The following is a 72,089-nucleotide window of genomic DNA, read 5'->3' on the forward strand; positions in this document are numbered from 1 at the left end:
CTACAAAGAAAGGTTTGAGAAATTTTGTTTGAAAAGTAATTTTTAAATATGTCCTGGTAAAAAAAAAAAAAACAAACCCTTATTCTTGTCCCTGGGTGGTAGAGAGGGGAGGATGGTATGAAGAAAGACCAGGACATTTTATCCTTTTCTGCACAAACATGATCAGCTGCTACATGACATACAGAAATCAGATTGCCTGGAAGTACAATTCTGTGTTTCCATTTAAAATAAAATAAGAAAAAACATAAATCACCACTTTCTAGGTGAACCATATTCTTTTATGTCATACATTACTAACAGGGCAATCCAGGGATGTGCTCCATCTCTGTAGTTTGTCGTAGTTCAGCCCCAACAGGGACCAGACTACGCAGTCTCTCTCTCACTCCCCCCACTCTCCAAGAGAATAGGAGGAGATTTGGCAAACAAAAGAAAACCAGAAAAAAAACCAAACACGCGGGTTGAGATTGAACAAAAAGTAAATTTAACAGTAATGACAGAAGAAAACAAGACAGTGATGGAACACAAATACAGTACAATAGCTCACAACAGATCTCCACAGCCAGTCTCTTCCAAGTAGCAGGGAGCCTCCCTTTAGCACCCTCCTCACTTATATACTGAGCATGATGTCAGATGGGATGGAATAGCCCTTTGGCTAATTTGGGTAAATTAACCCCAGCTGTTAGCTAATTAGTTAACTATCCCAGCCATAGGGGCTACCAGCTTCAGTTCTCCACCCAGCTCAGGTAAATATTAACTCTATCCTGGCCAGAACCAGGGCAAGTTTCAGTATGCTTCTCCAACACCTGCAACTCTATCTTCAAAGACCATTTTAAAGCCAGGGAAATAGTCATCTTTCTTTGTGTCAATGAGAAAGAGTCTCCAGTTACTTGCGTACAGTGCCATGCAGCTCCAGGTAGCTTCTAAAACTTGCTCCAGATGATCTGTATCTGGAGCAAGGAGGAGTATGGATACAGCCAAATATCACTTCATCCTGAGCTAACAAGCCTTCCTGAGACTGGACCAATTACCCCCGACATGCCTTTCGCAGGACAGGCTGGCTCAGAGCCCATTCAGATATCTCTAGCTAGGCTGCATCATGTGGGGAAAACATGCTCAGAGCAACACAAAATTATTTTTCAACAGTTTTAAAATTATTTAAATGCCTGAATCCCACCCGACTTCTGGTAGCACTTGTGTTACTCCAAGTGACATGACCAAAGATCATGGCAAAGCTACAAAATTTTTCTCTCTTAAGTCTTCACCCAAAATTTTAACTGTAAAAGCAATCCACCTGCAGCAACTTCACATTGCTTTTCATACCAGAGGGTGGTTGCACATATAAAGGTGACATTATTTCCTCTAAAAAGCCCCTCATCTGCATTCTTTATTGATAATAATGTGTTTTGCTTCTGCAGGCCTTGCAGCACTTACAGAAGAGGGAACAGCTTTCTTTCCTGACTCAGACATCAGCTGAATTATTAAAAAATCCTAATGAAAGAATCGCTAACGCTTTCAGACCCGAGCCCACATGAGCACAGCTTAACCTGCAGAGCCCAGAATGGAATATAAAAATACAATGACATGCATATAAATTAGATTTTTACTGATCTACTCAGCATTTGACCATAAAAAAGAGGCAACAGCTACTCATAAAAATGAGGGGGAAAAGGAAACCCACTTTTAGAAGAAGTTTTGACCTTATTTTAATAATATGCAGAATGTTGATGGCCACTCCCTTCTGAAAAGTTTTATCTGAGCAGAAATGAAGCTAAGGCAAGCATGCATGTAGCATGTGATATAGCAGCCTGCTCTCCCTGGGGAAAACAGCAAGGTCAATTCAGACACCAGAGACTTCTCTCATCTGTCTGCCTTGGCCTCCCTGACCTCTTGCCAAAGGAAAGGAGGAGTGAAGCATGCAGGGAGAGGGAAAGGGGAACTTGTACCAGGATTAAAGGCTGATAGAATGCTGTCAGGGAGAAACCACTGTCCTGGTTTCAGCAGAGATGGAGTTAATTTTCCCTCTCAGTAGCTGGTGTGTTTTGGATTTCGTATGTGAAGAATGTTGATAAAAACACCCTGATGATACCAGTTGCTAATGAGACCAAGGACACTGTCTGGCTTTCCAAGTCTCATTAACGTGCAGATGCAGGAAGCTGGGAGAAAGACAGACAGAATAATTGATCCAAACTGGCCAAAGAGAGTATTCCATGCCATAAACGTCATGCTCAGTATATAAGTGGGGGTTGCCCATGGGTCAGGGCATCCATTTGGGCATTCTTGGCACCCTTGGCATCCATATTTCACCTTTTCCATTTTGCTTGCTTGCTGGCATCATTCCCTCTACCTTGCTGGCTCCCTTTTGCTCCTTTGCTTGCTGCTCGGTTTTGTTTCTGTGATTGCTGCTCGGGACGGGCTGTATCGGTCATTCAGATATCGTGTGGTGAGATTGTTCATTTTTGTATATATTAATATCCTTATATTCTGTTATTATTGTAGTTTTCCTTTGCTATTTTAGTAACCTATCTTCATCTCAACCCACGAGTGTTTCTTTCTTCTCAATTTCTCTTCCCCATCCCACTGGGAAGGGGGAGAGTGAGTGAGAAACTGTGTGGTGATCCGGGCTAAACCACCACAGTCTTTTTGGTGCCAAACATGGGGCTTGAAGGGGCCTAGAACTAGATCAGTTGGCAGATTGTCAGACCTTAATCTGAGGATCCAAGGTTCACTCCCTGGGACAGGTTTGAACATAGTGTGTTGAAAATAGATTTTTTACAAGCATTCATTATGTCAGTTTGGTCATCGCTGATCACAATGTGTTTTATTTGCTCTCGGAGTTGGTTTGAGAACTGTATTGGGCAGCACCCCACTTGCTGCTGCTTGTCGGTGTTTATGCATGGCTTATCGATTCTGGGATTAAAGGTATTGCTCTGCTGTGCTATGTGGCACTGGCTGGTTTAGTGAGATCACTGGTAACAGGACTGGTTTCATATTTGTATTCAATGGCGGTGGGCTGTGCGCAGAGCGAGGAGGCAGAGGCAGCTCCACCCGGGTATTTTGGGAGCCATCTTGTGGGTGTTGTTTGGAACTATACCTGTTGTTTTGGTCGGGAAGCCAGGCCACAGGGAAAACATCTGTTTACAGCTTCCTCACTTCTTCAAGAAAATTTCAACAGATTTTGAGAATACTGAATACCCTTGGGATACACTGACCACCATGTGCATGTTGGCAGTTTTCTTGCAACTATCTCAGATCTTGATCTCGATATTGATTAAGTTTAAACAACTATTTAAGAATACTGTGGCTGCCACAACGCCAGTAGTGGGCACTGTGGATACCCCAACCCTGGCAATGGGGACTGCAGCTACTCCAAACCCCACTACAGACACTGTGGCTACCCCAAATCCTGCTGCAGATGCTGCAGTCACTTCAGCCCCCACGACAGGCACTGCAGCTACCCTCATCCCTGCTACAGGTGCTGTGATTGCTTCAACCTCCACAACAGGCACTGTAGCTAATCAAACCTCGAGAAGCAGTACCAAAGAGAAACCAAAAAACCAATCTACACCAGTATCAGTTGCCCCTGTGCAGAAGAAATACACCAAAAAATCAGTTCGCATAGTGAAAGACGATGGTGAACCAGGGACATCTCAAGAACAGGGAGAGGCAGAAGCAGGAGTAGTCACCCGGTCCCTATCCCTGAGTGAGCTGCGAGATATGCAAAAAGATTTCAGCCGTAATCAAGGAGAGCAACTCATCACCTGGTTGCTCCAATGCTGGGACAGCAGGGCCAGTAGCCTGGAATTAGAAGGCAGGGAAGCCAGGCAGCTGGGATCCCTGTCTAGGGAAGCAGCCATTGACAGGGCGATTGGAAGAGAGTCAGGAGCCTGCAGCCTCTGGAGGCGACTCCTGTCAGGCGTGAGGGACAGGTATTTCTTTAAGGAAGATATTGTATGCCACCCAAGCAAGTGGACCACCATGGAGAGAGGTATCCAGTTTCTGAGGGAATTAGCTGTTTGGGAGTTGATTTATCGTAACCTGGATGACCCATGGACATCCGTAGATCCAGATGAAATTGAATGTACCCGACCCATGTGGCGGAAATTTGTACAGAGTGCACCATCATTGTATGCCAACTCATCGGCAGCAATGAGTTGGAAGGATGATGAAGCACCACCAGTACGTGCAGTGGATAATCAACTCCAACAATATGAAAACAACCTGTCTTTCCTGATATGTGCCTGTGTCTGGACTATGGAAAGAGTGCCTGAGAAATCTGAAAGCCAGTTTGAAAAACTGTTTGAAAAACTATCTGAGGGGTTTCAGAAACTCAAAGAGGATAGGTCTTACTCCCCACCTGGACAGACCAATATCTCAGCTGTTAGAAGAAGACCTCCTCCTGCTCAAGGGAGATGGTACACGCGGCGAGGTGACTGTCCTGGTTTTGGCAGGGATGGAGTTAATTTTTCCTCTCAGTAGCTGGTGTGTTTTGGATTTCGTGTGTGAAGAATGTTGATAAACACCCTGATGATACCAGTTGTTGTGAATGAGACCAAGGACACCGTCCTGCTTTCCAAGTCTCACTAATGTGCAGATGCACGACGCTGGGAGAAAGACAGACAGAATAATTGATCCAAACTGGCCAAAGAGAGTATTCCATGCCATAAATGTCATGCTCATGGGGGCAGGCGAGGGTGGGTATCTGCCTTCCTGGCATCCATCTTTCCTGCTCGTTTTGCTGGCATCGTTCTCTCTACCTTGCTGGCTCCCTTTTTTGCTCCTTTGCTTGCCGCTCGGTTTTGTTTCCGTGATCGCTGCTCGGGATGGGCTGTATCGGTCATTGGGACATCGGGTGGTGAGAAAACGTACATTGTTCACTTTGTATATTTTTAATATCCTTATATTCTGTTATTATTGTAGTTTTCCCTTTTATTTTAGTAAATTGTCTTCATCTCAACCCACGAGTTCTCCTTCCTTCACAATTCTCTCCCCCATCCCCCTGGGGAGGGGGAGAGTGAGCGAGAAACTGTGTGGTGATTCCGGCTAAACCATCACAGTGACCTATGATTTACCTTGTGTGACCAAGGAAGAGGACATGAGGAAGTGGGATGGAAAGCCTACCTCAGCCCTAGAGGCACGTGTACGTGAGTTGCGAGGTAAAACAATCACAAAGGGAGGTTCTCCCAGGAAAATTGCTGCTCCAGTCTCCAGTGGGCAGTTCCCCAGACAGCGTAGAAGGGCTGATCTCACCTCTGATCCTATGGAAGGAACTTCTGATTCATATTCACAGAAAGTGAATAGAAAATATTACAAACAGGACTAGAGGGGCCCTGCCTCCAGCCAGGCGGAGGAGAGGGACAACAGAGTTTACTGGACTGTGTCCTGGTTCTGGCCAGGATAGGATTAAATCCTATCCATTAATATGGATTAAATGGCCTGGCACATCAGACCCACAGAAGTATAAAGCTCTAGTGGACACTGGTGCACAGTGTACCCTAATGCCATCAAGCTATAAAGGGGCACAACCCATTTGTATTTCTGGAGTGACAGGAGGATCCCAAGAGCTGACTGTGCTGGAGGCTGAAGTGAGCCTGACTGGGAATGAGTGGCAAAAGCACCCCATAGTGACTGGCCCAGATGCTCCATGCATTCTTGGCATAGATTACCTCAGGAGTGGGTATTTCAAGGACCCAAAAGGGCACCGGTGGGTTTTTGGTATAGCCACTGTGGAGATGGAGGAAAATAAACAGCTGTCCACCTTGCCCAAGCTCTCAAAGGACCCTTCCATTGTGGGAAAGCTGAAGGTTGAAGAACAACAGGTATCAATCACTACCACCATGGTGCACCGGCAGCAATATCGCACCAACTGAGACTCCATAATCCCCATCCTCAAGCTGATTCGTCGACTGCAGAGCCAAGGATTGATCAGGAAGACTTGCTCACCCTTTAACAGTCCCATATGGCCAGTGGAGAATGAAGGTTAACAGTGGACTATTCTGGCCTAAATGAAGTTACGCCACCACTGAGTGCTGCTGTGCTGGACATGCTAGAACTTGAGTATGAACTTCTGGGAGCAGTTCACGCATTACACAAACTCTACTCAGGTTTGCATAGCTCTGTGTTTGTTTTCTAGGATCACGTTCTTGAGCTTTATCAGTGTGAGGGATGATTTTTTAAATTCAAAATACTTTGTTCATGCTTAATTCTGAGATATAAGTTCCATCTTAACATTTGCAGTTGCAGTCTGTAGATCAGTTACAAACCAGACAAGTGGCGTTTCCATTTCTTGACTGGGGAGTTTAGCGTAACTGACCAAGCACAAATTGGACATTTCCAGTTTGAATGTTCAATTTGAAACGTATTAAAATTCATTCTGTCATTTGTGTGAACTATACATTTAACACAGTTTCACAACTTCAACAACATACGGACACACTACTTACTTGCTGTGGAAAGTCACTTCGTAACGTGCTGGTCTAACACTGCTGAGCAGGGAGTAGAAAACAAATAAATCTGATGTAGATTCTTCATGGCTGCTCCCGAGCCTGAACAGGCTGGTTCTCAAATGATGAGGGACAATGGGTTACTCTGCATGCCTGACCACATCCAGGAGGTTTACTTTATGTCTGGGCAAAATTTTTGATCTGTAGTGGTAAGACATTTTACCACCACACTACAGTTGAGGTCATTCATCAGAGAAAATACCATGTCGCTCTATGCTATAATCTATATAGTATTCTGAATACTCTACAGAGCTAATTCTCCATCTCAGAAAGGATATAGCTGATCAGGAAAAGGTACGTGAAGGCTACAAAGCTATGGGACTGCTTCTGTTGGCAGGATGACTATGACTCTTCAACCTGGAAAAAAGACCACCAAAGAGGCTCGATAGATGCCTATGAAATCACAACTGGCATGGAGAAGATGGACAGGGATTGCCAGTAGTCAACTGGCAACTGGTCTCATCCAGTACAAGAAGCCCAGGGCACAAAATGAGGCTAACAGGTGGCAGCTCCAAACATCAGAAGCTGTGTTGTTGTTTTTTTTTTTTTTCCCCCTCACAACCTGTATTTAAGCTGTGGAGGTTATTGCTGTAGATGCTTTAAGCTGCTAAAAGTGTGCCTAGGTTTTAAAAAGTCACTGGACAAATTCATGGAAGAAAAAATCCATTGAGGGTTATTAAAAACAAGACATCATGTCTAGATCAGAAAACCCATCAACCATAAATCATTAGACGCTAAAACATTATTCTGGGAACATCTCTAACTGCTTGTGTGCTTTCACAAAGTGTCTGATTCGATCCACTATTGGGAACAGGGTACTGGCACAGATGAACTTTCGGTCTGACCTGGTCCAGCTTTTCTGGCGCTTTCATTGCTTTTTTCCACGCTACAAAAGCCATAATGCTAACAGTTCAGCGAGTCTTATGTTCAAGTCTTGTCAGCTCACCTACTACAGGAGCAAACTACACAGGGAAGGGCATGTAAACAGGTTGTGCCTTTCCTCCCCTGCCTTCCAGATCTGTCGGGCTGCACCAAGGAACTGTAAAGCCAGCTGATTTAATCTCCCAGGGATTTGCTGGGAACAAGGAGAATATTGAGAGAGCAACTCTGTGACACATCCAAATGCTGGGGGTGGCTGACACCGCTTTCAGATGCTGGTGGTGTTGCATTGGTGTGGATGATCTTCTACACAGTCATATACTCAGGGCTGACACCATGCTTGGGATTGAGACCTTTTGCATGAAGACAAATTCCACTGAGGAAAGCCCTGGCAATCGGGGTGTTGCACATCATCAGGAAAAGACCTAGAAGACTACAGCTGTGGTCTTCAGAAGTTGACTGACTTTGGCATAAGTCTCCCTTTATTTCTGTGGAAGCAGAGTTAAATCAAATCCACAAGGCACTTCCTGAAATTCCACCAAATCTACTTCCAAACTATTCTAAATAACTAGAGGCAGAGGATTTCTGCCATGAAATATTCCAACACATGATTTGTGAATTAAAAAACTTCTAAAAAGATTATTTGGGTGTCGTGGTTTTGTTAGTGAGGGGGGGCCTAAGTTCTTTTGTTTAGTGGAGTAAGCATAGCATTAAATTACAGGGAAGCTCAACTATTATCTCATAGTTTTCTTTTTATTTATTATAGACTTTTTATCTACATGAATGATAAAGAAACTACAACAGAGTTAAATACCTTTTTTATAACAGTGATTATATTCTTAATTACACTCAATATTAAATTGTAAAATATTTCCAGAGGAGTACAATCTTAATTCATAAAGCAAGCAAAATACCATAGGAGGAAGGGGCTGAGGGAGAGGGGTGTGAGAATTTCCAGTCTGCTTTTAAAAAGCACTGTATATGGCTAATGCTGCTCTATCCATCCATCCAAACGTGGTTCTGGCCATCCAGTAAGACACACATTTCTTTCCATAAAACAATCACTATTCAAAAGCAACATAAGAACTGTCAGGTGTTGTCAGTGTTTGTGGCATTGAAAGGATCAGCAGTTCCTTTCACAGCTTATCTGTACAATTCATCAAAAGCATTTTCTCTATCAAGTTCAGTAGTCCTTCTAAAAAGACAAAGACTTAAACTTTGGTACCACCAAAAAAGATCCAGGACAGGCATTTTTTAAAATATTTTTTTGTTGTGGTTGTTTTGCTTTTACTAATAAATGGCTGCTACATTCTAATTTACATGGTTGTCCATGATGCTTTGAGATCACTTGTCCTTGAGTTCAGAGGAACATGATTTGTTTGTTCTTTAAATTCCCAAGCCCTTCCATTTTCTCAGTCTTTATACAAGTCAGGTTTCCAAGTGGTGGATTATGACTTACAAGGTAACAGCCGCAACAGATTCTGTGCTTCTGCGAATTAAAAAAAAAAAAAAGAGAGAGAAAATGTTACCAATACTAAGCCCAAGTTTGAGATTTCTTTACTCACAGAATTACAACATTTATTTACAATCCTTGAAAATGGGGTACACATCAAGTGATCTGCTCCAGAAGCATCCTCTGAGACTTTCCTAGTTAGTATCTGTAGAGTCAAGTGGAAATACTCACATTAAAGATAAAAGTGCAAATTGCAACTGACTGAAGTATGACTAAACACAGCAAGACCTGCTGTGGAAAGGAACACAAAGCCCAACAAGGGCAACCGAGAAACACAGAGCATTAATTGAGTGGTTGCTCTGCAATGCACAGGGTCTTCACTCCCTTGGTGTATTGTGTGGGTATATATGTGCGTACACATTTCTTCCTGAGGCAACTCTTTTTCTGCCTGGCACAATGAGAATCTGAAATTGCTTATGAAAAATATAGTTGTGGTTCTCTGCTTGACTGATTTAGCTTAGTAGTTAAGTAACAACTAATCTTTCAAAAGCACTAGGGCCTACTTAGAGAAATCCCTGTTGTCTGCAGGGATTGTGTGCCACTGGAAACAAAAACAGCATGAGAAATGCACTGTCAGCAAATAAGCAGGAAATGCTCATAGCTGTGATGCCAGCACCTTCCTTGCAGGGCTTGTCAGCTGATGAAAACCTAATGCTGGGAACAAATGGTGCCGTTCATCTCATGCTGCCATCCTCAGGCAGACTTTTATTGTAGATCAGCGCTTTGGACAAGGTGTTCAGGGCAGGACCCACTGCTTCTCATCTGGGGAGGTGTACTGTTTTATTCAGGATATTAATATAGAATCATAGAATGGTTAGGGTTGGAAGGGACCTTCAAAGGTCATCTAGTCCAACCCCCCTGCAAGAAGCAGGGACATCCCCAACTAGATCAGGTTGCTCAGAGCCTCATCCAGCCTGGCCTTCAATGTTTCCAGGGATGGGGCATCCACCACCTCTCTGGGCAACCTGGTCCAGTGCTCTACAACTCGCATTGTAAAAAATTTTTTCCTAATATCCAATCTAAATCTACCTCCCTCTATTTTAAAACCATTACCCCTGGTCCTATCACAACAGGCCCTACTGAAGAGTCTCTCCCCATCTTTCCTGTAGGCCCCCTTGAGGTACTGGAAGACCGCTATCAGGTCTCCCCAGAGCCTCCTCTTCTCCAGGCTGAACAGCCCCAACTCTCTCAGCCTGTCCTCATAGGAGAGGTGCTCCAGCCCTCTGATCATCTTCGTGGCCCTCCTCTGAACCTTCTCCAACTGGTCCATGTCCTTCTGATGTTGGGGGCTCCAGAAATGGACACAGTACTCCAGGTGGGGTCTCACCAGGGCAGAGTAGAGGGGCAGAATCACCTCCCTCGACCTGCTGGCCACGCTCCTCTTGATGCAACCCAGGATGCGGTTGGCCTTCTGGGCCGCAAGGGCGCATTGCCTGCTCATGTTGAGCTTCTCGTCCACCAGCACTCCCAAGTCCTTCTCCTCAGGGCTGCTCTCAATCCATTCCCCACCCAGCCTGGATTTGTGCCTGGGATTGCCATGACCCAGGTGCAGGACCTTGCACTTGGCCTGGTTGAACTTCATGAGGTTGGCACGGGCCCACCTCTCCAGCCTGTCAAGGTCCCTCTGGATGGCATCCCTCCCTTCCAGCGTGTCGACGGCACCACACAACTTGGTGTCGTCGGCGAACTTGCTGAGGGTGCACTCTATCCCACTGTCCATGTCGCCGACAAAGATGTTGAACAGGGCCGGGCCCAACACGGACCCCTGAGGAACGCCACTCGTGACCGGTCTCCACATGGACATTGAGCCGTTGACCACCACTCTCTGAGTGTGGCCATCCAGCCAACTCCTTATCCACCGAGTGGTCCATCCATCAAACCCATGTCTCTCCAGTTTAGAGAGAAGGATGTCATGCGGGACAGTGTCAAAAGCTCAATATCACTGAACTTATTTTAAATCACTGGTCAGATTAATGTAGACTCAACTGGAAAATGCTGGCAGTCAGTAAGAAATTATGTACAAGAGGGCAAAACAGACCAACTTGACGCTTAATCTCCTTATCTCAGTAGGGAGAGCTCCCAAACTATACTGCTCTTTCCTGGAGCTGAAGAAGCTCCATTATGGGCAGAAAAACCCATCCCGACCTGCCCACCACTTCCCAGTGCCAGAGAGCAGAAGCACATGCTCAGGCGATTAGGCCTGGATTCATCCAGTGGTACCTCCTGCCCCAGTGAAGCCTCATAATTTGTGTGACATGTCAGTTATCAGCTTTAGACTGTAGCACAATACCTCCACAGACAGAACTTTTAGACCAGAATCAGTAGCATCATGCAACAGAATGATTCTCTTAATTCTTGCAGTGTCTGCAAAGAAAAACATGATGGCCAGGGCAGGTAGAATAAGATCCTTTCTTTCACAAGCTCACCTTTAGCTTTTGCTGAGGTGTGCACCGAGCTTTTCTTTCCTGATCAAGCTTGCTGCATAGGGAATCTGCAATGACACAGAAACAAAGCCACTGCTTTATGTCAAGGTTTGGCTAACGAGACATCCAAGTTGAAATGTAAATGAAAGGTTTTGTTTGCCTCCCTACATCATTTTAGGAGACAGTGCCTTAAATTAAAGAACTGAACTCTTTACAAAACTGCAAGAATGTTGAAGTAGAAATAAAATTATAACTACACAAATTAAAACAACAGGCAGATCTTAAAATTCAACGTACAAGATGTCTTCCAAAGTTTTGTTTATATCAGTTGCTGACAAAAATAAAGCCACCACCCATTCTGCTACCTGTGAGATGACAAAATTAATTAGTAACAGAGCAGGCAACACACACTGATATCTCCACACCTGAAATACAGCAGGTTGGGAGTACGAGACTTCACATATTTATATCACCATAATTAGGAAGTTCATAATAGTTATCTGTGACTTGCACCAATCTGAAGGAAGCCACTGAAGTGGAACAAATAATTAAAGAAAAACAGAGAACATAGGCATATTAGGGAATGTGGTTATATTTAGAAACAAAGTGGGATGATCTGCTCACTGGCTACTGGGAATACAGTACAGCGCTGCTCTGAGATTTCCATAGCTGGGAATCCAAGTGACTACAAATTCACTATTCCTTGATGCTGCCTTTTGGAAAGACCATTGGAGGAATTCAGGTTGGGATCAGAAAATCTATGTCCCTACATGCCCAGGTGCTGCTGCACACAGGAGTGACCTGCTTCTGCTGTCAGGCACTCCAGAATATATTCACAAATAATGTCAAATATGTTACTGCAAGCTGAAAAACAGGCTGGGTTGAAGTCAGGAGCAAAAGAGGACTGTATTGTCATTATGCCCATAGTATGTGAGGACATCTCTGGGCGGCCGTAAAGTGTAGTATCTGCAGTGTCAGCTCTCTCCATCCCTTCCTGTCTTAATAAAGAAAAGAGCAGGGAAGGCTCAGGATGAGAGGAAAGAAAGGGGCATCTGCAGCTCAGGAGCTAACCCTTTCATCTCTCAGGAAAGGAGGTCAATCTGATAGAAAGCAGCAGTACCAGGAAGCAGCAGTGTCTGTAAAGATGAGCCGTCTGACTGAATGAAAGCAGAAGCCTTTCACAGGGGCATGCCGCTTCCCCAACTACACAGTCCTGGGAAAAGGGAAATGTGCGTGGATGAACCGAGAGGACCAAACCACTGATGACCTGAAAAGATCCAGGATCCAGGTGTTTTTTCTGACTACTCTTATAACCCCTGCCCTTCACAGAAGCTGAAAGCTATCAGGAAGCTTGCTGTCAGATCCCTCCAAAACCAGAGCTCTCCTCTCCACCAAGGCCTTGAACAGAGCTGTCTTCCAGGGCACGGTGTTTGCAAAGGCTGGAAAACTCCTTTCTCAACTGCAGCAGAGAGGAGTAGGCAAAGAAACTGTTTACCTGATCACCCATTTGCATGGTTTAGATTCAAAATGGAGGCACAAACAAACTGCCTGAATAAGCACGTTTTAGCTGAGATCTGTGATGCTTCACCAACTGCTTTCTTCCTCTCTCCCACTCACAACAGCCAACAGGCAACATCGGTTTGCATGGTCACCAATTATATAGGACACCTCCCAAGCCGTACTGACCTAGATAATACAACGGGGTACATTCTGTCAGAAATTAACTGTTCTTAATCCACTTCTCTGCTATATTTGGCACATCAGCACCTTTTCAATGTGTATTGGTTTATCCGTTCTCCTGGTAATAAGTGAAACTGGGAGAGGTGGGTGTCCAATAGGGAAATTACTACTTTCATCATGAGTTAAATCACCTACAATGTCGTTTTCTACTTTTGTCATTGGAAGAGCATTTGGTAACTCCGGTGCTGCGGTGGCATTGTATTTAGGGCTCTTCATGACAATACGGTCCTGTTTTGCACATCCATGGTGACTGTTGCAATGCAGGATAGGATCGGCACTCAAATGGGCATGAAGATCCAATGCGTGGCCCTTATCAAAGTGTGTATGCTCCTGCCAGCAATAACAGAAATGCAGATGGTTGGGTTTTAAGTAGCAAGCAATCTGTTTCTACAACTAAGTCCACATTAACAGGAAATACATCACAATGGGAGCAGATCTGTAAGGTGCAGGAGAAAGACTCAGTGTCCATACTGCATTTCTCTTGTTTTTTTTTTTCTTCAGGCTAGCTCTAGTCTGGTCCTGGGTACTGATCGCCCGTTAAGAGCTAGAGCACACTCCAATGTGTATTCCTCATTTGCTTCATCCAGAAGAAATCCAATTTGCAAGCTCTGAGTCTGCTCCACAATATGAACCAAAGCATAGATAAGCGGATAGGACTGGGGATTCATTTCTAAAGCACATGTCTGATCCCTGCTACACTTGGACATCAAATAAGCTTCTGTACACCAATCTCTTTTGGAGACTTCACCTTTGCATCCCATCTCTAGGTGGGGCACACAATGATACATCACCGTAACTTCTGTTGCTTGAAGAGGAAATCTTCAGTACCCTCAAAGCGCTATTATCTGATGTGTATTTACAGGTATTTAGTTAAACAATTCTCATTTCTAGAGAGCGCACTTGAGACCTCAGTCAGAACACTGTGCAGCCAAGACAGCCCTTCCAAAGGCAGAGCATATTTATGCAGGAAAGGAGATGTGCAGCTGAACTGCCACTGGAAAACTACAGTCTCTGCACACATGGTGCTTCTGGAGAGAATGATGTGTGGGATTAAGCAGAAGAAAAAGCATGCGCTGAGTGTTTGACAGCTGGAGGAGGAATCTAAGTGCCAATGGCATGCCCTGGAGGGTAAGTCTCCACTACTGCCCTGTGAAAGTATTTATAGTTGTGTGGGCTGAGTTCTGAGACTTCCCTCCTGGGTGGGTAGTGGCATGTGCTCAGGGCAGCGTATTGGTCTGCACAGGATGCAAGGCAATAGAGAGTCATGGCTGGAGTATGCAGTCTCTCCTCTATGTATTTTTAAGTACTGGAGCACACTAATATCATAGAAAAAGGATTTTGCACACAGGCAATAGCAGAGGCACTGTACACGCACTGTACTTAGCCAATTTGGAAGACAGCACTTTGAAGGAGTGTCCTGGTTCTGGCTAGGATAGAGTTAACTGTCACCTGAGCTGAGTGGAGAACTGGAGCTGGTAGGCCCTATGGCTGGAGCACCCAGCTGGGATAGTTAACTGATGAGCCAACAGCTGGGGTTAATTTACCCAAATGAGCCAAAGGGCCATTCCATCCCATGTGACATCATGCTCAGTATATCAGTGAGGAGGGTGGTAAGGGGAGCCTCTTCCTGCTCTGTGGGAAGAAACTGGGTGTGGAGATTTGTTGTGAGCCATTGTACTGTATTTGTATTCCATCACTGTTTTGTTTTCTTCTGTTATTGCTGTTAAATTTATTTTTTGTTCAATCTCAACCCATGTGTTTTTTCTGGTTGTTTTTTTTTTGTTTGTTTACCAATTCTCCCTTCTGTTCCACTGGAGTGGGAGGGGCGGTGGTGAGAGAGAGACTGCGTAGTCTGGTCCTGATCGGGGCTGAACTACGACAAGGAAGAAGAAGAGAAAAATGGATTCAGTGATTTAAGACCCATTTTCTTGTTAAATATGACAATCAGTTGCTGCTTGGCACAAATAGGTTGCGACGCTTCTTGGTAGCCACTCTAGACACTCTGACCATCTCCTTTCTCAACAGAAATTGCTGATAGCTGCACAGCGTCCCACTGCTCCAGCTACCTATCAAGCCAGGTTATGTCCAAAGAAGCCAACATCCATCACAGAGGATGTAACAGAACAGGACCCACTCTCCATTTTCCCAATGATCTGAGCCTTACTCCTGACTTTCAGGAAGCCATAGAATAATTTTTTTTTAAAGCTCGGAGTGGACAGAGCATTAAAATAAAACCCCATTGATTAAACACTGTTTTAACTGAGGCTTTTAATTCAGAATATTAAACCCACGTCGCTCCCAGCCGCTGCAGGTGCAGTGAGGGCCGGGGAGTGGCAGAGGGCACCCGGAGCCCCCGGAGCTGTCATAGAATCATAGAATCATGGAATGGTTAGGGTTGGAAGGGACCTTCAAAGGTCATCTAGTCCAACCCCCCTGCAAGGAGCAGGGAGCTGTCACCCCACTCAGCACGGCTCCCTTCCACACGTGGTGATTTATCACCTTCTGCATTGCAGTTTCGCAATGTCACCCAAAAACTGTGAGAAAAATGCGTTACGTTCAGTGTTCAGTACTGGCTGGGCACGAAGCACTACTTTCAAGCAGTCCTTGCCATGTAACAGTCAGGTTACAGTGGGCATTTGCACTAGAAAGTTTTCAAATACAATTATATTTGGTTAATTATTTCATGCTCAGCTTCAGCTTCTTGTATTCCAGGCATTTATGACACTGTCAAGGTAGTTTATTTTAAAGTCTGACTATTCAGTTATGCAGCTTGAAGAATTTCAGTTCAGGGTGAGTAAAACCATTGGTACGGCAAAACCTGCCTCTGGTACCCACTGTTACAAGAGATGCCTTCATGATCCCACATAAGTCTTCAGCAAGGACTAATTCAAGTTGTATATTCCTTCAGCGGTGAGAAATGCCAAAAGAAACTGACTCTGTGCATTTATATTGTTTGTAAAATAAAAAAAAAAAACAGGAAGCGAGCCAAGTTCTGTGGCTTGTTATACCAGTAAATTTTGAATTTAATCCTACAAAGGTATACACCTACGAAGCTGTAAGTAAAATTAAGATCTGAGTATGCATTAAACACTTCTGCTTTTCTCTTTGCACTTCTATGTCAACAAGAATATTAGGTCCAGGCAGCTCTGTTAAAGCAGTAGTATGGTGTCCCAGGTACATACAAAACAAAGCAACCAACCTCTGTTAAAAACAAAACAACAAAAAACACAAACAAAAAAAAATCAAACATAATCATGCTTTTTGTGTATTCTGCACCGAAAAGCTTTAATTCATCCATGCCATAAACCAAGAAGGCCAAAGAAGTTCTATTGTTAGCACATTCAACTCATGAATCTTAATTCTAGATATAACCATACAAAATACATCACATGAATGAATTAAAGTAACTGCAGGGATTATCACATTAAAAGTGCTGACTCCGTTTCAGTTATCAACCAAAACACCACTGAAGATTTCTGCACCTAGCTTGAACAAACACACTGGTTATTTGCAGCAGTCTCTCAGTTCTTCACATGCAAACATCCTTCTGTTGGTCTCACTGATACACAACCTGCCTCGCCGATACCGGGGGGGATACCCAAATGTGAGCATAAAGACTTGCTGATGATTAGACAACATTTCTATTAATGACAATTAAACTCAGGCAGCCACAGTGAGTGAAGAGGTCCTGAATTGTTGGTGCAGTACATTAAATGTTAAAACTATTCTCTGTAAGTACATTCAAGCAGCTCTGTTTAATTATTAAATGACTATTAGTCTTTCTGTAGCATGCATCAGTAAGTTAAAAGAGTGTGAATTACATTATAATATTTCTTTTCCTGACCGAGAAAAAGCACTACACTGAACCCTGTGATTCCTCCACTTCTTGTAAATAAGAAAAACCACCACAGCTAGCTCACTGGAGGTCTGGCATATCCAGTTTCAGAAACAACTTCACAACCAGATCACAAAGTGAATGGCAGAGATGATCCATTCGCTTCCTGGGAGGGAGAGTTTGTTAGCTCCAAGTTCAGCTGACACAAGAGAGAAAGGCTGAAGCGGGCACACAAACTTTGTGCTTAAATGTGCTTCACAGCAGGAATCAAGACAGGTCACCTGCCTCAAGTCCAAAGCAGCAGGGGAAGTACTTTTCAGGATGGCATCCTAATTACCATCTTCTGTGACAATGCAATTCACAGATCAAGCCAAACTCCCTGCCTGGCATTGGGAGATAAAGGGGAACACAGTAACAACTGGACACATTAAAGGAAAAGAGTGGAGACCAGCAGCAAAAAATCTCCAAATATGTTCTAAACAACCTCCTTCAGGCACCCTCCATCTCTCATTGAAATCTCTGAAGTCAGCAGGAACAGGGAGCAGGAATGTTTGGCAGCTCTAAAAATAAGGCCACTCCTAAATGCCTCTAAACATAGGTGCACAAGTTTGACAATCCTGGCTTTCAGCTTTATTTTTATGTCCTAACTCATCAATTAGAAAATGACAGTACCAGAAGGCTGGACAATGCCTTCTCCACACCAGGGTCTGTGATAAGCACAAGGAAAATTTAGATGCTCAAGCACAGGGCTGATTCAGGTAAGCGGGGATATTTGGCAAGCCTGCCTCAAAAAAAAACGTGTTGAATAATGTCAAACTGATCACAGAAAAAGCACACTAGCAAAACAAGCATTAGCTGATAGCCCCCCATTCATTACAATGCCCTGCTCTTAAAACCACACTAAGCAGTATCTGAGTAAGAAACAGCTTCACATACTTCAGCCCTTGCTGGTACTGGATGGAGTATGTCAAGTTTTCAAAACAGCACAGTTGTAAGCAATAATCTAGAGTTGCACTAACACACACACACAACATCCCTCTTGATTTTAAAACAACAAGCAAGAGACCAAACAGCAATGTGTGCCTGCACTGAGCTCTGTTTTGGCAACTGGATCCTTTGCTGCTGAGTTAAGCACTTCTAGCGGCTGAAATTTGAAAAAGACACATCCTAAGGTTTATTTGCCAGTGAGAAGCTGGCCTCACACCGATTCCCTACTGAGGGCTAAAATGCACTCCTTGGCAGCTTGTACACGGTAGAAACATTTAACTGCTTAAGGTTTACTGATTCAGTCCTCACATTTACTCTGAAGAAGCACCTCTCGGTGTTGAGTCAACACATTTTGTTTAGTTGAAACATGAAGACCCATCTGGTTACTGTATGAAAGTAAATCTCCAGGTAATTAGACTCTAAACCAGCTGAAAACCGCAGGCTTAGGTCTTCAAAGTATAAGGTAATATAAATATATTATATAAATATATATATATTTTATATATTTTAAAGCAATAAGAAGAGCTTCTACAGGTATGTAGGGGACAAAAGAAAGTCCAAGGAAAATGTAGGCCCCCTCCAGAAGGAAACTGGTGTCCTGGTTACCTGGGACATGAAAAAGGCTGAGGTTCTCAATGACTTTTTTGCCTCAGTCTTCACCGACAAGAGTTCCTGTCCCACCACCCAAGCTGTGGAAGGCACAAGCAGGGACTGGGAGGATGAAGACCCACGCACTGTACTCGAAGAGCAGGTTCAGGAGCATCTGAGGAACTTAAGGGTGCACAAGTCCGTGGGACCCGATGAGATCCATCCGCGGGTCCTGAGGGAACTTGCGGATGAAGTTGCCAAGCCACTGGCCATCATATTTGAGAAATCATGGTGGTCTGGTGAGGTCCCCGATGACTGGAAGAGGGGGAACATAACCCCCATTTTTAAAAAGGGGAATAAGGAAGACCCGGGTAACTACAGGCCGGTCAGCCTCACCTCTGTGCCTGGCAAGGTCATGGAGCAGATTCTCCTGGAAACCATGCTAAGGCACATGGAGAGCAAGGAGGTGGTTGGTGACAGCCAACATGGCTTCACCAAGGGCAGATCGTGCCTGACCAATTTGGTGGCCTTCTATGATGGGATGACAGCATTGGTGGACAAAAGACAAGCAATGGACATCATCTACCTGGACTTGTGCAAAGCTTTTGACACTGTCCCACACGACATCCTTCTCTCTAAACTAGAGAGACATGGGTTTGATGGATGGACCACTCGGTGGATAAGGAGTTGGCTGGATGGCTGCACTCAGAGAGTGGTGGTCAACGGCTCAATGTCCATGTGGAGACCGGTCACGAGTGGCGTCCCTCAGGGGTCCGTCTTGGGCCCGGCCCTGTTCAACATCTTTGTCGGTGACATGGACAGTGGGATAGAGTGCACCCTCAGCAAGTTCGCTGATGACACCAAGCTGAGTGGTGCCGTCGACACGCTGGAAGGGAGGGATGCCATCCAGAGGGACCTTGACAGGCTGGAGAGGTGGGCCCGTGCCAACCTCATGAAGTTCAACCAGGCCAAGTGCAAGGTCCTGCACATGGGTCATGGCAATCCCAGGCACAAATCCAGGCGGGGCGGGGAATGGATTGAGAGCAGCCCTGAGGAGAAGGACTTGGGAGTGCTGGTGGACGAGAAGCTCAACATGAGCAGGCAATGCGCCCTTGCGGCCCAGAAGGCCAACCGCATCCTGGGCTGCATCAAGAGGAGCATGGCCAGCAGGTCGAGGGAGGTGATTCTCCCCCTCTACTCTGCTCTGGTGAGACCCCACCTGGAGTACTGTGTCCAGTTCTGGAGCCCCCAACATAAGAAGGACATGGACCAGTTGGAGAAGGTTCAGAGGAGGGCCACGAAGATGATCAGAGGGCTGGAGCACCTCTCCTATAAGGACAGGCTGAGAGAGTTGGGGCTGTTCAGCCTGCAGAAGAGGAGGCTCCGGGGAGACCTGATAGCGGTCTTCCAGTACCTCAAGGGGGCCTACAGGAAAGATGGGGAGAGGCTGTTCAGTAGGGCCTGTTGCGATAGGACGAGGGGTAATGGTTTCAAAATAGAGGGAGGTAGATTTAGATTGGATATTAGGAAAAAATTTTTTATACTTAGGATTGTAGAGCACTGGAACAGGTTGCCGAGAGAGGTGGTGGATGCCCCATCCCTGGAAACGTTCAAGGCCAGGTTGGATGAGGCTCTGAGCAACCTGATCTAGCTGAAGATGTCAGAGGGGTTGGACTAGATGACCTTTGAAGGTCCCTTCCAACTCTAACCATTCTATGATTCTATGATTGTAATATGAACTCGGTAATAGTACATCTGTGCGGCTCACAAAGGAAAAGTCTGAGGAATGCATTTAATAACATAAAGCAACAGTTTTTAACATTTTTAGCAGAGAAAACAAACTTACAATTTGTAGCTGCTGTACTATTTCTTCTCTGTATGCCAGTTCCCGCTTCATCTGATCTTGGAAATTATCTGAAAGAGAGGAAAAAAATAAAAGTAGATGCAGTAATTAAAACAGACCACACAACAGAATTCATATAAATCAAATTAAATCAAACCCAATCACTACTGAGGAACTGTGAAGCACTGTCGTAGTTCAGCCCCGATCGGGACCAGACTACGCAGTCTCTCTCTCGCTCCCCCTACCCTCCGAGAGAACAGGGGGAGATGATATAAGAAAAACGGCTCAAGGTTTGAGATAAGGACGGGGAGAAATCCTTAAAGTTACCGTCACGGGCAAAACAGACTCGACTTGGGGAAAACTATTCATTTATTTTCTAAAATTAGCAGGAGAATGAGACAGGGAACAAGATAACCTCCCCCCACCCCTCCCTCTTCCCAAGCTTAACATTATCTCTACTACCTTCCCCTCCCTGAGCGGCACGGGTGGGGAAAAGGGAATGGGGGTCGCGGTCAGTTCATCACGCGTTGTTTTACGCCGCTGTATGATCGTCGGGGGAAGAACTCCTCGCATTCCTCCTCTGCTCCAGCGTGGGGTCCCTCCCACGGGCCACAGTCCTTCGTGAAACTGCTCCGGCGTGGGTCATCCCTTCCACGGGTGCAGTCCCTCTAGAACAGCTGTCCCAGCGGGCCCTCCACGGGCCACAGCCTCCTTCAGGCCTCCACCTGCTCCGGCGTGGGGTCCTCCACGGGCTGCAGGTGGATCTCTGCCCCTCCGTGGACCTCCATGGGCTGCAGGGGGACAACCTGCTCCACCATGGTCTTCACCACGAGTTGCAGAGGAATCTTGGCCAGGAGCCGTATTACTCCTCCCCCTCCTTCTTCACTGACCTTGGCGTCTGCAGCCGTTCCTCACAACAGGCTGGCAGACGCCTCTGAGGATCCTTTTTACATCTTATTCACTTCTCATCTCCTCTCCACTTCTTGCAGCCAGGCCGGGCCGAGTTGGGCCCAGTCGGCTGCCCGGCGGGAGGCCAGAGGGTGAGGCCTGCAAGGCCCATGAGGCTCGCGCCTCCCCCTCTCTGCCCCCCACTCAGCTGCTTCACATCTTCTCCCTCTCTTTTTCCTGTTTTCCCCTACTTAAATACGTTATCGCAGAGGCGTTATCACGGGACATTCTGCTACCAATTGGCTTGGCCTTGGCCAGCAGCGGGTCCGCCCTAGGCCCGGCCGAGTCCACTGAACAAAGGGGAGTGACTTCTAGCAGTTTCCTACAGAAGCAACCACTTTAGGCCCCCCCCTCACTAACAAAACCAGAACAAGCACTAAAGCCCTTCACCCAATTAAAACACATGCCTAAGAAAAACTTATTCTCTAGTAGGAGACACTGTAGACAACAGAAAAACTCTGGAAAAATCAGATTCAGTTACTTTCCCAATTAGCAAATGTAGGCTGCTAAGTTTCTGTCGCTAGCATTGTTGTGATTTTGTTAGTGAGGGGGGGCCTAAGGTGGCAGCTTCTGTAGGAAACTGCTAGAAGTCGCTCCCCTTTGTTCAGTGGACTCGGCCGGGCCTAGGGTGGACCTGCTGCTGGCCAAGGCCAAGCCAATTGGTAGCAGAATGTTATCGCCTCTGCGATAACGTATTTAAGAAGGGGAAAACAGAAAAAAAAAAAAAAAGAGAAGAGAAGATGTGAAGAAGCTGAGCAGGGGCAGAGGCACAGAGGGGGAGGCGCAGGCCTCATGGGCCTTGCAGGCCTCACCCTCTGGCCTCTTGCTAGGCAGCCGACTGGGCTCAACTCGGTCCGGCCCGGCTGCAAGAAGTGGAGAGGAGATGAGAAGTGAATAAGATGTAAAAAGGATCCTGAGAGGCGTCTGCCAGCCTGTTGTGAGGAACGGCTGCAGACGCCAAGGTCAGTGAAGAAGGAGGGGGAGGAGTAATGCTGCTCCTGGCCAAGATTCCCCTGCAGCCTGCGGTGACGACCATGGTGGAGCAGGTTGTCCCCCTGCAGCCCATGGAGGTCCATGGAGGAGCAGAGATCCACTTGGAGCCCGTGAAGGACCCCACACCGGGGGAGGTGGATGCCTGAAGGTGGCTGTGGCCTGTGGAGGGCCCGCTGGGGCAGCCATTCTGGAGGGACTGAACTCCGTGGAAGAGATGACCCACACCAGAGCAGTTTCATGAAGGACTGTGGCGTAGGGTTGGGACCCCACGCTGGAGCAGGGGAGGAATGTGAGGAGTTCTTCCCCCAACCATGAAGCAGCGGCGTAAAACAACGTGTGATGAACTGACCGCAACCCCCATTCCCTCTTCCCCCCTGTGCCGCTCGGGAGGGGAAGGTAGTAGAGATAATGTTAAGCTTGGGAAGAGGGAGGGGTGGGGGGAGGTTATCTTGTTCTCTGTCTCATTATCCTGCTGTTTGTAGTAATAAATGAATAGTTTTCCCCAAGTCAAGTCTGTTTTGCCCGTAACGGTAACTTTAAGGATTTTCTCCCTGTCCTTATCTCAAACCTCGAGCCGTTTTTCCTTATATCATCTCCCCCTGTTCTCTCGGAGGGTGGGGGGAGTGAGAGAGAGACTGCGTAGTCTGGTCCCGATCGGGGCTGAACTACGACAAGCATTAATTCTCACAGTGATTTTTCTCAACGGGCCAGACTCTGTAGTCATTAGTCAAACTTCTACCAACACTGAAGAGAAGAACAAAAACTGTTCTTCTTCACTTTGGCATAAATCTGTTGACATCAATAGGAATGTCCAATATGTGAGAACAGAAAGTGTTCAAGGATGCAGGGTTTGATTTGTAGTTTGTAACATAGTACTGACAGCTTTGAACAAAACTCAGACTAAAGCTCCATAAACAGTGACACGGAACTCAGAAGGGAATAAGTCTTTGAAAGACAGATCCTGGACAGCTCGGTTACAGCACAGGTCAGCCTTCCTGCTCCTGTAGCTCCTCCTTCCCTTATTTTCTTCCTCAGTAACCATTTCAAACAAAACTTTATTCGGTAGAAGATTAACTGTTGGCCTATGTTCCATAACATTGCTGTTGGAGGGTGGGAAAAAGACAGAAAAATACAAACAAAACTATTGCCAAGAAGCAAAGAGCTTGGAGGATTGCATGCTGGAGATCTAGGTGATGGACTATTAAATGGAAGAGGAATGAAAACTCACTGCAACCAACATCATTTTGATCCAGAAAAGAAGCCTGTCCTGGACCATGGGAGCAGCAAGGTGAATACCAACACAAAACAGCATAGAGCACCTCAACACACGGCACTATCAAACTGGAGAGGGCTTGGAGAAGGGCATTACAAGGCCAAGGCAGCTAGAATGGTTTATCTACAACTAATAATTAAAAGAGTTAAATAGTCATGCTGGCTGCTGGGACATTAGCCCAGGACTCAGGAAGCCTGGGTTCAATACCTGCTCTACTAGACTCCGGTCTCTCCACACCTCCTTTCATCACCACTGAAGCAGGAATAACAGCACTGCTTCATCTGCCAAGTGCATTGGGAGGATTAATAGATTAAATGACTGTGGGATACTTTGATAGCACAGTAACAGGAGTCACAGAAACACCTAAATTGCAATGGAAAGATTTGAGCCCAGGTGAGAATAAGTGGCTCCTATTAATAAACTGTGTGCTGCCACAGTGCTGGGAGCTCACCTACTCCCAAACCAGACACACAGCCTCGCCATGACTTCTCAACCCCAAAAGCAGAAGCAGGAAGGCAGTGAGCAGCCGTGGCACGACACATCCTTCCTCTTCGCTGTACCTTGCCTGCTGGAAAAGGGGATGTGTCCCCATCAAGGGTGAGCATAAGAAGGGGTTAGAAGAAAGTACAAGGAGGCAGAGCTCTGTCCTCCTCTTTCACACAGTAATTTTGCCCTCTCTGAATAACGAGCAAAAATTGTTGTTTAAAAGGCAAGAAGGTACTTTAGGACAACAAGAAAATAGCAATGAAACAAAGAAAGAGTGAGAAAATTTGTCAGGCTGAAACCGTCAGGAGTCCAGCACAGCTACATAGAAAAGGACATGATGACACTATCTTAATAATGTTCTTCAGATTTCAAGTAAATGCCCACAGAATTTTTCAGCCTATTCCTTCTACTCCAACTCGAGCAGATAAAGAAGCCAACAGAAATCAAGCAGGTTTGCAATTCCTCTCCAAAAAGCCATGCAGTATAAAAAGGTGACCACCTCCTGCCCTGGTCTCTAAAGGCTGATAGATCTGTGCTAGCTACTATTGAGGTCCTCCTGTTTTGCTCTGAGTAGGCTATATGGAGAAATTTTCCTTCTCTCAACGCTTTCCTCCCGACTGCCTCTTAACAGGCTCATCACCTCTCAGAATAAACAGCTCAGAAATCTTGCTCAGTCCTGCACTGCAAATGTCCAGGCTCACAGTGGAAATGGGGTGTTAATGGTAAGGATAGTGTTTTTTCTGGCAGCATTTATCTGAGTCTGAATGCTTACAGACAAAGCTATAAGCAATACCCAAGAGAAAAGATATGAATATTTAAACAGTTTTCTTAACACAAAATTAAATACCTTAACTATCCAGACTACATCTCTGCCATTTTATTGCCACATTGTTAAATGCAGCTGGACAAAACACGTGCCAGCTGAGACCAAAGGTACAAATAAGCAGAGGGTTCTGGGAGAACAAGCTGTCACCATGCACAGGTGCTGATATTTCTATCAGGCCAGCAAATTCTTTGATTTTCTTTAAGTGATCTGATCTTTTTCTATTTTCTTCAAGTGATGTCTGTTGGAGGTTTTCCTTTGCCTGTAAGATCTCTCATCTGCAGCTTTCAAGTACAACAGCAATATAAAAAATAAAGGTGCAAACAGCAGAAGACAAGGTCTGTTGTTTTATAAATTATCACAGTTGACATTTCAAGCGGGTACAAGAAGCCACAGAGAAGCGTGCAGCATAGTACTGCTAAATGAGCTTGCAAATAAGATCAGTTATCATTTAACAGTGATTTCCATGAGGAGAGCATGGAAAACCAAACACTTTACACACAAGACTACATAGCACTGCTGTGGGTGGTGGTTTGATGCTATTAATGTATAATGCCCCAAATTAGCTCGGTTCCAAATGCAAGACCCGAAAAAGGTGACTTTGGAGTTAACTCCAGGTAACCCAACAGGAGCATTTTCCAGAGAGACACAGTATTACCTTCCACATCTCACATATTGCCTCCTTGCTGAAACAGGGATGAATTTTCTCCTTTTTAAAAAAGGCTGAGAAGACTTAAAAGCCAAAGGCTTCTTATTTATCCCCAGACAGTGCAAAGCATAGGGAGAATCACCACCAGCCGTGGGAGTGAGAATTACCCTGGCAGCGTGTTTCTGTCCTCAGCAGCTTTAGGAATGGGACAGAGATCCAATCCCCATGGCCACTCAGCCCAATGCTGCAGTGAGCCAGACTGGGATTTAAAGTCTGTTATCTATCTGCTCTTCACTCCCTCCTACAGCCTCAGGTGTCTCCAAGCCATGATAAATCCATCAATACAATTTAAATTTTACCTCCACTTTCCTTTACTTTGATCTCCAAAGACTTATCTCCCTACCTCCTCCCAATCCAATACCACCACAGGCAGTTAGTAACTTGGGAAACCTGGCAAAACAAATAGTTTCTAATACTTGATCTTGTTATGATAAAATGACTAATCAGTATAATTTTAGAATATGATTTTTTGAAAATTAAATATCAATATGAGGTGATTCTTGCTAGTTATAGAAACTGTGGTTACATGGGCTACATTTTATATGAAATCAATTTGTCCTTAGAGGGAACAGGGAGTCTTAGAACTGTTACAACATCTCATTTGTTAGAAGTCAGCCTAGCATGTCTGGGGTAATTAAGAAGAGTGGCAGAACAAAGGTAGGCCTCAAACACCAGCTGTGAAGATAGGCCCTGAGCCATCACTTTGGAGCCAGAAAACCAAGGAGCAAGGCAACCTGTTCCCAAGACCATAGATGGAGATTTCAAGGAGGGGTTCCACCAGCGAATTTGAGGAGGGGGCGCTCCGACAACCCCCAAGACCACCAGAAGACCCTTGACTCAAAAGACTGAGCATGCGCAAGTGGGTGGGGAATATTATAATGATTTCTAGGAAAACTGATGATTATGCATGAAATCACTAAATATATTCTGTCCAGATTTCCAGACCGGCATGCACGCTAGGTGGAAGGATCTCCCGTGCATCCGGCGCCGCAATAAAGAATGCCTGCTTCTTAATGCTACATTGCTGTTAAGGAGTTTGATTCCCGATTTCGGTGACAATCTAAAGCAGCAACCATGTCTGGCAGCAAGAGCCTGGAACAGACCCCATCGCTTTTGCTGAAATACATACAGCTCTAGCAGACAAACCACACTTATCTTGGATTTTACACTCAATTGCTTTACAAAGACACTTATTCTTGTTTTATTACATGTGGAGGAGGGGTGTTTTTTGGTAAATCTAAATCTGTAAATAGGTTTTACGGTCCCTTGTATGTATTGTTTATATTGTTTTATTGTATGTATTGTTTATTGTTTATACTTGTATGTATTATTATCTGTTTTCTATTTTAATACTGAAGAAAATTGACCACTACTTGGTGGTATAATGAAACCACATATTTTTCAAGCCGGTGTACACAGTCGCCACTTCCTTGGTCAGCCATACGTGTTCTTTTCTTTTATTTGAATTGTATTTTATGTGGTTTAATTGCAGTGTTTATTTACATGGCAATGACAGAGCATTAATTTTACTGTAGAAGAACAAAAGGATAAATGAGTGACCTGAATGGCAACCTTCCAAGATGACATTTCGCCAATGCCACACGAGTGTTTTGATCTACACAAATTATTTGAAAATTACCTCACTCCCAAACCCAAGTAATGATGAATTTATACTGAAGGATGAGGTTATTCTCCTTTCATTAATATCTGTATCACCTCAGGCGGCTCTTCTCCTTTATTTATGAAGCTGTCTACATCTTTAGATATTTCAGCTAAAGATGGAGCCATTCCCAGAGTCCTCCCACTTCCTTGCTTCCCTGAACTTACTCTATCTGATGCTACAGAAAGGGGGAAAACATATTTTCTTTTAATAACAGGAAAATGCTATCTGTATTCCCACATTTTCCTGCAATCCAGGGAAGTGCAACATTCCTCAGCTTGCAGCAGTGGGTTTTGGTTGACTGACTTACCGCAGGGGTACTGGCAATACTGGGTTTTGTCCCTGGAGTTTTTATGAAGGAACTCGGAGGACTAACAAAACAGTTTCTGAACTCTTCGAGAAACTATGATAAACCGGCACGAGGGCATTTTGCATTGAGTGCTGGTCAGACATTTCAGTCATGCAGGAGTTAAGAAAAGTTAGCAAATGGCAGAAGAGCCTGACAATCAGTCTAGGAAGGTTTTAACGTGTCTATCTTGACTTGCTGTGAGTCAAGTAACTCCGCAGTGCTCCATTAGCGTACAGTCTTACAGGAAAACAAGCAGAGTTTAAAAAATAACCCACAACATCAATATTAGGAAAATATTGAATGGAGATACTGTCAAACCTCCTTCAGACTTCAAGAAGAAGCAAAAGGTGGGCTCAAACAGGCTTTTTCTTTAGGTTGCATTTAATACTGAACTGGGGCACTGTCTGGGCAGGCAGCTGCAGGGCCACGACAGCCAGGCATGGGGAAGCCTGCATGACAGTACTAATCTCTGCATGGTGCTGTTACAGATGGGCAGAGAGCAATGGAGATGGCCCTGATCACTCCAGCTCTGTAATACCACATTCATTGCATGTTGGAGAGCCCTCACTGTGTCTTCTAGCTTGTCCTGATGTACATGGGATTTATCCTGGAAACATGTTTTCCCCTGTTGCTGCCAGTATAGTTCAAAAAGCCTCAATCGGGTCTTTTTCCATATCTCTGTGCATGCAGTTCAACTTTCTGGCAGCTTCACGAAAACCCTACTAAGTGTCCATTTTGTTTTCTTTTATCTAACACATGCCCAGCACCTTCCATCACCCCTGGGCAGCAGCATCCCACTCATCAGCTGTGGTGAAAGGGTCATCTCAAATAGCCCATCTCAGGAGGAAAAATCCAAATAGGTCTTTCTACTCCTTAAAACATAGGCCAAATCAATTCTCCAGCAGCAGCCAGCACCACCTAGAGATGCCTATGAAGTATCCTGACTTTGAAAGTCTCCAAGAAGCTGGTTAAGACCACCGACATTGCTGTACCCCAAGAAGCCCCAGATGTGTTTCTGTCTACTCACAGTATTCAATGTCATCAAAACCAGTAAAATATACACCAAAATAGACATCCATCTTCAGATTTTTCCCTACAAAAGACCTGCTTGGGCAGCCTAAAAAACCACAGCAGAAGTGTCATCAACCTCAGCAGAACTAAGCCAAAGATCCTCACAACATACCTCTCCCATTTTAACAATCTAACAACAAACACAACCCACAAATAACAGCAAAACCACAGATATGCATCTTACTGAAGACTGGGAAAGACGCATTTCCTTTCAACACCTGGAATTCCTGTTCTAGTCTCCTCCGTAAGTTGATCTGTTCAAACAAAACCTTCTGGAGTTCCTCTAACAAAGAGAAAAGAAAAGTGGTTTTGCTGATCTATATAAATAATTCTTGAAAGAACAGTTGCAGAGCAATTCATTACTATAAGACAAAATATTTTAGCAGTTATTAAAAAAAAAGTGTTGCGCAGACCAACAATAAATTTTGTGCAGAAAGCCATGAATATAAATCAATGTAATATATTATTTTAAGGTATTATATTAGTGTCATATATTGATTTATATATATGCATTAATCTCAATTATATCCACCCAAAGGTCTATATACTATTCATATGTTACTTGACAAGCTTAAAATATGGTGCAGAACAAAAGTGCCCCCTATTATCCTCATATTCTATTAAAACAAAGAGCAGTTTTATAACGTAAGAGGCCCTTATTTATTTTACCTTTCCCCATGTTTTCTACATCCTTCTTCAGTGAATGAGGTGAATTGGTTTTTTGTGTGTGTTCGCCTTAAAAAAGTGAAAGAAAAAAGTTATTGATTTACTGATACTGCTTTTCATCAGTATTATCCTTACTATGCAACTGCTTCAGAGAATCTGGAGAAAAAAAAAAAAGAGGAAAAAAAACCAACAGAAAGAGTAAGATTGAGGTTTATCTGCATATCTCCATGTGCGTAGCACAAATGCTTGCAGGACTTGTATTTACTTCTAGTTTAGTAAAGTATCTACCTATACCGTGGCCTCCTGCAGACAAGACCTGATGTCTCCTTGATACCTAGGAGCACTCCTCTTGCATGTCGTCTGCGGAACTGATCCCTGCTTTCACTCTAACCCCTCTTGAAGATGCTCTTATCAGAGAATGACTAGGAATGAGCTGAGAAAGGGGCAGAGCCTTCTCTACAGTCTCACCTCCTTTCTTTACAACAGGAAGTTCACACTATCTAGTTGGGCAGGACCGTGTTCCAAAATCCACAGGCAAAATCCTTCTTGCACTAGCCTCTTTGCCTTCATCAGCTCTTTATCATCTTCTAGAGCTCTATGGCATGGGCTTATTGTAACTGGATATAATTTATATCGAGCTGAGTTAAAATTAACATTAGTGGTATTTGCATCTAAAGGATATACCTCTGAGGTCCACTAATTCAGGTACTTCTGTCTTAAGTTGCTCATGTAACTTTTAATCATGTAGTAGTAAAGAATTTTCTAGATAAAAGAAATTGACTATTTCCAGATATATACACGCTACTTCTTTCAGCCTAATAAAATAAATTAAAAAAAAATCTTCATAAGGTGTTAAGTTCACCTGGATAAAAGTTTGACTTAAATATGAACCTCCTGACAAAAGGTGTCATTTTAATTAACCTCTAGAACCATGAAATTTTCCTCTAATTTCTATGAAAAGGGTTTTGAAGTAAAAAGCCACAAAAAAAATGCTTTTAAAAGAAAAAATATCACTTAAGTTGAAATTAATAGGAGATTTTCTATTATTTACAGCTGAAGTAGAAATAGACTCTCAATAATTAAGAAAATATTTGGTAAATAACCACTTATTGAACTGATTGGACTAATTTGGCTGGATGGCCACACTCAAACAGTGGTGGTCAATGGCTCAATGTCCAGGTGTAGATTGGTCACGAGTGGCATCCCTCAGGGGTCGGTGTTAGGCCTGGCCCTGTTCAACATCTTTGTCAGCGGTCTGGTGAGGTCTCCGATGACTGGAAGAGGGGTAACATAACTGCCATTTTTAAAAAGGGGAATAAAGAAGACCCAGGCAACTACAGGCCGGTCAGCCTCACCTCTGTGCCTGGCAAGGTCATGGAGCAGATTCTCCTGGAAACCATGCTAAGGCACATGGAGAGCAAGGAGGTGGTAGGTGACAGCCAACATGGCTTCACCAAGGGCAGATCGTGCCTGACCAATTTGCTGGCCTTCTATGATGGGGTGACAGCATCGGTGGACAAAAGACAAGCAATGGACATCATCTACCTGGACTTGTGCAAGGCATTTGACACTGTCCCGCACGACATCCTTCTCTCTAAACTGGAGAGGCATGGGTTTGATGGACAGACCACTCGGTGGATAAGGAGTTGGCTGGATGGCTGCACTCAGAGAGTGGTGGTCAACGGCTCAATGTCCATGTGGAGACTGGTCACAAGTGTCCCTCAGGGGTCCGTCTTGGGCCCGGCCCTGTTCAACATCTTTGTCGACGACATGGACAGTGGGATAGAGTGCACCCTCAGCAAGTTCACCGATGACACCAAGCTGTGTGGTGCCGTCGACACGCTGGAGGGGAGGGATGCCATCCAGAGGGACCTTGACAGGCTGGAGAGGTGGGCCCGTGCCAACCTCATGAAGTTCAACCAGGCCAAGTGCAAGGTCCTGCACCTGGGTCATGGCAATCCCAGGCACAAATCCAGGCTGGGCGGGGAATGGATTGAGAGCAGCCCTGAGGAGAAGGACTTGGGAGTGCTGGTGGACGAGAAGCTCAACATGAGCAGGCAATGCGCCCTTGCGGCCCAGAAGGCCAACTGCATCCTGGGCTGCATCAAGAGGAATGTGGCCAGCAGGTCGAGGGAGGTGATTCTCCCCCTCTACTCTGCCCTGGTGAGACCCCACCTGGAGTACTGTGTCCATTTCTGGAGCCCCCAACATAAGAAGGACATGAACCAGTTGGAAAGGGGCCAGAGGAGGGCCACGAAGGTGATCAGAGGGCTGGAGCACCTCTCCTATGAGGACAGGCTGAGAGAGTTGGGGCTGTTCAGCCTGGAGAAGAGGAGGCTCCGGGGAGACCTGATAGCGGTCTTCCAGTACCTCAAGGGGGCCTACAGGAAAGATGGGGAGAGGCTGTTAACTAAGGTCTGTTGTGACAGGACGAGGGGTAACGGTTTCAAAATAGAGGGAGGTAGGTTTAGATTAGATATTAGGAAAAATTTTTTTACAGTGTGGGTGGTGGAACACTGGCACAGGTTGCCCAGAGAGGTGGTGGATGCCCCATCCCTGGAAACATTCAAGGCCAGGCTGGATGAGGCTCTGAGCAACCTGATCTGGTTGGAGATGTCCCTGCTCCTTGCAGGGGGGTTGGACTAGATGACCTTTGAAGGTCCCTTGCAACCCTAACCATTCTATGATTCTATGATTATAATTTTTGGTTTAGTCCAGCCAGCAAATACACATCATTAACTCTACTGATGAGCAATCACAAGAAAGACATATAAAGTTACTCATGTGTTTATGTATTTGGAAGAAAGAATCATGGAGGAAATACCTTGGGGTTTTTTTTTTTTTTAATAAAAAGACATAGTACTAAATAGGTCACCACACAACAGATAAGACAGCGGCTACTCAAAAAACTTGTACTATCACCATGCATTTGCTAGTAGGTCATCACAATAAGCTAATTTTAAAGTTGAATTGTGCCCTTTTGGGTCTTTGAAATACCCACTCCTGAGGTAATCTATGCCAAGAATGCACGGAGCATCTGGGCCAGTCACTATGGGGTGCTTTTGCCACTCATTCCCAGTCAAACTTACTTCAGCCTCCAATACAGTCAGCTCTTGGGATCCTCCTGTCACTCCAGAAATACAAATGGGTTGTGCCCCTTTATAACTTGATGGTATTAGAGTACACTGTGCACCAGTGTCTACTAGAGCTTTATACCTTTGTGGGTCTGATGTGCCAGGCCATTTAATCCATACAGTCCAATAAACTCTGTTGTCCCTCTCCTCCGCCTGGCTGGAGGCAGGGCCCCTCTAGTCCTGTTTGTAATATTTTCTATTCACTTTCTGTGAATATGAATCAGAAGTTCCTTCCATAGGATCAGAGGTGAGATCAGCCCTTCTACGCTGTCTGGGGAACTGCCCACTGGAGACTGGAGCAGCAAATTGCCTGGAAGAACCTCCCTTTGTGATTGTTTTACCTCGCAACTCACGTACACGTGCTTCTAGGGCCGAGGTAGGCTTTCCATCCCACTTCCTCATATCCTCTCCTTGGTCACGCAAGGTAAACCATAGGTCATCTCGTCGGGTGTACCGTCTCCCTTGAGCAGGAGGAGGATGAGGTCTTCTTCTAATAGCTGAGATATTAGTCCGTGCAGGTGGGGAGCAAGAATCTTCAAGTTTCTCACACACCTCAGATAGTTTTTCTAACAGTTTTTCAAACTGGCTTTCAGATTTCTCAGTCAGTCTTTCTATAGCTGAGACACAGGCCCGCATCGGGGAAGAGAGATTGTCTTCATATTGTCGGAGCTGGTTAGCCACTGCACGTACTGGTGGCATCTCATCATCTTTCCAACTCATTGCTGCCAATGAGTTGGCATACGATGATGGTGCACTCTGTACAAATTTCCGCCACATGGGTCGGGTACATTCAATTTCATCTGGATCTACGGATGTCCGTGGGTCATCCAGGTTATGATAAATCAGCTCCCGAACAGCTAATTCTCTCAGAAACTGGATACCTCTCTCCATGGTGGTCCACTTGCTTGGGTGGCATACAATATCTTCCTTAAAGAAATACCTGTCCCTCACACCCGACAGGAGTCGCCTCCAGAGGCTGCAGGCTGCTGACTCTCTTCCAATCGCCCTGTCAATGGCTGCTTCCCTAGACAGAGATCCCAGCTGCCTGGCTTCCCTGCCTTCTAATTCCAGGCTACTGGCCCCTCTGTCCCAGCATCGGAGCAACCAGGTGACAAGTTGCTCACCTTGATTACGGCTGAAATCTTTTCGCATATCTCGCAGCTCACTCAGGGATAGGGATCGGGTGACTACCTCCCCTTCTGTGTCTCCCTGATCATGTGATGGGCCTGGTTCATCATCATCTTTCACTATGCGAACTGATTTTTTGGTGTATTTCTTATGTACAGGGGCAACTGATACTGGTGTGGATGATTGGTTTTTCGGTTTCTCTTTGGTACTGCTTGCTGAGGTTTGAGTAGCCACAGTGTCTGGCGTGGGGGCTGAAGCAATCGCAGTGCCCGTAGCAGGGGCTGGGGTAGCTGCAGCACCTGCCGTAGCGGCTGAAGTAGCTGCAGTATTTGTAGCAGCAGTTTGAGTAGCCACAGTGTCTGTTGCAGGGATTGGAGGAGCCATAATACTTTTAAAAAACTGTTTAAACTTCATCAATATCAAGATCTGAGATAGCTGCAAGAGACTTGTCACCATGAACATGGTGGTAGGGGTATAAAAAGGGTATTCAAAATTCTCAAAAGCTGTTGAAATTAGCTTGGTGAGGTGGGGAAAGCTGTAAACAGATGTTCCCCCCGTGGCCTGGCTTCCCGGAACAAAACAACAGGTATAGTTCCAAACAACACCCACAAGATGGCTCCCGAAATACCCGGGTGGAGCTGCCTCTGCCTCCTCGCTCTGCACACTGCCCGCCGCCATTGAGTACAGATATGAAAATGGTCCCGTTACCAGCAATCTCACTAAACAAATCAGTGCCGCATAGCACAGCAGAACGATACCTTTGATCCAACACACATCATTGATAAAGCGTGCACAAACACCGACAAACAGAAAATACGGCAAGTAGGGTGCTATCCAGTACAGCTCTAAAAACAACTGCGAGAACAAATAAAATAACATTGTGCCCAGCGATGACCAAACCGGCTTAATGAACACTTGTAACAAATCTGTTTTCAACACACTGTGTTCAAACCTGTCCTTATCTCAACCCTTCGGGACTGACTGGGGCTTGAACCTTGGATCCTCAGACTAAGGTCCGATGATCTCACGACTGATCTAATGAGGCCCCTTCGATAGCTCAGTCGGTAGAGCATGGGACTCTTAATCCCAGGGTCGTGGGTTCGAGCCCCACGTTGGGCGCCAAAAAGACTGTGGTGGTTTAGCCCGGATCACCACACAGTTTCTTATTCACCCTGCCCCTACCTAGTGGGACAGGGGAGAGAAATTGGGAAGAAAGGAAAACTCGTGGGTTGAGATAAAAACAGTTTACTAAAAATACTAAACTACAAAGCTAACAGGATATAAGGATATTAATATATACAAAATATACAAAATGAACAATGTACAATTCCTCACCACCCGATGTCCGAATGACCGACGCAGCCCGTCCTGAGCAGCGATCACAGGAACAACACCGAGCAGCAAGCAAAGGGGGAGAGCAAGCTAGCAAGGTAGAGGGAACGATGCCAGCAAGCAAGAGAGAAGAAAAGAATGCCAAGGGTGCCCAAACGGATACCCGACAAGAAAAGGAATAACTGAAAATTGATGCCCCCTCCCATGGGCAACCCCCACTTATATACTGAGCATGACGTTGATGGCATGGAATACTCTCTTTGGCCAGTTTGGATCAATTATTCTGTCTGTCTTTTGCCCAGCTTCCTGCATCTGCACGTTAACGAGACTTGGAAAGCCAGACAGTGTCCTTGGTCTCATTCACAACAACTCGTATCATCAGAATGTTTTTATCAACATTCTTCACACACAAAATCCAAAACACACTGGCTACTGAGAAGAAAATTAACTCCATCCCTGCTGAAACCAGGACATCTTGTTTTATATGCAGTCAGAAATCTTTTTGCAAAACCTTTATTTCTGTTTTTAAAAATCAATGCATTCTTATATCCAGTAAACCTTGAAGTCACAGTATATGAAACATATCCAATAGCTATGCATTTTAGCATCTGCTGTCTCTTTGTTCCTTTAAAAAAAAAAAGCAACCAGTCATTCAGGCATATATATTTACACAACTCTTCTCTGGTGCCAGCAATTCCATTTTAAAAATCTGTTTATGTAACACAATGATTTAAAAAATCATTTTAGTATGATATTTGATATAAACAAAGTGCTTTCTACAGGTAAGTTATCTCACCACATTAAAAGAAATGGCAAGCTTCAAAATAAAAAAGAAAAATACATCACTTTTTGGGCAGTGGTCTGAGGTGTTTCCATAATGTAAAATGGTTTATTTTTTAAGTTAACATAATTGTGTTTTAAAGAGGATTGCTAACAAAATAAGTATTTTTTTAATAAATTAGGAATGAGGGTACATAGAATCAAAAAAGAAAGAATTTAAGTTCAGGAAGGGTATTTATTAAATTATATATACTAGTATATTTTTCCAATCAATTTATTTCCTTGAGGCATTCTTTTCCTAATGTTTTTATGTGCAGTTCTGAGAGATAATAGGCTCATAGACAGAAGGTGACTGGATTCTTCAAGGAGGAGGAAGAGAAAGAGGAAGAGACTAGATCCTAGCACAGAGCATAGCGGCAACACAGCTCTTTCCCACTTGCTCGGTTGAGCTCTCAGGGCTGTATGGTTTGAGGTTGCCAACTCGCCGGGACTGAAAGAACTCCATCAAAATTAAAATAAGGGCATGTAGCATGAAGAATAACTTCTCCAGCATCTGCAGCCTCCCTACTAAGCTACCAAAAAGGCTTAGTAGAAAATCCCCCATCCTTGCCCCCAAAATAAGTAAAGAACAGGATGTGAAAAGTGAAGGTATTTAAAGGCAAAATCCAGCACATATGGTTTTAAAGAATAACTGCATTTTTAAACTGCTTTCTGATGTTCAAAAACAGCCTTGACATTATTATTGTTAACAGTAATAATAATCAGATGGGTTTCACTTTTCCAGTCCCACTGAAAATGATAATCAGGAGCCTGCTCTTCTCCTTTTTTCCATACTTCCCAGAGGCCTCATCATGTGTTGTGTACTGTTCTACCTTAATTGAAAGGGAGGAGGTATTGAATATTTAACCAGCTTCCTTTCTCTTAAATGTTAATTAAAAGCTAAATAGGTGTTTAAAAACAAACAAACAGAAAGAATTTAAATCAGTCTAAGAAAAAAATCACTTCCCCTTCTAATAGCTCCACCATAACTCTCTTGGGTCTTGTCTACACATAAACTTGTAGCAGCATTTAAAACAGTAGCACTGAAAGCTGTGCAGCCCCCTGGTATGGACACCTAGATTTTCTTTAAGAGAGGCCTATCTCAGTTTATTCAGAAAAATCAAACTATACCTCATTTGTCTGCTGGCTAGGAGGGGAAAGGGGATGAAGTATTTATAGCCAGCTTCCACTGCCTCAGCTAAAGTTTTTGGTACCTCTGTTCTTCCCGATTAGCTCAGGTGCACAGACCCTTTGGGAATGAAGGTAGACAGGTTGTATTTTTGGGTTACACAAATGGCCACCTTATCTGGAACATGAACATCCACCCACTGAGGAAAGCAAAAATTATGTCTGTAGGTAGACACACCTCAAATTACTTTATCAGTACTCTGAATCAGAGGTCCTGATTCGTACATTTACACAACCTCAGCTCTTGTGATGCCATCATTTTATTAGCTCTACACCCACTGGAGTAGTTAAGGTTTGGATTTTTAATACAAGAAACAAACAGGAACGTTTCTAAATTTATTCTCCCCAAAATAAATGCACATTGCCCTCATTGTACAAAATCAAACCAGACATAGCCAGGTTACCTCTTCATGCTGTACCACCTAGAGCAATCTCCTGCAGTCCTTCCTCGGGAAGCTCTCAAAGTTCTCTTCAAACAGCAGCTAAAAATTTTCACGCTGGTCCAGACAACTCAGCTACATCAATGGACAACTGATTTGCCCAGTACAGAGCTCCGATGAACCGGGAATATAACTCAGCTCTCCTGACTCTTAACCCTGTGCCTTGTCCCCAACTTGTACTCTCTACAATTCTCACTACACCTGCAGTGCCAGACCACATCAACAGAAATCATCCACCCACTCATGTCTCAGCATCAGCTGTTATTCCTGGACAGTACTTAAGTGTCACAAAGCATGCGATTCCTGCCAACCAGCTCTGCAGCTCACTCCTACTAGGTGAGCTTTACCGTTATGAAGCCCACAGCATCGATGGTCTACCATAATTTAAACATCCACTGGTATTTTTATCTGGAGAGAGTGCTGTTTGCATACACAGACTGCAGTACTGAAGATGTCAGCATCTTCTGAGTATAGAGTATAAATATATATATCCATTTTAAAAATACAGGCAGATGCGAACCAGCAGACTTACAGAACTCCAAAGGCTCCATCTGTATTTGCAATTAATTACTTGCTTCAAGACAGTTCTTGTGTATGTCCTGAAGAAATCCTACCCTTCCTAAAAATATTAATGCACCGTGCATATTCATGCTGCTTTTGGGGGGAATAATCAATAGGGTAATTAGGACTTGGGAAAATATGCCTATTTTAGGAAACTCAATAAGCATCTTTTAAGTGCTTTTCTGTACTGGGGCTGATATACATGTCTTACAAAATCTGGAACTTCAAATGTTAATTTGCCCTGAAAGCAGTTTAACATTAAAACAAACTAGTTTTAATTTTTGCACAGATAAAGTCTAATTTATAACCTCCATTAAAGCTGAAAACATAGATATCTGATTTTAAAAAATCCACACTGAAGTACTAACTGATAGAGGAGAAAAGTGTTTCAGGATTTCAAACTGAACATTCAAAAACTGTGACCAACTTAAAAATACAAAATGTTTTAGAGAGATAACAAATCAGTTGGCTTTTGGTCTGAACCTTATGCATACATCTGGGAAGTATTTCATTACTTTATTTTAGAAGCAAGAGGGCTAGAAAATTTCTAATTCTTGCTTTGTTTTAAATGGAAGGCAAGTTTCTCACCAGATTCCAGAAGATGGGGCTTTAAAAAAAACCAACACACCTAATACTGTGAGACTTGCAAAAAATAAAGAAATTCAACAATGTTTCTCCTTCTTTTAATAATTCCAAGAGAGCTCCTGAGCTCCTTAGAAATAATAGAAGAGAAAAGAGATGGGAATAGTAAATAAGGACCCAGTCCTACAGTCTGTCTGCAGTTTTGTCTGTCATGCAGATCTGTGTATTTATACACAATCTTATCTACTAATATGCAGTGCTGGGTTCCACATCTGAAACTTCGCCTCATCTTTTCCCTCTCCAGCTTTTAACTTCTTTGCTTTTTTTGCAAACGCTTTCCATAATAACATTTTATGTCTTTTAACTTCTGGATCCAATGCTTTACCACTTAAGCCCATATAGACTACACAACCATACAGTTTGCTATATATAATAAAGTTCAGGCTGTTTTCAACCCTCCATGGGCTACTGTAAATCTACAGTAATTGCACCAATATTTGCAGAGTTATTCTGGATATATATTTAAGAGTAAATGAAAGAAGAATCTGGCTTATCGTTTCTAGTCTGAATTTTCCTGGCACACCTGCCAAACCATCTTTTACAAATCAAACAACAAAAATGGAGAAATTGTAACAAGATTTGAGAAGCTGACTTCTAGTTGTTATTAACACCCCATTTTAGAGCTCCCCTTTCTCATTAAAACTGATAAAAAATTAGATCGGTTGGGGAACAGCTTACAAAACTCAACTCCTCTTTAAAAGGTACATAGCATTTGCAAGGCAGCCTTGCAACGCTGCGGTGTGCCAGACGCACACAGCTCTTCTACCCTTCAACTCCAGCTGCTGAAGGAGGGTTGGGATGGCAAACCACAGCTTTCCCAAAAAACTGGACCACTTACGTAAGTCAGTCACAGTTATCCTTCAAAACTGCCATGGGAATTTGAATAATTTCGAGCTCTTTCTGAGCACCATCTGACAGAAAAGGAAGGGAGATTTTCACTGACAGTTTACTGGCTATGCAGGATGAACTGCTACAGGATCTTCAAGCCCATACCTATTTCAGCCTTGGAAAGAGCTCTGCTTATTATGAATTTTTAAGTTCATTGGCACATTGAGAATAAGAAGCAAACATATGTACTTACAGTCTCTTGCACAGAAAATATTGCTTTTGTTTTAAGACTCTCTTTGCTAGGTTCAGTTAATAAATAAAAGTCCATCTCATATGGAGAGCAATTCCCAGGATCATTTCATCTTTCTTAATCTTATTAGGAAGGCACAGCTTTAAGTAACTCATAAATGTATTAAGCATATTAAAAAAAAAATTGGAGAGCCAGAATATTCTGCAAAATGGTTTGACAACCAAGCAGAAAAGCACTGTGACTATAACTCACTAATTCTGGGCAAGATTAAGAAGGGACAATCCCACACAGACGTACTGATACGAATCCCTCTGAAGATAACGGGACTGCTCTCGCTTGGAGAGCGCACAGAAATCATCTTCAGAAACAAGCCCTTAAACATTTGGCATTTCTTTACAGTCAGTTCATCTCAGATCCAGTCCTGAGACGTTCAAACACCCAGGTGCTGCTCCCAGTTTACTTAATATATTTAAGACTATCCACAGAGTCAAAACATGCAGGGGAGTATACACCTTTGAAAACTAAAATTTACATTTAAATTTACTGTGAAGATAAACATATAGCTACCATGGACTCACAGTGTCAATGAATATTGGAGTTTTAGAGAGAGAGAGGAGCTACAACATCTAGGTAAAAAGCAACATATCGCCATAATATACTTTTTTTAAATGAGCATGTATAGGATCACTTTCTAAAAGACAAAAAAAAAAAAGAAGTATTTTTTCCAAAATAAATTTGCCACAGCGCAGGATGCTGACTATGCACAGTGTACTGTATTCCTAAAAATTCTCGGGTACTGTTAGTATCACTGCTGTGCTCTCAGTGGTAATTATTTGAAAGTACAGAAGATAATTAGGTGCTATCCATTGGTACACAACCTCGATTTCTCAACCACAAAATTTACAAAAATCTAAAACACTGATACATTTCTTCCTCATATACCATCGCTAAAGCAGGTCTTATTATTAAGTATTTCTAAAAAAGACCCTTTGAAATGGGATACATTTGCAAATGTTTGCGATCTCACAATTGTTCTCTGCTATTATATAAGATTTCTATAAGATCCCATTTCTTCATTTCCATTCCAGCTCCCTCTCTCCCCGCTTGCTCTCTCTGTCTCATTTGACAGGCAAATTTGCAGACATTGCCTGAGGATAACAACCTCGTTTGACAGTCAATTAACCGTGAATAGTCAAAGCCAAGGCAGTTTGCATTACATAAAAGGAAAATTAGATTCCTTTTTCCCAAGAAACAAAACCCTCTCCTTAAGACACTGCAATAGACAACTTAGTATCAAAACTTCTAATCACGTCTTTCCCAAACCCCTTGGAGACATTGAGCAATCAGTAAAAGGTGGTTTCATTTAATTTGTATAATGTAATTTTTGTAAATGTATTATACATTTTGTGTAGAGATCATTATCATGGAGATAATATAAATGTTGGCATAGATGTCATAAAACACCTTTAATGTCTTTTTGACAGATATTAAAAGCAATAAGCTGTGATTCTTTTTAATGGAAGGTTTCAAAGAGAACATTTCAATTATTGTCATTTTATGCTTTTCCAGCCTGTTTCATTGTGTAACCTGACACATTTCTGAAATTTCTGCTGAAATATGCCCAGCAATTAATAATCTTATTCCTATTAATGTCACTGCTTTCCACCTATTTGCATTATTCTCAGTTATATTTGCTCAGAATTGTTTTTATCTTTACCCTTGTACTAAATATTCAGACATTTGATTATGAATTTAAGTCTCTGTCTCTTTATCCTCTACCACCTTCCAAACCTACCTGCTATATCTCTCCAAAAGTCCCCTCCTGAAGGCTCTGAATCTGTGATGAAAAAATTATGCTCCTTGTTCTTATCTGAAATCCAAACAAAATGCAATGCTTAAAACGCTTTTACCAGCAAGAAACCACAAACCAAAATTAATATGAGAACTCAGAAAAAAAAGGTAAATATATATTTGTATATTCAGCACACACAGAGACGCATTTTGGGTGCAAATGAATATAATGCTAAATTACCACCATAGAGAGACTATTAGAATATTTAATGGATTTTTAAAATTGAAATCACGGAAGTGATTTATTTTTGCTCAAATCAAGCGATAGAGAACAAATCTAAACAGCTCACAGAGCTGCGAATTCCCACACCTCACGGTAAGCTGGCAGATCCACGCACATACTCACCTGAGAAGGTGTCCTCTTTCGTAAGCAAGATGACTTGATTCCTCTCCTTGCTCTTCTGATTCTAGAGAAACAGAAGAGCACAACGCACAAGATCAGTATCGAAAATGACTAGGAGTGGATAGGCAATCTCGAGCTGTTTATCAACAGCGAGCACAAAAAGCACCCAGGGAAACAACATGGTGGGGAATCCCATCATAGCATCTTCCACAGACACCTTTATGGAGGGAACACACATCCCATCACAAACTTGCTGGCAACATGCACGGTGAGTGAAGACACTCACCCCAAGACGGAGCCTGGGTTATTTTCTCCCATGTGTTAATCTGGGACAAGGAGGTCAGGGCACCAAGCCATACCCACAAACAGCCAACAGCCACGCACCTCCATGCTGCTAGGCAAGACATCTACTGAATAAATCTGCCATATTTATTTTTGTTCGCCTCCACAACCAGCCTTTGGACTCGGCGTCCAGGCCTGGTGTGCTCAGCACATCGTAAAGCAGCGTTGCCATTGAAGCAGCTGCCCACAGGGATGGCTGCGCGTGGGGAGCAGGTCCTCTCCACCCTGCACAGAGGGGTTTGGGCCACCCTGAATTTGGAGGAGAGAGGAGCAGGGTGGGCTCGATACCCCAGGAGGCCCCAGTGGGCCATGTCCAGCTGCAGCCCACCAGGCCCAGCCATGGTCTGCCATGTTGGCTGGGGGCACAGTGCCTGACATGGCAGCAGGGGGGAACCTCGGAGCCTGACATGGCGGCGGTGGGTGGACCCGGCGGCCCATCTCCCCCCACCCAGGGAGGGTGTCGGTACCCGCCGTCATCGCGTCATCGGGAAGGTGCCCGAAGGGGACATTTACATCTTTGTAGGAGGGCTGCTCCTCCAGGGACGGATAATGCGCCGGGCTGCCGCCGCTGCCTGCCCGAGGGGAACCAGGAGGCATCTGCGACGGGGCTTGGCCTTCCCCCGCCTTCTCAGCAGGCGGCCGGGGGAACGGGCCGGCGGCGGGGCGCTCCCGGCCGCCCTTCTCCGGCAGCCCCCTGGCGAGCGGGAAGCGGCCGGCGGCCGCCAAGGGGTCTCCGCCGCGGGGTTCTTCCTCGCCTTCCGCCTCTTCGGGGGGCTTGTGCCCCTCGACGTCCACCTCGGGCTCCTCATCTTCCTTTTCCTCCTCCTCTTCGTCCTCGTCCTCCTCCTCCTCCTCCTCACTGCTGAAGCTGCAGCTGGTGGCGCCGCCGGGCGAGAGGAGGCGGTGGGGAGAATGCGGCGGGGGAAGTGGGTGCCGCTCGCAGCCCGTCTCCTCAGGGGGCGGCGGTAGCGGCAACAGCAGCTGTAAGGGTGGTGGCGGCGAGGCGGAGCGGGGTGGGCCGCCGCCATGCAGCTTGGCCAGGCTCTCCAAGTCCTCCTTCCCGCCCACCGGTCGGAAGGCGCTGGAGTGGTGGTACCCGCCGCCCGCCTTACGACCGGCTGCCATTTCCAGCAGATGCGGGGGGACTCGCCCGGTACCGGTACCGCCGCTACTCCCCTCAGAGGCGGCGGGCGAGGCGGGCTCCGCGCCGCCGCCGCCAGGGGGCGCCTCGAAGAGCGGGTCCTGGGCGGCGGCGGGAGCGGGCGGGGGGGGGGGGGGGGTGGGCGGCGGGCGGCGTGCCCAGCCCCGCGATCCCCGCCTCGCCGCCGGGCGCCGAGAGGTCCAGGAAGGCCTGGCGTAACAGGCCCGCCCCGTCGCCCAACGAACAGCCTAAAGCACCGGGGGGCTGCGGCGGCGGTTGCAGGTAGGTGGGTACCGGCAGCCCCCCCGGTGTACGAGGCGGCCAGAACATGCAGAAAGGCGGGTAAAAGGCAGCGTCCTTCTTGCCCGGCCAGAAGAGCCCCGAGAGGCCGCCTCCCGCTGCTCCCCCGCCGCCACCGGCCTTGTGCGCCGCCGCCGCCTCCCCCCTACCGAAGGCATCGGCCCCGCCGCCTCCCTCCTCCTTCTTGTGGCAGAGGCTGAAGGCGGCGGCGGGAAAACCGTAGGGGTGCGGGAAGAGCCCCCGGCAACCAGGGAACTTCTGGAGGACGCCGCCGAAGGAGCCTTTACTGGGCACCGGGATGACCGGATAGCTCCGCAGGCTCTTCCCGCCGTGAGCCGCCGTCGCCACGGCTTCCTGCAGCTCCTCGTCCTCCTCGAAACGCCCCCGTTTCTGGTGCAGCTCCGGGGGAGCGGCCAGGAGGTGCGCGGGGCCCAGCACCCCCCCCCTTACCACGGCCGCCGCCTTCACCGAGCCCAGCGGGTGAGGAGGGGCGGCGGGGGTAACGGCGGGAGGGGCGGGCGGCAGGGCCCGTTTGCGGCTGCCGCCGTTGAACATGGCCTTGACATCCTCCCACGCGAAGACCAGCTCGTCCTGGGGATTTTTGTCGGTGAGTTTGAGGTGGCGGCGCCAGGAGTTGAAGTTGGAGGCATCGGGCTGGGTGTACTTGGCGTCGGGGGTGCGGTGGGAGTGGAAGATGAATTTGTTGGGGGAGAAGTACATGCTGCAGTAGCTGCACTTGATGCACTTGGCCCGGGAGCTGTTGTAGCGGGCGGGGATGAAACTACCACGGCAACCCCAAGCGCATTCGTGGGACACGTCGAAGGCGAAATTATCCGGTAGTTTTGGAGGCCGGTTCTCCCCCAGGAAAGATTTACAGAGCCGTTCTGCTTCCCGTTTGGTGATCATACCGCAGCGGCGGGAGGAGATGGGCATGGCCCCAGCCCACCGGAGGACTTCCAGCTGCACCGGCGTGCACTGCACGCAGGTGATGCCCAGAGCCACCCGCCGGTTGTGAATCTCGTTGTAACTGAAGTTTTTCAGGAGGGTGTTGGAGATCTGCGCTAAACACAACCGCTCCTGCCCGTCGATGACCAAGGAGACGATGGGGATACCGTAGAGGATGACTTGTCCCACTTGGTTGGGTTTCATGGCGGCGTGACCGCCCTTCGGTTGGTTCATGGGGTCCGGCAGGTATGCGTTGGACGGTGACGGTAACAAAATGTCGGTGGGACCGGGCAAGGGGCTGGTCGCCATCGTCTTAGCGCCGGGGGGCCTGCTCTGCTCCAGCTGCCGGCGGAGAAAGTGGGGAGAGAGACAGACACGGCACCGTCAGCCCAGGACCCAGGAGTGGGACCCCCCTACTCGAGTGTCCCGGCGTGGGGACGCCTCCCCCTACTCGAGTCTCCCGGCGTGGGACTCTGGTTCCTCCCCTCAAAACTCACTCCGACCTCGCGGAGGGGATGTCCTCGGGGCAGCCCACTTCCCCGCCGTGCGCATCCCACCTCCCACTCAAGTTTCCCGGCGTGGGACCCTGGTCCCCCTCTCCAAAACCCACCCTGACCTCGCTGGGGGGGGGGGGCAGCCCGCTTCCCTGCCGTGCGCATCCCACCGCAGGTGCGGAGATGACAGCCAACCGTCCCTGTTAAGAAAAAGTGTCCCAGCCCACGGGTGGGTTCATCCCGAGACGCAGGAGCCACGAACCAGCCGGAGAAAGCGCGGAAGAGGAATGGAAAAAAGACCAAAAAAAAGAAGTTTTGATGGTTTCCGCACATCCTCACCGCCCTTTACCTCCGCGGCCGCGCTCTGCCGATACTGCCGCCGGGAGGGAAGCGCAACCCCGCGGCCGGAGCCCTGCCCACCGCGGTTGCAAGCGCGGAAGCTCCACGCCTCGGTGGCTCCCCCCGGTGGGCATGGTGACGTCAGCGGAGGGGGGGGTGTCCCGGCTCCCCCATCCCTTCCCGCCCCGTCGTGGCCCGGCCTCCCGCCCCCGGTCCCCCCCCCCCCCCCCCCCCCCGCAACTCCACACACGATTTCCCGGTGATGGGAACGGTTAAAGGTGGGATGCCCTTTGGGTTTGTTTGTTTGTTTCTCCTTTTTTTTTTTCCCCCATGGGCTGAGCCCGATCGCTTCCAATAGACTAAATATATTCGATGTAAAAGCCGTGTCTTCAGAAAAGGTATTTTTAAACGGATCTGTCCTGAATTACGGGGCGGGAGAGAGGGAGGAGGGAGAAAAACCAAACAAACAAACAATTTTTTTTTTTCTTGCTACAACCGTGTCCTCATGGACACAAATAACTGCTGTGACTCGCACTCCCTTTTTCAAATACTGGAGTGATTCACCAAAACCACTTCCAGAAGGACCCGGACCCAAGTTCTCGCTCCCACAAAGAGCAACACGGCAAAATCTGTATTTTTTCCAATTGCTTTATGCCCCCAATTAAGAAAAAAAAAAAACAAAAACAAAAACAAATAATCCGCAGCACGGTAGCCGCGTTTGCCTCCTTTTTTTTTTTTTTTTTTTTTTTTTCTTCGAAAGCAGGTGAATACAGTGCGGTAAAAAAAAAAAATGTAGATTTTTCACCATCTACCCTCGAAAAGCAGCGGTAACCTCGTGGGTCCCCACCGCCATTCTACGTGGCATGGGGGTGAGGACGGGGCGGCCCCGCCGTGACCCCCTCCAGCCCCCGGTAGCGAAAACCAGTCACTCGGGTCCTTTTCAGCCAGGAAAACTGCAGAACTGGCTAAAAAAAACGGTGAAAAGAAAAAGAAAATCTCCCTTTTAGCTAAAACGGGGAGGACACCTGGAGCGTCGGGTGTTTCCCAACACCCTCTGATGTTTTTTTTTTAAATAAAAATGCTTCCATCTCTCTTTTTCTCTCCATCCACATGACCAATACCAAACCTTTCCGCACATTTAGCTATGAAAACTTGGTATTTAGGGTTTTTTTTATTTTCATTTTTTTTCTTTTTTTTTTTTTTGTCCAGGCATCACAAATTCAGTCGAAAATCTCTGCACCGACCTTTCCCAGGACATCCATCCACTGTCGCTCTCCACTTTTTTCCCTCCTTCCCCGAGCAGCAAAACAGCGGAGCCCCCCGGGATCTCCAGGTCTTCGCTAACTTTGAAAATAAATAATAATAATTTAAAAATGACACCTCTCCTTATTACTTGTGTCACTTCTTATTAAACCCTGCGAGCCCCCGTGCTGCCGCTGTCACTCGGAGGTTCTCCCCCTTTTCCTCCTCCCTCCTGCTTTTTCCTGAGCCTCCCCCCACCCGGATCCTTCTGCTTTCGTGTGAGCAACAGCTATCAGCCTCACGTCGGTGGCATTTTAATCAATGCTTCCTATGCAGGCTGACATGAATTTTACACTTCAAAACTCTCCTCCGCCCCAGCTAATTGATTCAAATTGTTTTATTGGTTAAACCCGTGTCACACATCGTGTGATCTATTACCACGCCGAGGAGAAAAATCTTCCCGTCTTGTCTTGGCTCCCTGATAGACACCAAGAGGGATGGGAGCGGATTTTTGGGGAGAAACCTCCTGGTTTTGCGAGCTCTCACCCCCCACCAGGCAACCCGTTCCCCTGCCTCTCGGCCACCCGAGTTGCTTTTTCCCGACGGTTCCCGGGAGAACCGGGGATGTATCGTCTCGCCCCAGGCTCTGAACCCGGTGCTGGAAGAGGAGGAAAAGCGATGGCAGGAGGGGAAAGGGTTTTTTTTTTTTACAAAGGGTTTTCAACGAAGCTGCCCCCCGAGCTCGGTCCTCGCAGCCCAGGAGAGGCTGAAAGCGCAGGCTCGGCGCGGGGGAGTCGTTAACCGGCCCTTGCTATTTATTTCGTGATGAATAAACGAAAAGCAAAACTAAACTTTGTTGTTGTTGTTGTTGTTCACCTGCTCGGTGCTATTGACTCCCGTTGGGAAAATTGAGCAGTTTCCTCAGTTTCCTCTATAGGGAAAGCTGAAACCCACGGGGACTGGGTGTAGTCCCCACGGAAGGGAATGGAGTGTAAGCCCCTGCGTGTCGCACAGACCCTTGCCCGCAGCCCCACCAAGTTGCTGCGGCTCGGCGGAGCTCTCCGAAGTGGCAACAGAGACCGACCCTCACCAACACCTTAGAGATGCGGGGCGAGAAAACACCGTTCTCTACTTTTTTTTTTTCCTTAACTTAAGCCTGTTGGGAAACCTCGCGGGTTAGCACGACACCGGTACGGGCATGGGGATGGGCTCGGTTTACCGGAGAAAAGCCGCTCCCCCCAGGGATCAGGCGGGCGAGGCCCGCGGGGCTGCTCCGGCCGCAGTCGAGCCCATTGCCCCCTCCGCGGGCCGGCCTGGAGCCCAGCCTGAACCTCAAACAAAGGGTGGAGAAGGGGAGAAATCCCGATTTGGAGGTGTTTACACTCCCCCCGCCTCCGCGGGTAGCCGGAGCTTTTATCCTGCTGCCGCCTCCGATTACTCCCGTTATTCGCTGTTAGAAACGGCTGGGTTGGAGCCAACTCCTCAGAGAGGAGAGAGGAAGGTGGACAAACTTCTCCCAGAAGCCTGGAAGGGATAAACGCGAGTCCTGGCTCCTTTTCCCTCTTCCCTTTATCGGGATTCTGCCTCGGAGCCCCCGAGCAAGAGGCGAGCTGTAGATCCTCTCGCTGTGGATAGCTTCGCGAAAAAAAAAAACAAAACAAAACCAAAAACAGAGCAGCCGAGTTTAAACCCCCCCCTCCAGCTCACCCTTACGCCTTTATTTACTTCCACGGCGCTTAAATATTGTAGCAAAGAGGCCACGAGGAGTAAGATAACCTCGGTGCGTTTAAAAAACCACAAAGCAAACCAACCCCCAGCGCGGATTCATTCCCCCCTCCCACCCCTCCGTATCCCATTGAAACTTGCAGCCGCGTAAGTAGCAGACACACAAGGTATCGTTATAAAACCGCTTATTCTAACAAAATTTAGGCAGAAAATGAGGAGTTTTTAAATGCTTTTGGGTAGATTTCGCTTGCGATGTTTGGTTTAGAGCAAAGCTTTTTTCTAAGTTGGGTTTGTTGTGTGTTTTTTTTTTTTTTAATCGCGTTTTATTATATTAAAGAGAAAGGGCATTTGGACTAGAGGTGGCCCCATCTGGAAAACCCCGGAGCTCATTTAGCTCACATCACTTCGGGCTTTTGTCTCTGCTCTTGAATAACCCAGCGAGACACAACAAAAGGGCAGAGATCTGCGTGGAGTTTTTTCAGTGGCGAGAGGACGCCTCGGAAAGATGCATCTATAATCGTAATAACGGGGGCGGGGTGGCGGGGGGAAATTCAATGCCATCTTCTCCCGGCTCTCTAAAGGCACTGGGAGAGGTTAGGGATGGGGCATTTCTAGGTGGTTTGCTATCCCTCTGGGAACCGAAAAAAAAACAACGTGGAGGGTAGGAACCGTGAACGGCATCTTTTGTCTGAGGGATTTCCCTTAACTTCTCAATTTATGCTCCGAGCCATCAAAACCCGAGGTGGTCCTCGCCGAAGGTAGGTACAGACCTTACCCAAGAGATACGGATACTCCCCCCTCAGCATGATCATCCCCAACAGAAACAGCACCAAAAAAAAAAAAAAGAAAAGCGTTTTACGATTTTGTTTCATCCTACGAGAAGCCACTGGCAGCCCGGGAGGTAGATGGAGTGCTCCGTATCCCGCTCCCTCAGCGCTTAAAAAAACGCGAGTGGGTTTATTTCTGTCCTGCCAGGGGATGGGGTGGGAGGGAGAAAAAGAGCTGTGAGTTTAGATGTGGATTAATTAACCTGAGGGGGTGGTGGGATAGGAGGAAAAAAAAAATCCCAAACGAAAAACACCTTAGCTATTGATTTTTTTTTTCTTTCAACCGCATAAATTAAAGCGCCCCGAACACCTTCCATCAGAAATGTGTTTGTTTCGAAGTATTTAAATGGATAACAAACTTCCACGGCAGAGAATCGAGGCCCCCCTGGGCTGTGGTGGGGACCAGCGAGCCCAAACTTCCGAGGGAAACGTGACGAAAACTCATCACGTCAGTAAATAATTCAATTTTGCCTCTTTCGGAACCCAGTAACCTTGGGTGTCTTAGAAAGCAGATTGTACAAACAGGCAATTAAGATGAGCGCTGAGACTTTCAGAGGAGATATAATGAACCAGCTTTAATTACTATCTTGAAATTAAAACTATAATATACAGATTTAAAATTATTTTCACCTAAATTGTATATTAAATTATATGGCACTTCCCCCCCCCTTTCCCAGGCTAAGAAACGAATTGCCACTAAGAAGTCTGAAGTACCTTCCAAACCCTGCTCCCCAACACCCAGTAATAATGATACATTTATCATTACTGATGACCACCCGCTGTTTTATTATTGCTTTGTTGCAACTATTACAATCAAGAGATTTCTTTATTTACTGTTAACATTCACTTAAAGTTGAACGTTAGTGACTCTTCTGAATTCACCAAAGAATTTTCCGTTATATTTCAGGAGTAGTTACGGTTTGGACTTAAAAAACGGCATTTGGAAAAAAAAAAAAGAGAGAGAGAGAGAGAAATGCTGGGTGGTGGTTCGCTCCTGGGTTGTTTTGGGGTTTTTTGTTTTTCTTCTTAAAAGGCTGTTTGAGAGGATTTATCCAAGTTGGATTTTCAACAAAGAGTTGCAAAAGCCTTGGCGTAATGCACGTACTTGACTGTAGCTAATTATGTGAGTATTTTATTACAGGAGATTCATTCATTATTGATAAATGTTTGCAGCAACTTCCTGCTATGTAGATTTGTATTTTACGAGGAATAAACAGTCTATGGGGATTGGGATTGTTTGCCTTTTACGGTCCTGCGCTCTTTGACAGTTCCCATTACCCACTTCGGGCTCTGGCTCCTCACCATTGCACTCCCCCCCCCGTCCTTTCGCCATAATTTCAGGATTATGTTAAAAAAAAAAAGTTAATTGCCAAGGTGGATGCTCCACTATAGGAACGGTTTTGTGAAGCCAGCTCTATATAGGCGTTTCCCAAGGGTTATATAGACCGGTACAGGCGCCTGTTTCGGGGCAGGAGCTGAGCAACAAGCAGGGAACCCGTCGAGCAAGGGCTTGAGGGGGAGAGAAAAGGTTTTCCCTAATATTAATAATAATAATGAATTATTATATTCCCCCGGCTTTTAAACCTCAGAGCCACTGACAAGGCGGAGGGGATGCCTCTTATCCCACTTTTCCTCCCCAAAAATCAGCCCCGGGTGGGAGAGGGTGAGCTGCCCCCCCAATCCTTTTCGCCGGCAGGACGCGGAGCGCTGTGCAGTGCTGAGGGGAAAGTTCCGCACATCATCATCCCCCACACACACACACACCGGGGGGGGGGGGGGGGGCAGGCGGTCCCCGCTTTGGATTTGGAGACCAACCAGCTCCCGTTCGATCTCCAACCCCTCACCCCTCAAAGTTCATTATTTCGAAGGGAAATTAATAAAAATAGATGTAGATCTATAAAATAATAGAGAAGGAGGAGACGCGCTGCAAACCATCGCCCCTTCCCTCCGCTGCAGCTCAAATTTGCGAGGAGGGGTCCTCGCACCCTCCCGGGCTCTCCCAGCCGGACCCGATCCCCTCCCCGAGGGGAAGCACAACCCTGTGACCTATCGCGACAACACCCGGCTTTTCTTATTTACTCCGAAATGGGGAGAAATACACCCAAATCAGGAGGTTCTTTCCCATTCCCCTCCCGCAGCCCCACGGCTTACCTGACCTCCCGAGGTCAATCGGACCCCTCCCTCTACCCCCCTCAACCCGGGGGCGGCCGGCGTGGGGTCCCTCTCCGCGATCGCTCGCGTGAAGTTTTGGGTCCCGCCTCTTGTCACGGCAACTGTCGGCAGCGAATGGGTCGAGTTTCGGACGCCTTCTAGCAACCAGGCAGAGCCCTGCAAACGAGTGAGGGGAACGCGCTCCCTTCCCCATCTCCCTCCCCTCATCGGAGGTGGGGGGGGGGCCCGGGGCAGATCCGCCCCGACGGCTGCTGCGGATGGGGGTGTACCCCATCCCCTCACCTGAGGGGGGGGTTGCAAGAGGGATCCTGTTGCAAGAGTGGGCTTTCCCCCTCTCCCCTCAATTTCTCCTTTTCCCTGCAAATTCTCTTTTGCCTCTTCCTTGCTTTCCCCGCAAAAAGGGATTCGCGTGAGCACCCCCGCTTTGTGGGACAGCAGAAAGGGTCCCTGCGGGATAAAGGAGGACACAGACATCCCCATCCAACCGCTCACTCGACGTGTGGAACGAGGCGGCTGCTTAAAACAAAACAAAACAAAAAACAAAACACAACACCCCACAAAAACGGAGCCCTAATGAGTTCAATTACATTGTGGTAAACACATTGCCTCTACGCTTTAAGCCGGCTGTCCAATTTTAACTCATTAAGAGAGCAGCCTTTAGCTGGCTGCAAGGAGAGGAGCACTGCAGCCTGCGCAGTTACGCTGCGTGCATATCCCAAGGTATTTGGAGGGGACGGGAGAGTGCCCCCCTCCCTTAAAGGGAGCTCCTGGCTCCCCAAAAGGAGATCACCTCTTGTCCTGGCCGCTGTGGGATCTTCTCCTCCCTCCCCTCGGGGAAGGGGACCCGAAGGAGCTGGGATGAGGAGGAAAGGTGTCCTGGGAGTACCCGGGACCTCCTCCACTTTCTTCTCTAGGGAGAAGCCGGATAAATTTACGGATGGGGGAAGAGGTGCTCTAGGGACTACGGAACCCGTGCACCTTGTCTTTTTAAAAAATAAAAAAAATAATGGAGAAAGCGTTTGAAATGTATCTGGGCCAAGAAAGAGGTCAAACTTGCCCGAGCAGCCAATTTGATGCGTGAAAGCAAGGGTCTGCAGGGCCGGATCCTGCCCCGCGGAGCTGGAGCGGTGCGAGATGCCAGGGGGGATCCCCCCGCCCTCCAAAAACCCACTAAATCCCACCCTTGTCAAAGCTCGCCCAGCCGAGCTGGGGTGCGCCCGGCTCTGCTGCACCCCGTGCATCTTCTCCACGTCTTTTGCGCTGCGAGTTTGGGTGCTGCAAAATTGTTTTTTGAGGGGGAAGGTTCCTCGAATTTCCCTTCGCTGTGTCCCTGAGCTCCCCAGTTGTCCCCGAGCCCCAGGGTGACAGTGGCAGAGCAGGGATTTAAGGTTTCCTTCTGCAGCTACTGCCCCACTGTCATGGTTTTGTTTAGTAGGGGGGGGCCTAAGGTGGTAGCTTATGTAGGAAACTGCTAGAAGTCGCTCCCCTTTGTTTAGTGGACTTGGCCAGGCCTAGGGTGGACCCACTGCTGGCCAAGGCCGAGCCGATTGGTAGCAGAATGTCCCATGATAACGCCTCTGCGATAACGTATTTAAGAAGGGGAAAACAGAAAAAAAAAAGACAGAGGAGAGAAGATGTGAAGAAGCTGAGTAGGGGCAGAGGCGCAGAGGGGGAGGCGCAGGCCTCATGGGCCTTGCAGGCCTCACCCTCTGGCCTCTCGCCAGGCAGCCGACTGGGCCCGACTCGGTCCAGCCTGGCTGCAAGAAGTGGAGAGGAGATGAGAAGTGAGTAAGATGTAAAAAAGATCCTGAGAGACATCTACCAGCCTGTTGTGAGGAACGGCTGCAGACGCCAAGGTCAGTTCAGAAGGAGGGGGAGGAGTAATGCGGCTCCTGGCCAAGATTCCCCTGCAGCCTGTGGTGACGACCATGGTGGAGCAGGTTGTCCCCCTGCAGCCCATGGAGGTCCACGGAGGAGCAGAGATCCTCTTGGAGCCCATGAAGGACCCCGTACCGGGGGAGGTGGATGCCTGAAGGCAGCTGTGGCCCGTGGAGGGCCCGCTGGGACAGCTGTTCTAGAGGGACTGCACCCGTGGAAGAGATGACCCACGCCGGAGCAGTTCCACGAAGGACTGTGGCCTATGGGAGGGACCCCACAATGGAGCAGGGGAGGAATGCGAGGAGTTCTTCCCCCAACCATGAAGCAGCGGCGTGAAACAACATGTGATGAACTGACCACAATCCCCATTCCCTCTTCCCCCCTGTGCCGCTCAGGGGGGGAAGTGGTAGAGATAATGTTAAGCTTGGGAAGAGGGAGGGGTGGGGGGAGGTTATCTTGTTCTCTGTCTCATTATCCTGCTGTTTGTAGTAATAAATGAATAGTTTTCCCCAAGTCGAGTCTGTTTTGCCCGTGATGGTAACTTTAAGGATTTCTCCCTGTCCTTATCTCAAACCTTGAGCCGTTTTTCCTTATATTTTCTCTCCCTGTTCTCTCGGAGTGTGGGGGGAGTGAGAGAGAGACTGCGTAGTCTGGTCCGATCGGGGCTAAACTACGACACCCACTAAGGATTAAACCACCAAATTACATCCTGAGGGATGGCTTTGAGGGGGTCCGGGCTGGACGTCCCCCACCCTTCCCCAAATCCCATCCCACTGGTATTTCTCTCTTTATATTATTTACATTAAGAGCATAGTTACCATTTTATCCCAGCTCCAATATGCTGGAGGTTTTTCTAGAGCAATTGAAAGTTTCTTTTTAATGTTTTTTAATTTTTTTTTTTACTTATATTTGACATTTTATACCTGAATATGCCAAAAGGATTCAGCAGACAGAAGCCAGTTCAGTTAGATCTCCCTTCGCTAGTGCCAGGTGCTTCAGAGAAAGATGCACAAAACTGCCAAAAACCTTTCAGAAATAAGTTTGTGTGGGTGTTTTTTTTGTTTGTTTTTTTTTTGTTTGTTTTTGTTTTGTTTTGTTTGTTTTGGGTTTTTTTTTGACCACAACAGTATTTGACTGATCCCAGGCAGATTCAGAAGCCCTGAGTTATAAACGACTAAATCCCTTCTGAAGAAGCCTTTAGGCAGACATCTCAAGACGAAACCCTTAATAAGAGTCTCCTTCTTTGGGGAGTAGATTTTGAGCAGTTCTCTCTTTAAAGCAGTGGGGGTTTTTTTTGGGTTTTTTTTGTTTGTTTGTTTGTTTTTTTCAAATAGCGGGTCTTCTCTCCTGTAGTCTTGATTTTTCATTTCGCTCCAGGCTTGTGAAATTGGATTGTCTGGAATTAGGAGATTTGGATAAGCGTTCTTCTTGATGGCAAAGGATCCCGATCCCCACCAGACTATCACAAATGCAGGATCAGGCCCCGGGGGAAGGTCAATGGGTTCCCTACTCAAAGCTCAAAAGCAGTGGAATTTAACCTGTTGCTGTGTTGTCATTGTCACTGTCAGGGACTGAAAGAGTTAATGTCTCAAACATTATTGTGGCCGTGGCCAGGGTGCAGTCTGCATAGAGGAGGTGGAGGCCACAAGGGGGATGTGCAACTCCCCAGGCCCCTGTTAACGACTTGCCCACTATGGCAAGGGGTCACACAGTGGTCATCTGAGGAAGGGGCTTCCGACCACCCCTCACGTTCAGCGCCTGCTTCACGCCTGCGCAGAGGACTCAGAACTCTCTGGAACCAGACCATACCAGTCTTCCAGGGGCATAACTGGAGGCGGGGATAAGACTATAAAAGACACTGCCTGAGGTAGCTGTATGGGGAGCTTCCTTCATTGGAAGATTGTCGCGGCTGCCCGTCATCACCTGGAGGATCCGCGTGCCCGCCCATCATCATCGTCACTGGATCCAAGGGTGGTGATATCTCTTTCCCTCTTTCTCTTTTCCTTTTCCTTCTTAGAAACATTCTGATAAGAGCCTCGGCTATCAACCCTCTTTGTGCCTTCCAAGTTTTTAAAGTTAAGTCGTTCCTCTAAATGTTAATTAAAATCCTAAACCGGTCGTTTGGTGTCGTTTCACCTTAATTTAGTCCGAGGGAATCACAAACCTGCTATGGCTCCGGGCTATAACAGTCACCCCCTTCTAATTACCAGATCTTTAAACAAATTACCCCAAAAGCTAAAAGAATATTGCTTAGCTGTTTCCAGAAACATCCCCCACTCCTTTATATTGACTAGCAAAGTGCTGGCTTTTGGACACACAGGGGACAATCTCTCTCCAGAGCCTTCTGGTATAAATCTAAAAATTATCTCAAAGCCAGTGGGCTATGATTCATTTTATTACCCCTGTGTTAATCTGGAATAGGTACATAAACACTGTTAGGACAATTAATCTGAATTAATTTCCAAAGTGAATTAAATTAAATTGAATGAAGACCACCTGAATTCTGAATAAGAACAACCTTCACAGGGATTTCACACAGTTTAATTAATCCACTTTTAAATTCTCACCTTCAGTTAATTTGGGTTATTTTCCCAAGTGTCCCCACATAGGCAAAATCTTAGAGGTAAATGTGGCTTGGGGGAATTCCTCTAGATTTACCCAGATGTAATTTAGAACAGGAATGTATCCTCTAATACTCTTTGACCACAGCACAGAAACAATGCAGAAATAAAGAATATATACATTGTGCTGCTGCTTGAAGCTCAACTTTATAAAGGAAATATTAAAAAAAAAACTGGATGTTTACTGTTTACTCTCATTCTGTACCTCTGTGTGTATAAATGCCTGTACATGTGTATGTAGACTCACAGATGTGCATGCTATACTCTATATGTCCTTGCTCAATTTGTTTAATTCATTAAAGGCTCTCCTCTGTGCACCTGAGACTCCCATCAGAAGTTAAAGTGAAATTGAGAGCGGAAGAAACAGCAGGATCAGCTGGTTGGGAGGCAGGTTAACACCACACCTTCAAAGCAGAAATAGGATGACAAATCTGAAATTCAGCAGTCTAGGATGAATTTGCAAAGGCAAGGCTGTCTCTCAAAGAGCGAAGCCCCTTCTTCTGGCTGAGGAAGTTTCACTGGTTTTATAAAGGTTGTAGGTGTGCTTTTCAAGTGATGTTGCAATATTATCGTGATAGTGGTCCTCTCCTTTTAACAGTAGTGGGTGAGTTAAGGAGAAGGAGTCAAGCAGACATGGGAAGGTTTCAATTCTCTCCTTCTAAAAAGCTATTCCAAACAGTTTAATTGCTATTTCAGCATCTAAGGTAACTACACCAGACACCTTTTTTAAACAGTTATTTTAAAGATCACAGGAATTATTTTTCCTTTTGAAATCAGTGGCTGTAGGACTCAAGGGTTAAAGATCCCTACATTGCTTTTCTTAACCAATATAATGAGTGGCTTTTGGTACTTTTGAGGTCAGATTCCCCAGGTCAGACCAATCTGCTCCGGGTGGATATGACGTGCGGAAAGCAGACTCCACAATCTGTAAGACTGTAAAGTAGGTATGTTTATTCAGTGCCGGGCAGCACGGGGGGTAGTCCCGCCAAAATCTTCTACTCTTCTCAGATATTTGTACTAAAAATCCCAGACTATCATGCCAGGAGCCAATAGACCGAGCAAACGGAAACAATTTTGAGCGCTGGGTCAAGTTATGGTGAAGGCATCTACTACTTTTTCAAGCCTAGAGTTTTCTGTTTTGGTTGGAAATAACAGAATCACTGAAATAACTCCTCAAATAACCGTATTTGTGGGGTAAGGCATAGCAGTATGATCATGCCAGAGGACACCCATAATCCTGGAACTCTTTAGTTCAATGAATTAGTGCATGAACTTGCAGAGAGCCATTTATAGACCAATGTTTTAAAGATAAGCTCTCAAATAAGAATGCCCTGTGAGTAATCTGGTTTGCTGCCCATCTGTCCAGACTGGGCATTTCTGAAAATCAATCTACTTTGGATGGGGATTTCTCAGTTGAGATGCCGAAGTTGGAAAAATACGACCTCTTCTTCAAGCCTCAATTTGGGCACCTGGAAAGGATGTATGCATGTGAATGTGTTTTGAGAGTGTCATTCCTCCACCAGTGTCTCAGAGAGATCTTATAAAATGTAGTTGAGTTAAAAACTCTCTCATATCTTAGCTTTCACTCACTTCTTCATAGTGCAGTTGAAAATAATAAAAAAGTTCAATTGTCGCTAAAAACATCATTGAAAAGCTACATAAAATGAAAGTTTCTGAAGAACTTAAAAACTATGGTAGTAACTCCATGATTTGACTCAGTCTTTTTGGGACAGTGGACCATGACTAGTCTTTCCTCCCTGTTATCCAAATTTTAATTTCATGTGCCATTTAGATGCTGTGAAAGAGGTGCTATTAGCCTGTGGACAACTTTGGACTGGCTCTCATGGTGCTGGGGTCCCAGTGGCCTTCAGGAGCCAACTGGGAGCTACTGGCTTAATTAATACAGAGCCTAGTCCAACACTTATTGAAATGAATGTGACTTTTTATTTCTAAAAGCCATTCTGGAGGATGTTATAAATTGGTTTAAAAATATGTATATCACAGTGAGAAGGTCTACATTAAAAAGAGAATCATGATACCCAGTGGGTGTGTCACTGTCGTAGTTCAGCCCCGATCGGACCAGACTACGCAGTCTCTCTCTCAACTCCCCCCCACCTTCTGAGAGAACAGGGAGAGAAAATATAAGGAAAAACGGCTCGAGGTTTGAGATAAGGACAGGGAGAAATCCTTAAAGTTACCGTCACGGGCAAAACAGACTCGACTTGGGGAAAACTATTCATTTATTACTACAAACAGCAGGATAATGAGACAGAGAACAAGATAACCTCCCCCCACCCCTCCCTCTTCCCAAGCTTAACATTATCTCTACTACCTTCCCCTCCCGAGTGGCATAGGGGGGAAGAGGGAATGGGGGTTGCAGTCAGTTCATCATACGTTGTTTTACGCCGCTGCTTCATGGTTGGGGGAAGAACTCCTCGCATTCCTCCCCTGCTCCGTTGTGGGGTCCCACCCCTACGCCACAGTCCTTCGTGGAACTGCTCTGGCATGGGTCATCTCTTCCACGGGTGCAGTCCTTCCAGAACAGCTGTCCCAGCGGGCCCTCCACGGGCCACAGCTGCCTTCAGGCATCCACCTCCCCCGGTACGGGGTCCTTCATGGGCTCCAAGAGGATCTCTGCTCCTCCGTGGACCTCCATGGGCTGCAGGGGGACAACCTGCTCCACCATGGTCGTCACCACAGCCTGCAGGGGAATCTTGGCCAGGAGCCGCATTACTCCTCCCCCTCCTTCTTCACTGACCTTGGCGTCTGCAGCCGTTCCTCACAACAGGCTGGTAGATGTCTCTCAGGATCTTTTTTTACATCTTATTCACTTCTCATCTCCTCTCCACTTCTTGCAGCTGGGCTGGACCGAGTCGGGCCCAGTCGGCTGCCTGGCGAGAGGCCAGAGGGTGAGGCCTGCAAGGCCCATGAGGCCTGCGCCTCCCCCTCTGCGCCTCTGCCCCCGCTCAGCTTCTTCACATCTTCTCTCCTCTCTCCTTTTTTTTTTTCTGTTTTCCCCTTCTTAAATACGTTATCGCAGAGGCGTTATCACGAGACATTCTGCTACCAATCGGCTCGGCCTTGGCCAGCAGTGGGTCCGCCCTAGGCCTGGCCAAGTCCACTGAACAAAGGGGAGCGACTTCTAGCAGTTTCCTACATAAGCTACCACCTTAGGCCCCCCCTCACTAACAAAACCACGACAGTCACTCATTCTGTCTGTCTGTCCATCCATCCGTTCTCTTCAGTGGGGAGATTATCACCATACTCAGTATCAAGGGCAGTTCACTAATAGGTCCCAGGATGGTTTGGAGGCCACATGTCTCCAGCAGGCAACCAAAAGTTTCTGGGCCACGGAGCAAGAACATTTGCTGAACTGACTTCACAGTGTCCCAGCTGCGGAGTGGTATGCCTCACTTTATTTCAGATGTCCACACCATTAATGTCCAACAGTGTGATACCTCCTGGTCACACACCCATCTATAGCGTGCTTAACACAGACCATTTCATAAAATCAGCTGCTTATTAGTCAAATCTCGAGCCAAAAGCCACTGTGACACTGAAAGCAAGTCAATAATATCTCCAGTCTCTACTGTTAACTCAACCAAAGGAGTGGATCCTATGCACTTACATCTTGGAACAATCCACTTTCAAGGCTGCAGCTGTAAGATCAATCCACCTTCTGATCTGATCCTTTCATAAATTTGGAAGCATTTAAAGGAAAATGCTCCTACCAATTTTTTTTTTGTCAAATTTAGGCACCTAGCATCTACCCATCAGAGTCAGTCTTTAGAATGGACACAGGAGATTTTCAAAGCAGGCTGCAGCGTATTTTAGGGCACCTATACCTGTTATAAAATTTATCCAACTCATCTTGTATTTTTGGTTAAAAGAGAAGAATTTTGTCTCATGCTTGCCTGTCCCTCTGCTTCAGGCAGTTCAGGAATATTCTATCAGTGATGAAACATGTTTTGATTATATATGGAATAATTTGATAATTTTGCTATCACATTATTAACTGTAACCCAAACACGTACCTGCCCTGCCCTTCAGATGACACATAGAGTTCATTTAGCTCATCCACTGATTTGCATTCAATATCACAAAAATGGTTCTCTCAAAGAACTCGGAATTACTAAGTTCATATGAATGAAGATTTCTTTAAAGTCATGATATTCCCATGTCCAGTTATTACCATACAGCCTTTTGGTATTACTGCTATTAGTCCTACTATTCCTGTTGTTTCATTTACTATTGGTATCAATACTCCCCAGCCTGTAGTGGTACCACCCCACCCCATCCACCCAGTATCACTCTCGGGCAGGTCCCGTTTCTGGTCCCTCAAGAACCAGTGCCTGCCTTTGGGCTCTTTCACTGTGGGATCTCCATGTTTACCTCTTCCTATATTCTCAAAACTATTTTTTTTTTTCATAGTGGACACTCTTGAGGAGCCTGGAGTGAGAAGGATGGTTGCTCATGATACTTCAGACATGGTGCTCCCCCCTTTTATGTTGATTATGGGGAAAAAGAAGAGCAAAGCTCCACTCTCTGCTGCCCAGGGTGGAGACCATCTACTTATCTGTGTTAATACAGAGTACAAACAAAGAGATCCCACATTTTTCACCAGCAGTGATAACTTTGCTTCAGACCATATGAGAAAAGCCAAAAGAATTGGCTCTTGATAGGTAATTATGTAAGTGTCAGCAGGACATTTTTTTCCCCTCCTGGATATCAATTCAGATATATTTTCATGTATTTCCCCATACATGTGCTACAGATCCAGGACAGCCCCTGCCTCACAGCCCTCTAATGAGCAGTTAGAGATGAGGTCTTTCAAGAAGCAAAACAGGGGATGTGGTGGGGTAGGAGCTGCAATGAGTCTTGAGTAGCCCCAAATTACTGTCCTGGTTAAAATTGTCTGGATGAATGCTCAGCGGGGATGCCTGTCACCTCCAGCCTCTGTCCCCTTGCACCCATCTTCCTTCTCCAAAAACTCAGCCTCACAGCTCTTTCATCTGCCTGATGCTCGCTCCCACCATGTCCCACTTGGGATTAGGACTGCTCACCTTGGTGAGCTGATGGCTTCCACCTTGCCATCAGCTTGCCTAATCACCTCTACTTCCACCTTGCTGTTTATTTTGTTGCTGCCATCCCAGTAATTATCATTTAGGTATTTCCAGAAACCCATGACTTCAGTGGTATAATAGCAATTTTGAGGGGTTCAGTGAGTTTTCACCACTGACAAAATCAGTTTAACCCCCATCTTCCCTTTCCTCACCCCCTGCCTCCTCTTCCAACTCCTCCACCTTGGTTCAGCTTTCTTCTGTCTGTGAAAATGCATTGGTCTGCAGGGTTACCCTCCAACCTCAAATAGTGAAATGCTCCAAGGATAACAAAATTTTCTGCTTCCACAAGATGAGCATTCCTTGTCACAATGAAGAAATGCAGAGAAGGGGCTTAAAAATATCTTCAGCTGCTTTTGACATCAGGAAAAACCTGACAAGGGTTTGTCCCTGACTTATCCCTGTGAGCACGTAAGTCCCTATATTACGTATCTTAAATAAGGTCTTTTATTTCACAGCAATGCTGGCATACGTCGGTAAGATGATGTTTAGAAATCAAGCAAGCACATAACTGATTTCAAAGAAGTGCCATTACAGATTAGTTTGGCCCAGAAATTGAAGTGTTTCCCATCTGCTTTCATTCATGGTTGTTAATTAATTGGTAGTTAATAAACATGGACACTAGTTTTGACAGCTCTGCAGCAGTAGAAACACAAAGATAGTATGGACTGGCTTTTCTGGTGTTGTTTTATTTAGTCACAGTCCAATTCCCAGGAAAAAAGCCGCTACAGAGAAGATGTGAGAGGGGTTTTTGAAGAGGTGCCTTCATGCATCTGCAGTCCTGCTGCTTTTTGTACAGCAGAGCACCGTCCTTTGAGCCTGGCCTTGCTGGGCTACTGTGGAGTTGTCTCTTTTCACAGTTCCAGCCCAAAACTGGGGTGGATGGTTGAAGTCCTAGGCCAGGGTTGGGGTATACACCAAACCTACAAGGCAGCCCGATTCAGCTCCTTGCTTTGCTGCCTGCTGTTACGCACAGTCTTGTGTAATCCACGCAAGTGGATTTATCTCTCTTTGTATTAATTGTTCAAGTTCTTCCCGGAGCAAACCTAAGTGCTATCAATTTGTTGTTGTAGGGCAGGAGGAGGCATCTCTGGTGTCTGGATAGCTGCTGGATCAGGCAACCTGACCTTCACATGGCTAAATTTGTGGTATATGGATTCATCCGTAGGACAAATCCTCAAGGGAATAATTTAGAAATAACTAACAATTTTTAGAAATAACAATTTGGGGGGATCAGTGCCTTAATTGCACTGCACTGGAATCGCACTAAGCACACTAACAAGTGAGTGAATAAATAATAATGACCATAAATAAGCAGAAAAGTGCAATAAATGTTGCTGGGTCACTGGGATGCAGTGAAGATGCAGATGGCTGGACAACGCACTGTGCTCTTACCCCATGAATTCCTGTCCCAGGAATTAAACCCTAAATGCTACACGGTGAGACCCTGCCGCTCTCCCCAAGCTCTCTGCTCCCCACTCTGCCCAGTGCCACTTCTCCTGGAAGTAAAGTAGATATGTGTTCCTCTTGGGAAGCCAGGACAAATGGGTGCCAGTTGCATGGGGACAAACTCAGAGAAGATCTCTTGGACATGCAGTCAGCCGCTGCTCACTTGAAGGCGTGATGCTTTCCCAAACCTCGTTATCTGAAGAAATATGACAAAGGCTTTCGTTTGGCCAAGTTTTAGTAAAGTACGAATTACAGCATTTGCTTTGCCTATTTATACTTGCTGCAGCCAAAGGGACAGAAATACCATTAGCAGCTCTACTTGTCTTTTAACATTGGGTTTAAACACCCCTAACCCCAGAGGGCTTCACAGCAGTAGGACAAGCCCCATGCTTGTAAGGTCTCCAGCTATTTATTACTTTTTTTCCATCATGATTACCTTGGCTCCAGAAAGTTTTAATACTGTTCAAAATTCAATCTAGTTTTATTGACATCTCTAGTTTTGCCAAACAGTTAAACTGAAGCAGACGGCCTGAATTTCAGTCAATCAGTATTAATTTACAACTGGACACTCATATGTAAGCATGCTCTCTCCTTGGCAATGAGTAAGGAGGCTGAACAATTAATCCACACTTGTATTTAAACTCGGCGACTGTATTTTCAAAAACCCCCGCATAAGGCAAAGTTGAATGGTTGAATAAGGCAACGTGTGATTTCTCTTATGTTATTATTAATAATTAATAATTCATTTAATAACACAGCAAGAGCCTAATCCAAAGCGCACTGATGTCAATAGATTTCTTACCAGTGCTGGCAGTATCACCCAAGCAGACACAAAGGCCCAGGTTTTTAATGGTATTTGAGTACCTACATCCTGTGCTGAACTCAAACACCTTTACAAAGCTTCACTGCCGCTTCATGGCCCTGAAATTCAGAACAAGGCAATGAAGTGACTGTGATATAATATATAGTGAGTAACAGAGAGCGAGTCAAGAGTAATGTCCACATAAGAGGGTCCAGTGCCATTTTTTGATTTAAAATTTGGGTTTACAGCACTGATTGAATATGCCCACCTCTTCTATTATGCATATACACCCTAAATATGTAAGACTTGTGTTTATTCTACCATGCTTCTACATAACATGCAGATTGCATGAATTATTAATAGCTATTGTATGGTATCTGCATCCCCACTGCAGGCTCTGGCTGTGTGCAATCAGGGGTCGATGTGTAAAAGATAAGAAGGTCCAAGAAACACCAAGCTGTTAAGTTTATTTAAAACTTTCCCTGGCCTCTTCCTAGCTGCCGTTAACATCTTTAAGGCAGCTTCTGAGAAGTCCTGTGGCAGCCAGACACCCAGGACTAAGACAGCTGGACCTTCAAGCAAATATTTTTGTTATTATTACCGTTCTGCCTCCCTAATTAACCAGTTGGGCGCTTGCCAGCTCTTTATATCTACATTGTAGGGGTTGTTTCCATTGGGTTTAGGCAGACAGTCTTACTTTAAGATCCCTATTGATCAGCTGCCATTCTCACATGGTTAAAGCACTTCTCCAGGGGAATTCTCTCCTGTTTTAAGTGCACAGTTACTCTGGACTGACTTGTAAACAGATTTTAATGGGAGTTACTCTGGACTGACTTGTAAACAGATTTTAATGGGGCTATTAGTGTAAAAGGATAGGAAACTTTCAAAACTAGCCTTTTAAATATTCATGAAGATGTTTAATCTGGTGCTTAATCACCACTATTTGCATATCGCAAAAGGGGGAGGGCAGCAGTGCTTCACTGTTAGCTATCAACAGGGCATTAATCAACACTTTTAGACCCACGATTAATGCCCGAATGACAGCCAAACTTTCAACGAAGCACCCCCTGCTTTTTGCAGAAGAGCTCCCCAAAATGAGTGTCCAAGGAGAGTGTTAGCTCCCAGGAGAGGAGACTCAGGGCTGGGCTCTGCTCTTGCCCGCACCGAGTATGACTGGATCTGTATCTTCTGCTCCACTGCGCTGGCCACGTGCCTCCAGGTCTGACTGACCACACACAGACATCACAGTGGACATCTCTGCCTGAGTGGGGGGGTCCAGAGCCTCAGGAGGATCACCTGGAGACAGCCGTGCCCAGGTGGGATGTGCTGTGTCCTGTGGCTGTCCCACACCAAGCCTGGATGGACCCTCCAGGAGATGCCAGTTTCTCCCCCCTCTCCTTGTAATGGGTTCGTTCACCCATGTTTTCTTTCCAGCAAAGCTCTGACTTAGACTTCAAGCTGGTGTACGCTGGTTGAACTGGACCATGAAAGACCCTTTAACCACTGCTTTTGTCCCAATGTCCCATTCTCTATAACTCCTCCTGACCTTTCCTGGCCATGCACATGGTCGTACCTGTTTGCTCTCTGCTCTGATCTGCCCCAGGAGCCTCAGGACTTCGGTAAAAGAGGAGCGAGCTAAACAGAATTTCAGCCCAGCTTCTGTGTTGCTTTGAGGGTGGATTTTAGTCATTTCTTTGGTAATTTTTGTAATACATGCTTTATTTTATTTTAAAAAGTAAAGACAGAAAGGATAACATTTCCCCAGTGGGAGAGACTTCATGCAATTTTTAAAATGTGCATTATTTAATCCAATAGGCATTAAGATGCCTTGAGCTGTTAACACCTGTTGCGGAAATACATAATACACAGGCTTAAAAAAACAACTCTGAGAGACCCATAAAGGTTCCTGCAGAGCTGTCATTGCCTCTTGTGTCAATGAGTACTTAAGGACCCTGAAATCTGCTGCTGAACTCACTTACTGAGCATGTACTTTCTCTTTAGCTCCAAAAAAAAAAAAAAAAAAATTCCTTAGGATAATTTCATTGAAAAAAAGACTAATGAATATGAAACTGGTTTTGTTCTGGTTTTATTTAGTAGTGGTGGGGGGGGGGGGTACGGTGGTAGCTTCTGTAAGAAGCTGCTAGAAGTTGTTCCCCTTCTGTTCAGTGGACTCGGCCGGGCCTAAGGTAGACCCGCTGCTGGCCAAGGCCGAGCCGATTGGTAGCAGAATGTTCCCTGATAACACCTCTGCGATAACGTATTTAAGAAGGGGAAAGAACAGGAAAAAAAGGAGAGAAGATGTGAAGGAGCTGAGCAGGGGTAGAGAGGGGGAGGTGCGAGCCTTGTGGGCCTTGCAGGCCTCACCCTCTGGCCTCCCACTGGGCCCAACTCCGCCCAGCCTGGCTACAAGAAGTGGAAGAGGAGATGAGATGTGAATGAGATGTGAAAAGATCCTGAGAGGCATCTGCCAGCCTGTTGTGAAGAACTTGTCTTGTGAGAGGAACAGCTGCAGATGCCAAGGTCAGTGAAGAAGGAGGGGGAGGAGTAATGCTGCTCCTGGCCAAGATTCCCCTGCAGCCCGTGGTGACAACCATGGTGGAGCAGGTTGTCCCCCTGCAGCCCATGGAGGGGCAGAGATCCACCTACAGCCCATGGAGGACCCCATGTCAGGGCAGGTGGATGCCTGAAGGAGGCTGTGGCCTGTGGAGGGTCCTCTGTGGCAGCTGTTCTGGAGGGACTGTACCCCATGGAAGAAATGACCCACACCAGAGAAGTTTCACGAAGGACTGCAGCCCATTGGAGGGACCCCATGCTGGAGCAAGGGAGGAATGTGAGGAGGAGTTCCTCTGACGACGAAGCAGCAGTGTAAAGCGACAAGTGATAAACTGATCATAACCCCCATTCCCTCTTCCCCCGGTGCTGCTTGGGTGGGGGTGTGAAAGGTGGTAGATATAATGAGTGTCTGGTGCCCTTTGAATCCCTCCAGGGTGTGCTCCTTGGCCTGTCAGCTTCCCTGTTGACCCATATCAGATTGTCAACCCCCTATGGATGCCTCTCTCATCCTGGGGTGCCTATCTAGCACCACACATAGACAACTGAATCAAACCCAGGGAGTCTGGGCTTCATCTGTGTTGAAGAACATTTTAGGAGTAATATAGCCAAGTCAGGTAATGTGAGCCATATATCTTAATTCCTATACACAGCATTTAGATGATGATGCACATAGATGGAGAGGTAGCTCTTGTGGCTGGAGACACAGGCACTGGGGTCCCAGCTCCCAGCAGAGCCCATTGAGACTGAGGTGGTACAAGCAATTGATCTAGTTGCCAAAACATGTGTCTACTGCATGCGAGATGTTCAGGTCTATCTGGAGTATCACATATGAGAGGACTCTGAGGGAGCAGTGTCCTTTCAGAGCAGGAGCTAAGGCCAGGTGAAATGACCAGGGTCCCCGCCTCTGACATGGCTGGACACTTGTGTTGAGGCAGCTGGATCGAGTCCTGCATGTCTGCACATTGAGTCAAATCCCACCCACTGGGTTGATCCTGCACAGCCTGAGCTACACGAGATGAGTCCCAGCTTGCTGCAGGTTAAGACAAATCCTAGAGCTGCAGGAGAGTTTTACCATAGGGGTAATAAGAAACTTTCTTACCTGTCTTTAATTAAAAAAAAAAAAATATATATATATAATTAGTTTGCAGCATTCAAGCCATTTCAACAGCAGATGTAGAAGTCTCCAAGGAAGGCAGAGATCAATAAACAAGACTTAATTCATGGATCCTTGGAACTTTTTTTACTGCGACTGTCTCCTGTGGTGGACTCCTTGGGGAGAAGTGAAAATGTCATCAGTTTTATGAAATCTTACTTAACAGTTTGCTGAAGTTCAGAGGAGGAGCACAACAGGTAGAAGGACATGAGACATCATCCAGAAGAAAGTCAAAGGCAAACATGTCATTGATATGAGGAGAGGCATGGCCAGGCTGTTGTAGTTCAGCCTCAGTCAGGGCCAGATTACACAGTCTCACTCCCCCCACCCTCTGAGAGAGTAGGGGGAGATAATATAAGGAAAAAGGCTCGAGGTTTGAGATAAGGACAGGAAAAAAAACCTTAAAGTTCCCGTTACGGGCAAAACAGACTCAACTTGGGGAAAACTATTCATTTATTAATACAAACAGCAGGAGAATGAGACAGAGAACAAGATAACCTCCTCCCACCCCTCCCTCTTCCCGGGCTTAACATGATCGCTACACCTCCTTCCCCCCTCCAGAGAAGCACAGGAGGGAAGAGGGAATGGGGGTTGCGGTCAGTTCACCACACATTGTTTTACACTGCTGCTTCATGGTCGGGGGAAGAACTCCTCACATTCCTCCTCTGCTCCAGCATGGGGTTCCTCCCACGGGCCACAGTCCTTCATGAAACTGCTCCAGCGTGGGTCATCTCTTCCACAGGGTGCAGTCCCTCCAGAACAGCTGCCCCAGTGGGCCCTCCATGGGCCACAGCCTCCTTCAGGCCTCCACCTGCCCCAGCATGGGATCCTCCAAGGGCTGCAGGTGCATCTCTGCCCCTCCATGGACCTCCATGGGCTGCAGGGGGACAACCTGCTCCACCATGGTCATCACCACAGGCTGCAGAGGAATCTTGGCCAGGAGCAGCATTACTCCTCCCCCTCCTTCTTCACTGACCTTGGCGTCTCCAGCCGTTCCTCACAACAGGCTGGCAGACGCCTCTCAGGATCCTTTTTGTATCTTATTCACTTCTCCTCTCCACTTCTTGCAGCCGGGCTGAGCGGAGTTGGGCCCAGTCGGCTGCCCGGGAGAAGGCCAGAGGGTGAGGCCTGCGAGGCCCACAAGGCTCCTACCTCCCCCTCTTTGCCCCTGCTCAGCTGCTTCAAGTCTTCTCTGTTTCCCCCCCCGCCCCTTTCCTGTTTTCCTCTTCTTAAATACGTTATCCCAGAGGCATTATCAGGGAACATTCTGCTACCAATCAGCTCGGCCTTGGCCAGCAGCAGGTCCGCCCTAGGCCCAGCCGAGTCCACTGAACAAAGGGGAGCGACTTCTAGCAGTTTCCTACAGAAGCTACCACCTTAGGCCCCCCCTCACTAAACAAAACCACAACAGGATACTGTAGTTGTTCAGGACTAAAATTCCAAACCATGGGAGGTGAGAAGTTCTCTAGGTACCTGCTTATGTTCTCCCACATGCCATGCTACACATGACTAGTTTGCCTCAGGGCAGATCTCAGGAGGAGATTCCCAGAAAGTCTCTTCGTAACCCTAAAAAAGACTTGGCACACATTCAAGAGGCATAGCAATAACATCACACTAGCTTGAATGCCCCCCAGATATCCAAAGTTCTCAAGAACTGTTATAACTGCCCTGGAGGTGAAAGGGTTGGGGAAGTCATCCACATACAGATACCAACTTATCCTTAAGGCCATTGATGTTATCATATCATAAATTGATATTGTATAGTAAAACAAAATTATAATCCTCATTATTTTCCCTGATATGATAAACAATGCTACCAGGAACACATAGTACATATTAGAATGCAGATAACAATAACATGACCAATCATTGCAACATCATGATCAGCAACTAAAGCAGTACAACAAAGTCTGTATAACAAGTTTTGTTTCAAGGCACTGAAGTCAAATCTTAGTTATCTCAACCACTGAACCCCCACATGGAGCACCAAAATAACTGTCATAGTCCACTCAGGACCAAGCTACGCAGTCATTCACTCACTCCTCCCCCACCCTCCAGTGGGACAGTGAGGAAAATCAGTAAACAAAAAGCAGCAAAACTCATTGGTTGAGACAAAACAAAAAAAATAAATTTAAAAGAAATAACAGAAGAAAACAAAACAGATACAGAAAACAAATATAGTATAATAGCTCACAGCAGATCTTGAAGCCCAGCTTCCTCTCAAGTAACAAGAGGTTTCTTTCAGCACCCTCCCACTTATATACTGAGCATGACATTTATGGCATGGAATACTCTCTTTGGCCAGTTTGGGTCAATTATTCTGTCCGTCTTTCTCCCAGCTTCCTGCATCTGCACATTAGTGAGACTTGGAAAGCCAGACAGTGTCCTTGGTCTCATTAACAACAACTGGTATCATCAGGGTGTTTTTATCAACATTCTTCACACACGAAATCCAAAACATACTGGCTACTGAGAGGAAAACTAACTCCATCCCTGCCGAAACCAGGACACTGTTTAGCTATTGAGATCTGATAAGATGATAGCCTGAGATGGTATGGCTGAATTTACATGTGCTTAACAAATTGCCTGTTCACTCAATTACATTTTATTTAATCATCTGTAATCATATAAATTGTGCCTGATGGTAGTAAATGTTCGTGTCAGTTCCTAATTACAGATTGATTAATTGACTGTGATGATTTGTATTACTTATATAAGAATATATGAAGGTGATGAAAAATTATGATTAGTATGCAACATTTCATATGAAACATAGCCAGAACTAGGGGAAACTTTCCTCTCTTTGACACTTATGTTCAGTGTATCAAAGATGTTTTGCATTATCCCATGTCCCAAACAAGGACACTTTCAATATATTGAAAAAAAAAAGACTAAGAAAAGAGAAATACGGTGTGTGTTGCTGTGTGCCTCAGATGAAGCTTAAAGCAAAGAAAAATCTCTTGAAAGTTTTCCAGTCATCAAGAATTTGCCTGTGGCTTTCTACTCACTTTGATATTGATCTGGACTGCTTACTAACTCAGGTTTTAGTATGAATGTCAAGAAAGTGGGAAAAGATATTGTGCTGATTTGATTTGGATGGGATAAGTCCTCTTGCTGTATAGTTCAGCTTGGTCACACTGCTGTCCTGACAATTGCTTCAAGTTTGGAGGTCTGCTGATGTAAGCCCAGATTTGCCATTAAGGAGGAATATTGTTTGCTGAAGAACATCTACTTTCACAGAGAAATGCTGGACAGATGAATGATTTGTTAAGAGCTCTGACCTTTGGGGAGATCCTGCATGGTCTTAACTCTTCCGAGTTCATTTCTTAAACAGAAAGAAACCCAAACCATGTGTAGGATCTCACCAATGCCATACTTACCCAATGCCTTGAATGACAACACATCTGAAGTCTAGGCCAGATGAAGACTTAAGTTTTGCAAGCATTCTCCATCTACGTGATGCTTCTGAGCACATCCTGTCCTGTCGCTGTTTGCAGTCCTGATTCAGAGAGTGTATACTTGCCATCTCTTTGTTGAAAATATTTTTTTTTCTTGAAATTATTTATTTTTTTTTAATTAGAATGGGGGCAATTCCAAGTTCTCTGAGTTTGCAAAGAGCCAGGTGAGGGGAACGTGGTCTGATTTCCCACATATTCATACATGAGATTCATTGGCTTAGAGTTTCACTGTCAAGACAATACCACAAAAGCCTCCCAATCACAAAAGCTGTCCCTTTTCCCCACCATGGCCTTATGATTTGGGTTCTTTCCTAAGAGAGCTGTTACCCTACTGACTATCTCAGAATAGTCCTCATTCAGTGTGTTGCACACAGTAGATCTCCTCTGTGACCAGGAGGGTCTGGGCACCTGGCTTTGGGTCTGACTTTGGCTAGGGTGGAAGGCGGTGAAGGCTGGACACTGCAATGCTCACTGCAGCAGGACTGCCCACTATGAATGACTCTTGCAATACTTTCTGGAAATGCTACCCAAGGTCTACAAACCCCATTTGACTGGAGGTACTCAAGAGTTTGTAGCAAACAGGTCAACATTACTCTGTAAACAGTAAATTGTATTTCTAGACAATAAATCTCTAGCTCATGAAGGACTCCAAACATGTTCAACATCTTTTGCTACCTTTTGGATCTGTTTGTATGACTTGCCAGGAAATCTCAGTTTCATTTAACTGAACGTCAGTAACATGGGCCTGGGAATTGCTGCCTGGGTCACTGGGTATGGTCCTTCAGGAAAAATTTCTTCAGCAAAAGGGTTATCAAGCACTGGAACAGGCTGCCTAGGGAAGTGGTGGAGTCGCTGTCCCTGGACGTATTTAAAAGATGTGTAGATGTTTGTGTTTATGGACATGGTTTAGTGGTGGATTCTATGATCTTAAAGGTCCTTTCCAACCTAAATGATTCTATGATTCACCGTGATTGGCAACTGCATTGCACAGTCACTTTCAGCAGGTGACTACATTCCTCCTGAATCAGGTTTTACGGTTTTAGAAGAAAGGATCTGATATCCCCATTTTAGAGAAGAAATCCTTCTGCAGCATCACTTCTAGTTTTAATAATCTAATGTGTTGGTGTTTAAAACAACAGAGCCTTTGAGGTGAGATTCTCTGTCCCTTATACAAAGTACTACCACTTTTCTGTTGCTCTGCTGAAAATCTCTCTTACACTGTAGATCTCATTTGCATTTTTCATGACCATATCAGTCATGAATGCACTCAAGTTTTTCTCCTCAGTCATTCCCAGAAGATAGCAGAGGTTTTTTAACTTGTCTATCGGCACTGCCACTTTGTTTCTGTTAATCCAGTTTTCAAGGTCACCCGACTCCTCCCGCACAGCATGTCATTCTTCCCCAAAACAATGTGTTTTTTCAGAAAACATCAGAAAATGTCTACTTTTTGTACCACAATCACTCACAGACATTTTAAATATGACTACTGAAAAAATGATCCCTGAGGAGCCCCAGTAAGAAACTATCCCAGTTCAGCACTTCTTCTGTTACTAGACACTCTTATTTCCCCTACAAGTAATCAACTTACAATTTTCTTTCTAAGCTCCAGTTGCTCCAGCTTCACTAATCCAGCTAATCCCTCTCTGAATCAAGGATAAGTGATACCTATTTAATTTCCTTCTCTAAAAGTTAGGTCTCTTATCAAAGGAATATGCTAAACACAAGT

General features: G+C 45.9%; 1 protein-coding gene and 1 non-coding gene across 2 annotated transcripts; one reads left to right on the plus strand and one right to left on the minus strand.

Moving 5' to 3' along the window:
• Window positions 1–11,320: 11,320 nt before the first annotated feature.
• Window positions 11,321–44,839, minus strand: LOC147596574 (SKI family transcriptional corepressor 2-like). The gene is given in 8 exon segments (XM_086769590.1): window positions 11,321–11,383; window positions 20,312–20,379; window positions 28,805–28,903; window positions 29,290–29,355; window positions 41,404–41,478; window positions 41,806–41,866; window positions 42,658–43,405; window positions 43,407–44,839. Coding segments are annotated over 8 exon segments (2,613 nt in total).
• TRNAK-CUU (transfer RNA lysine (anticodon CUU)) lies at window positions 34,592–34,667 on the plus strand. The gene has a single exon. It is a non-coding gene; the product is annotated as a tRNA-Lys (tRNA).
• Window positions 44,840–72,089: the final 27,250 nt, after the last annotated feature.

The sequence above is a fragment of the Chlamydotis macqueenii genome, chromosome W, assembly GCF_036417535.1.
Source record: "Chlamydotis macqueenii isolate bChlMac1 chromosome W, bChlMac1.mat, whole genome shotgun sequence".
Taxonomy (NCBI): domain Eukaryota; kingdom Metazoa; phylum Chordata; class Aves; order Otidiformes; family Otididae; genus Chlamydotis; species Chlamydotis macqueenii.